Below are 63,949 nucleotides of genomic sequence, written 5' to 3'. Positions count from 1 at the left end.
ATATATATATAATCATATCAATTCAATTCATACTTCACATAATCATATTCATATGTATGCCATGCCAAAATATAACAAAGTAAACAATCCAGGTAAGAATGATTTCATAGAAACATGATATGTTAGCCGGAACCACTGAGGTAGTCTGTATGACTGAATTCATAGCTCAAAAATCAATCTGGCCGAAGTCACTACAATGACCTATACAACAATATACTGCACATAAGTCAGAACCACTAAAGAGAGTCTGTACGACAAGATTGGGTGAAATATAATTATGCACAATTCTATTCTCTCATAATAGCCAGGCGATGAATCGCTAGTCACCTACAAGTCGGAACCATAAATAAGGTCTGTACGACAAGACTGTGCACTTAAGTTGGATCAAATATGAGCATACAGTGCGAGAGGTGACGTAAATAAACAGGCATGTATTTCATATCTCTAACTAAATCACAATCACCCTAGGTGCAGTTTTATGAGCTCAACATCAATCAATCACATATCACATCATCGATGACTCATATAACCAAACATAACTTACCTACACTTACATGTGCCTCCACAGCACCACATTTATATATATATATATATATGCAACCATGAAATGCATATTCAGAATATAAAAGCAATTGGCATATTATTTCAAAGCATACTTTACTAAAAATGCATTTCTGGGAAATATATCGAGTATATAGATATATACTGAAAACAAAAGCTCACTCATTGGTATGTCGAAGGGTCGTAGCCCCCGAGTCGCCTGTGGATACGCTCGTCCTTGGGATAAGTCTCACCTATATGCGAATTAACTATAAAAACGTTATTTTAAAGCACATAGACAAAACTAGCTAATAACTTCTCATACATTGCTCAAAATGGGTATATGAATACACCATAGTGACCTACACAACCTCACGAACAACGTGATATTTTTAGAAAACATTTTCGAGCTTTCACACGCCGCCAAGGGCACGGCAAAACGCGCCCCATGCACGGCCAAACCTGATGGATTCCCTAACCACCGTTAGGGAATATTCCGTTAAAACCTAACAGATTCCATTTAAACTGACTAACGGCGTCAGCATATTCTGTCCAAACTGACGGAATATGCCGTCATCTTCTCTGGCGAGTCGCTGGTCGCCGGGAAACTGGGTAAAACTTCAAACCCACTATTCTCACTCGTTTCTCAACCATTTTTCATGAAATTGGTACCAAAATGAAGCTAATAACATGTAGAATCACGTTATACCATTTTTAAGCCTTGAAATCTACAAGATTTTACCTAAGGAAGCTCGATAATCCGGCCAACTTTGAAAACCTTCGATCTCGGCCCTTCGACGTCCAAACTCTTCCAACGAACTACCCCGAGCTTCCTTATAACCTCCTAAAGCTCCTTGTGAGCTTGAAATCTTCTAAAACACAAGGTTTTACATCCATATGAATAATGCATGAAAATGAGTTCCTGAGATTTCTAATGAATCCTTACCTGAAATGGGTACCAACCAACTCGAAATGGCATGAGGAATGCAATGGTGCCTTTAGAATCTTCGATCTGCGACTGGAAAGCTCACTTCGAGCTTGGTCCGTATGAGGAAGAAGAGAGAAAGTGTGAGTTTGAGAGAGATGAGGGCATAGGAAGGAAGAGAGAATGAGTGAGTGTGGTATGTGTGTGTGAAGGAAATATTTTGTCCTAACAAAGAACATGTGAGAATATTTGAACACATATGCAAACTATTAACACATTAAGGTAGGCATGCATTCAAAAACTAATTCATAAAACCCATGACTTTCAAAGTCTAGTGAATGGTGAACCAATAAGACTCTTTAACAACATTAAAGAGAACGTAAGATTTTAGAGATTCATTACCCTTGAAGCTCATCCTTGTTTACACAAGGGATTCACCCAAGTGGAGGGTCTTCAAGTCACCTTCTAGCTCCTTGGATCTTCCTTGTGATTTTCTTCCTTTTGATGCTCCTTTGCTCCTTGAGGATGTGAGGAAAGGATCTCCAAAACACCAAAAGTTTGATGTCTCTAAGTCTCCACACCAATGATGAAGTGTGAAGATGAAATGGATGACTTAGAGAAGAAAAGATTGCTAGCTAAATCCCCTCTATGTGGCCGGCCTCTTTAGAGAAAAAAAGATAGAATAGGTTTCACCTCTTTTCATCAAGAAAACCCTAATGAGAAATAAAGCTATAAAGTTGATTTTATACTTCATTTCAAATGAGTGGCAAACTTGTAATTAATCCAAGTTTGCAACCATCACCCTTATGGCCGGCCTTACTTAAATGATTGGGCTTATTGCCCATTTTGTTTTAGTTGTCATACAACTTGAACATAATGGGCCTTGTGGACCAAAACACTTTTGGGCCCCGAAACCCAAAACCAACTTAAAAGCCCAATATGAACATTTCGTTAAATTAATTAACTAATTAATTAATCTTGACCATTTTTCAATTAAACCATTTAATTGCATATCCATTTCATTTATATTTCTTCACTTTCATCCTTACTCGGTGTACGATCCATTAGGTTCCAATTAGCGAGGCAGTGGGCGATTGTTACTCTTAACGATCGATTATGAATTGAAACTACATTTCAATTCTCCCTTTGATTAAGATTAATGTTTGTTAATCTTCAGGGCTTCCACAAACCATGAGTGACACCTAGCAGCATGTCATGGTTACCCAAGCTAAGTAGAATTGGTTGGAGAACCTATCCAGTTACAACTACAACGCAATACGGTCCTTCTCTAATACAATACTCTTAATCACATTGTTTGAATGATAGTTTGTTTCATGTCTACTATCCAATGTGATACTTCTATATATGATTCAATTGAATATGATTTGGAACAAATTTTCTAAGTCATATTCATATGCTTTGGCCAAAGACTCTCGAATCATATCTTAGAGTATTCTCCTTCCACCATGAAAGGTTAGAGATCCCTTGTTGTGCATTCATATGCCTACATGACTAGATAGCTTGACCCCAACAATGCCATGGACACTCTCAATGGAATGCCTTTGACATGATCAAAGATCAAGGACCTAACCATTAGACATCTATGATGCCTCAGGTCAAATGACTACTTTGCATATTACAACTAACGAGTTCTTACATGACATGTATGTTCGAACTCTCTTTTGATCGTTGTTCAGTGTACTCGATTACTCTTTCGAGCACCTATGTGTTTGTCTTAGTGTCAAACACTAAATGACTTGAGACTAGTCATACTCACGCTTGAGTTGGCATAACACATACTAACCTTAGCGGATTGTCAATGCCCAATTGGCAATCCTATGGCTAGGAACGTTTTAGGAATGAACATAAGAGAAAGGTCTCGTTAATCTAACTTACTTAAATCACTTCTCTTTTAGATCAAATACATTCCTTGGATTCCCTTATTGCTTAAACACATGATACATTAAATAGTGATTAACAATAAGCTTTCCCCTTCATTAAACATATAATAGTTTAATACAATAAGTATTCCAAAAGCTATTACATCAAATGAGTGGCTTTGTGGGCATACTTCCAACAATCTCCCACTTGCACTCAAAGCCACCTTCCCATGTATCTAATACCCATCTTTTCCATATGGTGGTCAAGTTGGATTTGAGACATTGGCTTTGTCAGTGGATCTGCTACGTTATCTGCTGAGGCAACTTTGAGGATGTTGACTTTCCCTTCGGCAGCATATCTTCTAATGATATTAAAGCGCCTGTCAAAATGCTTGTTCTTTTGATGAGCCTTGGGTTCCTTGGCTTGAGCTATCAACCCACTATTATCACGGTACAAAGTTACTGGTGATGTAATGGTTGGAACCACTCCAAGTTCAGTAATGAACTTCTTCATCCAGATGGCTTCTTGCCGGCTTCAGCTACAGCGACATATTCTGCCTCCGTCGTGGAATCAGCAATTACACTTTGTTTCTTGCTTTTCCAGCTAACAGCCCCACCATTCAGAGTGAATACATATCCGGAGTTGGAACTTCTATCATCGACGTCAGATTGGAAATCTGCGCCTGTATAGGCTTCCACTCGCAACTCTGATGCTCCTCCATAAACGAGGAACATGTCCTTAGTTCTTTTTAAGTACTTAAGGACCATCTTGACAGCTGTCCAGTGTTCTGATCCTGGGTTAGATTGATATTGACTAGTGATGCTCACAGCATATGCGATATCAGGCCTTGTGCATATCATGGCATACATGAGACTTCCTATGGCGGAAGCATAAGGAATAGCACTCATATGACGTATCTCTTCAGGAGTTTTAGGTCCCATGGACTTAGAAAGGTGAATTCCATGTCTTACAGGAAGAAGACATTTCTTAGATTGTTCCATCTGGAACCTACTTAGCATCTTATCTATGTACATATATTGGGATAATCCAATTAATTTTTTGGATCTATCACGATAGAGCTTTATCCCAAGTACATAAGATGCATCTCCTAAATCTTTCATGTGGAAGGTTTTGGACAACCACACTTTTACAGAAGAAAGTACTGCAGTGTCATTCCTGAATAGTAATATGTCATCTACATATAACACTAGGAATACCACTGCATCCCCAACGACTTTTTGATAAACACAATTGTCGTCTTCGTTTTGAGTAAAACCAAACGTTTTGATTTCAGTATCGAAACGAATGTTCCAGCTCCTGGAGGCTTGCTTAAGTCCATAAATGGACCTTTGAAGCTTGCATACCTTAGCCTTTTCAGACTTGGACACGAAACCTTCGGGTTGAGTCATATAGAGCTCTTCCTCTAGGTAGCCGTTCAGAAAGGTTATCTTCACGTCCATTTGCTATATCTCATAATCATGGTACGCAGCTATAGCAAGCAAAATCCGAATGGACTTAATCATGGCTACAGGAGAGAAGGTTTCTTCATAGTCAATCCCTTCTCGTTGCCTGTAACCCTTGGTTACTAGTCTAGCCTTATAAGTCTCCACGTTCCCATCAACGCCTATCTTCCTCTTGAAGACCCATTTGTTTCCAATAGGTACTATACCTTCTGGAGGGTCTACAAGAGTCCAGACCTGATTTTGATACATGGAATCCATCTCAGATTTCATGGCCTCTTGCCATCTCTTTGAATCAATGTCAGACATTGCTTCAGTGTAGTCTCTAGGGTCTTCCTTTGTGTCATTGTCACCTAGAATGTGCAATTCCCCAAAGTCATTATCTAAGCCATACCTCTTAGGTGGCTTGCTAACCCTTTCAGATCTACGTGGAGCTAGGGGTTCAAGAACAGGGTTGTCAACTTGTCGAGTGCTTGTTTGTGGTTCTTCATTAATCTCATTAATTTCCATCGTTCTACTTATAGTTCCTTTGAGAACAAATTCGTCCTCTAGAAACTTAGCAGTTCTGGCGACAAAAACCTTTTGGTCGTTAGGATGGTAGAACTCATATCCCATAGTTTCTCTAGGATATCCCACAAAATAGCACCTAACTGATCTCGCTTCAAGCTTAGTAGCTTCAAGCTTCTTGACATATGCTTCACAACCCCAAATCTTAATGTGATTAAGACTTGGCTTTCTTCCATGCCATATCTCATAGGGCGTTTGTGAAACTGACTTGGAATGTACTCTATTAAGCAAGTAAGCTGATGTATATAGAGCGTATCCCCAGAATGTTACTGGTAGATCGACGGAACTCATCATAGAACGAACCGTGTTCATCAAGGTTCGATTTCTCCTTTCAGAAACTCCATTAAGTTGAGGAGTTTTTGGTGGAGTCCACTGTGATACTATTCCACACTCTTTGAGATAATCTAGGAACTCGTTACTCAGATATTCACCCCCTCGATCCGATCTTAGGGTCTTTATCTGTTTCCCAGTTTGCTTCTCAACTTCATTCTTGAATTCTTTGAACCTTTCAAAGGATTCTAACTTGTACTTCATAAGATACACATAGCCAAACCGAGAGTGATCGTCGATGAATGTGATATAGTAGGAGAAGCCTCATCTTGACGTAGTAGACATAGGTCCACATACGTCAGTATGGATTAACCCTAGAATTTCAATGGCACGCTCTCCTTTTCCAGTAAATGGAGATTTGGTCATCTTCCCTTTCAAGCAACATTCACAAGTACCCATCTGGTCATTACCTAATGGGCGGAAATATCCGTCTTTCGACATCTTGCGAATCTTATCAAGGTTCACATATCCAAGTTTAAGATGCCACATCCTTTCTTGGTTAACTTCTTCTCTAGCCCTTTTAGGTTTTGAAGTATTCCCGCTTTCAATACAGTGCATCCCACTATTCGTCTCTAGGTGAAAAAGTCCCTCTATCATATTACCATAAGAGATAATACGACCGTTCAAGTATAAAGTGCAACTCATTTTGTCAAACAATACTGAGTGCCCATCTCGTAAAAGCTTAGAGATAGAAATCAAATTCTTTATACATGAAGGAAAATATAAACAATTTTTAAGTTCCAAGACTTCCCCAGAGGGTAGTTTAAGCATGTAGGTGCCTATTGCTTTTGCAGAGATTTTAGTGTCGTTCCCAACTCGCACAACCATCTCCCCATTGCGCAGTGACCTGCTCCCTGCTAGTCCTTGCATCGTATTACAGATATGTTGACTAGCGCCTGAATCAAATATCCAGGAATTGGAGCTCACTGTAAAAGCACTCTCTATGACGGAAATAGTCTCTTCAAAAGTTCGTGTCATAAGGCTCGCAATGCGCACCCTGCATTTCTTCTTCCAACGTTCATCATTTCCACAATGAAAGCATGCTCATTTGGATTTTATTGCCTTCTTCTTATGCAACCTTTTCCTCGTTATTGCGTTCTCACTCCCACTGTCCCTTTTGAAACCTTTTTCAAACTTACAGCACATGTCAATCATCTCGGTAAAAGTATGATCGAATCTATTCACTTTATAGTTTACAATAAACTTAGTGAAATCATCCGAGAGAGATGCAAGGAAAAAGTCTTGGGCCATTTTCCCATCGATGGAAGTTCCTAAACTTTCAAGATCTTGAAAGATCTTTTCCATCTTTTGTCCATGTTTATGGACCGATGTCCCATTTGCCATTTTGGCATTCATTATACTACAAACTTTTGAGAATTGTACATTACTAGTCTCAATGTCATGCATCTTATGCAAACTTTCAACCATGGCCCAAAAAGTGTCCATGTGCTTATGTAGCTTCATAAGCTCCTCACTAAGTGAAGTGAGGATTAAGCATTTGGTTTGTAAGTCATCCTCATAGTGTCTAGCATAATCTTGACACTCATCCTTTGAAGCTAGTTTCGTAGAAGGTATATGAGGAGGGGATTGCTAAGCACATACAATATATCTTTCACCTTTGAGACATTCTCAATGTGGCGATACCAAGCAAGGAAATGTTGGCCCCTAAGGCCCCTTTTGTCAAGTATAATGGTGGGTATAATTTTAGGCATGTTGTTAACTATATAACATAACAGAAATCGTATTAGATTGTTGTTTTTAAAACTACTTGATTGGGTCTTAAATCAAATAGTACCACCCACTATTTTTGGCAAATTCCACATCCCTCAATGGAATTCGAGAGTTATTTTGAACTCTTAGCGGGGTATGGAAAACTCACCATTACCAAGCCCACATCACGATGAGACGATGTTGGTTAGCAAAAATAATGATGAGAGAATAACGCTTTAGTCATTTACAACTATTGAAATTACCCATGTTTTCGGCCTCTAGAGAATGTTGCCTCACGATGATACGATGTCGGCACCATTGCACTTAGTTAAGTTATTCTCACCATGCTTAGTTTGTGTAGGGGTTCAAGAATAGCCTCACGATGATACGATGTCAGCCATCCTCGTTGCCTACCTCACTACATCATGTATGTATATATGGATTCCTCCTGAATGCAAGCACATACTTTGAACTTCCCCATGATAGGGTGAAGCCGGTGTAGGAGTCACAAACGATTGGAGCCCACCACGGTGGAAGGCCTACGAAGAGATGTTCAAAACATCTCTCGCTTATCAACTTAATATTTGTTTTGTTGAGGGAGTAGTTTTGGGTTACATCAAAATCATTTTAATCTTATTAAAAGAACTTGGGCCTATCACAACTATTGGTCCAAGTTAATATGAATTAGTAGCATATAATACTCCCACTGTTTCGTTGAAACAAGCGAGACTATATGGAACTACTAACGAACGCATTGCATCCTCATATGGACTATATAGTCATATTAGGTTTTAGGATCATTATGAACCGTTTGATTTGATCCAACACGAGCCTTGTGTTGGACCTTGGGTTTAAGGTAGATAGTTGTTGATTTTAGTTACGCGTTTAATCTAATTAAACCGTTATTTCCTATTGGGCGTTGGACCCAACTATTCCAATTTGCATACATATAAACAAAAAGGAATACTTGAAATAAAGAGAAGGGCTTATGCCCTTTTACAACACATTTGATGGACTTATGTCCATTTACAACAAATTGAACTAATCAAATTACAATCAAATCTAAACTACTTAACCCAAACATTCATAATATAAAGCGGCCAATCACATAGCTCAATTATCGAGGCCTTTGGTTCATAATCACCATTTTCTTAATCAATCACATTAACTAAGAAAGCAACTTAAACAATTGGTTTTCGGATTCATAGAATTGATTTAAATTGAACTAATTGAAATGAAAATCCAATTCTCATTAAAGAGACAAAACCATTTTGTTCTCATCTTATTTGGGCCAAAAACAATGACCTCAACAATTGGGCCATTATTTAATAAACATAAACTTTTGGGGTCACTTTGTAAAAACACAAAAGTCCACAACTTCATGTAATTACAACTAGAATCCAAAATTTTTTAACAATAACAAAAACATCAATAAAGGAACAAAACAATTTGTCCTTTAGAGTTTTTGGGCCTTAACATAAAAACGTAAACTTTTGGGCCAAAATACAAAAACACAAAAGTATCAAAACTTTATGTAATTGCACAAAAGGCCCAAAAATACCATATTCTATAGGGTGGCCGGCTTTTAGTGAAGAAGTGAAAAATTTTCTAAAAAGTTTTTGCAAGTTGATTTGTTAGGTGAGATAAAGGTGATTTGGATGGGTTGTAAGATAAAGTTTTGTCAAACATTGAAAAAAATTTGTCTAACATTAAATGCATTAAACATCCTTCACCTATAACCATCACCCAACAAAATAAACCAAAACTTTATGAAAAACATTAAACTTTTGAATCAAAAAATCAAAACTTTTTGTTCTTGGCAAGAACTTCAAGAACATTGAAGAACACTCATGAAAACTCATAATAGCTCCATGAATGTTTTCACTCAATAAAACTCAAATTTTCACTACTCAAAAGAGGGTTAATATCCTAGGGTACTTAGGGGTTCCAAAAGTCACTTTAAAACCTTTTTAACAAGACAAACATGAACCCAAAAATCCACCCTTTGGATTTGGCCGAATTTCCCAACATACATGGCACCAAATTTTAGTTCCAATATTCATGCTTAAATGAACTACATCTACAACATTTGAGATGCTAAATTTTCAAGCAAAATTTATATTCAAAAGCAAGAACAAAGCTTGTAACATTTACAACATTTAAATCACAAATCATGAAAAATCACAAAACCCAAAAGGATTCACCATAAACTAGGCCTAGGCTCTGATACCACTTGAAGGAAAAATTTTGTCCTAACAAAGAACATGTGAGAATATTTGAACACATATGCAAACTATTAACACATTAAAGTAGGCATGCATTCAAAAACTAATTCATAAAACTCATGACTTTCAAAGCCTAGTGAATGGTGAACCAATAAGACTCTTTAACAACATTAAAGAGAAGGTAAGATTTTAGAGATTCATTACCCTTGAAGCTCATCCTTGTTTACACAAGGGATTCACCCAAGTGGAGGGCCTTCAAGTCACCTCCTAGCTCCTTGGATTTTCCTTGTGATTTCCTTCCTTTTGATGCTCCTTTGCTCCTTGAGGATGTGAGGAAAGGATCTCCAAAACACCAAAAGTTTGATGTCTCTAAGTCTCCACACCAATGATGAAGTGTGAAGATGAAATGGATGACTTAGAGAAGAAAAGATTGCTAGCTAAATCCCCTCTAAGTGGCCGGCCTCTTTAGAGAAAAAAAGAGAATAGGTTTCACCTCTTTTCATCAAGAAAACCCTAATGAGAAATAAAGCTATAAAGTTGATTTTATACTTCATTTCAAATGAGTTGCAAACTTGTAATTAATCCAAGTTTGCAACCATCACCCTTATGGCCGGCCTTACTTAAATGATTGGGCTTATTGCCCATTTTGTTTTAGTTGTCATACAACTTGAACATAATGGGCCTTGTAGACCAAAACACTTTTGGGCCCCAAAACCCAAAACCAACTTAAAAGCCCAATACGAACCTTTCATTAAATTAATTAATCTTGACCATTTTTCAATTAAACCATTTAATTGCATATCCATTTTATTTATATTTTTTCACTTTCATCCTTACTCGGTGTACGATCCATTAGGTTCCAATTAGCGAGGCAGTGGGTGATTGTTACTCTTAACGATCGATTATGAATTGAAACTACATTTCAATTCTCCCTTTGATTAAGATTAGTGTTTGTTAATCTTCAGGGCTTCCACAAACCATGAGTGACACCTAGCAGCATGTCATGGTTACCCAAGCTAAGTAGAATTGGTTGGAGAACCTATCCAGTTACAACTACAACGCAATACGGTCCTTCTCTAATACAATACTCTTAATCACATTGTTTGAATGATAGTTTGTTTCATGTCTACTATCTAATGTGATACTTCTCTATATGATTCAATTGAATATGATTTGGAGCAAATTTCCTAAGTCATATTCATATGCTTTGGCCAAAGACTCTCGAATCATATCTTAGAGTATTCTCCTTCCACCATGGAAGGTTAGAGATCCCTTGTTGTGCATTCATATGCCTACATGACTAGATAGCTTGACCCCAACAATGTCGTGGACACTCTCAATGGAATGCTTTTGACATGATCAAAGATCAAGGACCTAACCATTAGACATCTATGATGCCTCAGGTCAAAGGACTACTTTGCATATTGCAACTAACGAGTTCTTACATGACATGTATGTTCGAACTCTCTTTTGATCGTTGTTCAGTGTACTCGATTACTCTTTCGAGCACCTATGTGTTTGTCTTAGTGTCAAACACTAAATGACTTGAGACTAGTCATACTCGCGCTTGAGTTGACATAACACATACTAACCTTAGCGGATTGTCAATGCCCAATTGGCAATCCTATGGCTAGGAACGTTTTAGGAATGAACATAAGAGAAATGTCTCGTTAATCTAACTTACTTAAATCACTTCTCTCTTAGATTAAATACATTCCTTGGATTCCCTTATTGCTTAAACACGTGATATTAAATAGTGATTAATAATAAGCTTTGCCCTTCATTAAACATATAATAGTTTAATACAATAAGTATTCCAAAAGCTATTACATCAAATGAGTGGTTTTGTGGGCATACTTCCAACAGTGTGGTCCATGTGGTCACTATCCTTAAAACCACACAATAAACTCAAAATCTCAATATGTCACACATACACACTACAATTTCCCGTCCAAGGATAAAACTATCATTTTACATCGTCGAAAATTATATGTGTTGGGATGGGCTGTGACACATTAAATGGCAACATTTTTTTAGAACCCTTTCAAATTTGGATCCTGTGTTAAGAGTTTTGAGAGGAATATTTACCCAACTCCCTTTTTCCATAGCTATGCTATAGTTTATAAAAGGGTAAATAGAAGGACACACCATTAAATGATAAGATTATTGTTTGCACAAAGAATGACTTTCGAAAAATGATAAATACGCATTCTTGCTTAATATTATTCGACGTTTTTATTTGATTTAATAGAGATAACTTCAATATTTATGCGTGGGGCCGGTACGTTCTTAAGAAAAATATATGCCGAAGAATAAAAAAAACACTTTGTGTCGACCAAATAGTTCCACTATCGTAGCAATTAATATATTATTTTTGGTGAAAGATGAGTTTATTTGGCCTTGTTAATCTGCACGTAGCAAAAAAGGAAAAAAAAGGTAAAGGAAAAGGGGAAAAGGGGAGATAATTAAATGGGTATATGTCTAAATCAAGGCATGTCACGTAGGTTCGTCATCGTTTATATGTCACTGCTTACAATATGACTTGTATCTCATTGGCCATGCACAAGTCAGATGCTTGAAAATCCATAAGATTTTGACCTAAACTACCCAAATCTCAGCAAATATCCCAATGAAAATCTAAATTCGTGCCTTTTGTTAGTGCATTATTACACCTCACTTTCATATTTGCCATCATGATTGTGACATCTAAATCATGAGTTATCACCTTGGATTTATCTCACCCTTTTATTGATATCTTAGTTATACTATTATCTGGGGTCAAGATGGACATAAAAGCGTAAAGCTATACTAGAGTTTTTACTGTTTGAATTGTTGTATTGTATTTATTTTTATATGAGAGTTTTTACATTGAATCCTTCTTATGGGAATATTGATCTCTATTTTAGGTACATTTACTCAAGCTAAAATACGATGAATTTATATAGTACATTGACTCACGTCAACATACATTGAATATCTTATGATACATTAGCACTCGCGTCAACACTACCCCTCAAGTTGGTGCGTAAATCATAAGCCCAACTTGCCAAGTGAGTCATGAAACAATTTTGCAGACACCGTATGTGTTAAAACATCTGTCAGTTGTTGGTATGTCCTCACGAATGAAATGTCTACTAACTGAATATCTAGCTTCTCCTTGATAAAATATTGATCCACCTCAACTTATTTAGTCTGATCAAGTTGTGCCGGATTACTTGCTATCTCTCGTGCTACTTGATTGTTACAATATAAAAACATAGGCTCCTTGGGCTTGATATTTTATTTTTTTTTGAAATTCAAATCGGACGGTGACCTTAAGATTGAAAATTTTGATTGGTGAGTTGCTGAAAAAGTTGGCTAGTCCGAAACCTATTAGGATTGAGGGACAATAATGTAATTATGTATAGAATTGTTTTGGTTGATTTTTCATTGGTACCTAAACTTAAAAATATGATACTTTAGCTAAAAGATTTTTTTAAAAGAAAAATAAGTTGGTATTTAAACTAAAAGATCTCTAAATATAACAAGGAGAGTTTAAGCACATAAATTAAGCTACTGTTAGGGGATGTTTACTTGCAAGGAATTAAATTCGAATGTATTAGTATTATTTCTATTCATGTGTTTACTGACAACAAAAGGAATAAAAAAATAGGTCCCATATTTTGGGTATAGCATACCTCAAAAATGATGGTATCCCAATAACATAAGGAGAATGTTTATCTCATCCCTCATTCCTTTACATACCCATTCCTTCTCATATCCAAGATTAATTTGATGTCTCTTATGAGAGAGCTCATAGGTCTAGCAAACCAGTTTGACCGAAATATAAAATAAAGCTTATATAGTAAAACCTCTAAAGTAGTACTCTATAAAGGAATAATCTTTTAAGTTATAAAAATTTTTGACCCCAACTTGAGACGATTTATTTATAGGAATAAACTTCACATTGTAATAAGTTATGATTCTTTTTTATCTTATATTAAGGAAACACACATTCACATAGTAGTAACGGTCAAGTAGTACAAAAAATGTAACATTACAAGCAAAAGTTTAAGATGAGTTAAAATATTTCTCTAATGTTGTTTGGGACAATGTTGTAGTTTCTAGAGTTAATGTCACATCTTCGAGGTTGCTCGTATGTATGTGCAAGAAATAAAATGCTTGGCACCCCAAGGAATCGTATATAGAAAATACAATATTCATTAAGGATAAATAAGTAATATTTTTTAACTACACCTATATTAAGTAATTGGTCCCAACTTTATGACTTTATAAAGGTTTTATTGTATTAGTGATGACCTTATTATATACATTATCAACTTGTTTCATTTTCTTTTTGCCATGACTAACGTATAACTAAAATCTTCTCATTGTTTTTATAGTACATGACGTTACATGCATGTATGCTAAGAATTTTGAGATAAACTTTAACGAAGGAAAAAAAAAATGGGCAATGGAAGTGTTGAAACTATATGAGACATATGAATGGGTGTTTTCCCAATGCATGGGTTGCTTTACTTATAAATTTTGTTTACCATACCTGTTACAACTGCATCTGCAGAAATATGTTTTTCAAAATTAAAGTTGATCAAATCTTATATTCGATCAATCATGTCACAAGAAAGATTGAATGAGTGTTATTTCACCAATTGAAAAAGAATTGGTAGAAAAATTAGATTATGTAAACTTAATTAGTACATTTGCATTTAGAAACGCGGAAAATGCGAGACGTATAATATTTAAGTAATGTTTGCATATATTTTTTTAATATTAATAAATAATGATATTTGATGTAGAAATAGACTTTTTCATATATTGAGCGAATATTTTTTTTTTTGTACATATCAATGTGCAAAAGGTTGAGAGTCAGAGAACTCTAGGACCCAACTTCAAAAGCTTGACTAGGGCCCCAAATTCTTAGGGGCGGCCTTGCATGTATAACATTTTTCTTGATCTTTTTCTTATTCTTATGAGTTTATGTTAAAGATGGTTCCATTTATGTTTAAATGAATAACATGTAAGTGTGGTTTTCGACCGTTAGATGCAGCCAAAATGACTATGAGATCATGAAAAAAGTTGAGATTTAAATTGATTGGGGACAATGTCTCAACTTCTTATGAACTCTAGTTAGATTTCTTAACCTTCTAACTTGGGAATTCTTCGCATTTTCAATAATAATAATAAAAAATCCATCTCTCTAGCAAAAAAATTATATAAAAAAAATCCATCGATCACGTATCTTTTGTTTGCTACAATGTGATTTCTATAATTGACAACTGTAATATCCTACTAGAGAGAAAAAAAAAGAAAAAAAAAAGAAGAAGGTTTGTTTACCTAAATTTTGGAAGAATTGAAGGTGGTCCATTTCACATTGTGGCATATTGTCACATTGACATTTAGAGTGTCGTTATTATATGAGTCCTTTCTATTTTTTCAAAACGTGACACTAATACTTGTTCACATATTGTATTTAATTTGGTTGATCAAATTTTATTTATATGTTAATAAAAATAATAAATAAATAAATAAATAAATAAAAGGTTTTGGGCAGAGAAACAAAAATATATAGATATATAATACAATACAGCACAGGATTATGGGGAAAAGGGTGAGGAAGTACTTGTTGTATGTGGTAGCTTTACAGCGAGGCTAGCTGGGTCTTAGCGGGAGCCAGCTGGCGAGTGTACGGCGGCGCATACGCAGCTACCGTCGCCGTTTCCCTCTTTTCGGAACGCAGCTGTCATCGAATATGGCATTGCCAACCCCCACGGGCCACGCCCCACACAACAAAAAAAAACCCCAATTTTTTTTTTTTAAAATTTAAAATTATTTGATTGGGGAGAGAGAGGCCAAAGGCCCAAAACCCTTCCTTACACAGCTTTTTGTTCCGGTTTTGCCCTTTTTGGTTTTCTTTTTTGGTACATGGATGGATCCATCTCGCACCTCAATTGTGAAGTGTAGTCAGTGATGAAAATCATGAAACCCCAACTTTTTTCTTTTCTTTTTCAAATGATGGATTGTTAGATACTATTATTTTGATACGACTCAAAGTATTCTATGGCCGCCTCTAATGGCACACTAAGGTCTTTTTCTCATTTAGAAAAATCTTCACTGGTCATGTTGTCAAAACATACAATTAACGGTGTAAACATACAATTAAAGTATTCAATAGCAGCCTCTAATCTTCATTTTAAAGTTAAACAGTAAAAAATGTTTGCTAAAAATAAAATATCCCATTTATTTTAATTACAACGACATCTAGAGAGCATATTTTAAAAGTAGCTTGTATGTTGCTTTTTAAAGCTGATTTAACAAAAAGAGAAGTTAAGTCTTTAATGAATATTCTTAATTAATGTAATACGCTCATTAATTAAAAAATGACATTATTTATCATTCTAAACACATTTTTTCCCTGAGTACAAAGTGACAACCACCACCTACCCTTACAAACTCTAACCTCTTACACCACCACTACTGTTGCCACCACCAACATTACAACCATACCCGCCACCATTACCATCGCAATTGCCACTACCATCATTGCTGGCACTGCCACCATCACCATAAACACAACCGCCACCATTGCCATCACAACCACAACGGCCACCATCGCTGTTGTCACCACCTTTACCACCACTGTTACCTATGCAGCCTAACCACCACACCCCTTTATTGGCACCACCACCACCACCATCACAACATTGCCTTCACCATCACCTACACTATTATGTCCATTTTTTGCAATTATACAATGTTATCATTTTTACATTAAAATTTACCAAACGCTTTTACACTGCTTTTCAAACTAACACTTTTAAAATATAGTTTATTAAATGCTCAACCGCTTTATCTTGCACCTGATTATTCTTAAAATACAACAGAAGCAGTTTTTCAAAAAAGCACATCAATCCCAAATTGGCCCATAATAATACAAAAGGAATTTATGTGGAGCAAAAAAATAATTGCAAAAATCCAAAAGGCGACGCGTAGACATTTTCTCAAGAAAGACAAGATTGCTTTCATTAAATGGGTAGGCTTTTCAGATTCCTCACTAGGGGTGAGTTCGGTTTCATTTGCTTCTGTTCAATTTTCTTTTGATTTTTTTCAATTTGGATTTTTTTTCAATTTGGTTTTGTTCGGTTCGGTTTTAGTACGGTTTTGGTTTTTATTTTATTTTATAAAACTTGATACTTTTTTAATATGGAATTTAGAAAAGGCTTGCATTGGTAGACTAATAATAAGAACAAGTGGAAAGTGGGAAGGTAGTTGTATATATACAAGATCATATAAACCAATCCTATTATATTAACAACCTCAATTGCAAAGAAAAATGATCACCGTATCCATTTAAAAAGCAAACAAACAAAGAAGCTCTTCCAAGTTCCAAATCCTTCCAAAACTTTCGTCTATAACCAATGAAATATACTCCCTAATTGAACCAAGTATGCTTCTTGAAAAAGCCCTAGGTTAGTTTCAAACTTGGCAACAAAGTTTCACAAAAGAAACACTATGGGCATACATTCTTAAAGTGTAAAGGGATTCAATTTGGTTCGGTTCAATTCGGTTTCCAAACCTCCAAAACCAAAACCAAACCAATAAAGTTCGGTTCAGTTCGGCTTTTTCTTTTTCAGTTTGATTTTTTTTCGATTTTCGGTTTTTCGGTTTCGGTTCGATGTTCGGTCCAATTTTTTTCGGTTTTTTGAACCCACCCTTATTCCTGGCCCAGCTTAGCATCCTTAAAGGTTCAAGTAGCTGACAACAAATGCTCAAAGCTCCTCTGCTCGTGGCATGGAAAAGTCAAAGGTATTAACAATAGGGTTAATTACTAAATCCTATATGCTAATACATTCTAATTGAATATCACCTTTATTAAGTAAGGAATTTCTATCACAATCAATCAGAGATATTCCCATCACCATCCTAAGATATTATCTCCTAATTGATATCTTGGGAATATTATTGCCTCGCGCATCTTACATATGACATATCTTTGCCAATAGGATGCCGTCATGTGTAGTGCAAAACTCGAACCCCATGGTTGGCAACCTTCTCCTACAAATACCTCAATCTCCATTAATTTTCGGTAAGTTTTTTGCTACGCATACAAACCCTAAATAATCAGTATTTTCAAGCGAACTAACTTAAGCATCAGAAATCTATTGGTCAAATCCCCCACTTGGTGGGCGTGTGATGCTTTAGTCTTTAATGTGTTGATTATTTTGTAAGTATATATTTGTCAAGACAGAAAACAGTGGATTATTGCTACCACAATTTCTACTTATGAAAAAATGCATAGTTGCATACTTATTCCAAATACGAAGACTACGAAAGCATCTTTGAGTCTTTAGTTCACCCCCAATTGGAAGTCTCATAATCTTCCACACAAAATCAAACTAATTATTATCCCACAATCACAAATCATGACAAATTTTACCACACACGAGTATAAAATCTTGGATTTCCCTTTAACCTCCACAAAATCTTCCCCCACAAGGGTGAAAAAATCGCCGCAGATACTGGAACAAATCCACCATTTGGACGAATAAGGGCAATTTTGTCATTTTGACCACTATTTAAGTATCCACCATGCGCATTCGTCCTACACTGGCTTCACCTCTCTCTCTAGCGCCTTTTCTCGAGCGGGTCACCCGCACCACTTTCCGGCCACTATCGCCGGAAATACCACCGGAGATCAAACTCCGACCAGTGTCCGTCGATAAATTCAAACTGTTGGAACCATCTAAACGCCGCTTTTGACTGTTGGAGGGTGTGAGAGTGACAGAGAGAGAGCTCTCACAAAATCACAATCAAACGCCACAAACCACATAAGCCGGACCGCGTTCATGGTGACACGGTGTCGTTTCGCTAGTAGGCCGACGAGACGACGCCGTTTGGCGGTGAGATTTTGAATTGGGAACAGGGGGCGTGGATAAGTCAGGGGTATGGGGAAGGTGGCGGTGGGATTGGCGGTTGGGGTGGCGGTGGCGGCGTGTGCGGTGGCGACGATGGTGGTGGGTCGGAGGATAAGGAGCAGAAGGAAGTGGGGAAGAGTGTTTGGGGTCTTGAAGGACCTGGAGCTAAGCTGTGAAACCACAGTGGGGAGGTTGAGGCAGGTGGTGGACGCCATGGCGGTGGAGATGCACGCTGGCTTGGCCTCTGACGGTGGCTCCAAGCTCAAAATGCTGCTCACTTTTGTGGATAAACTACCCGATGGGTAATAGTTTTGAATGCTCCACTTGATTTTCTTCTTCCATGGGGATTTTCTTTTATCTGTTTAATCAATTAGGTTTTGGTTTTTTGGTGGTTTTAGATGGTAATGTTGTATTTGATGAAAATTTGGGTGGTTCTGTTAATCGGGATTTTTTTCTTTCTTTTTCTAATTGGATTTTAATGGGTTTATTGTTTATGTTTTGTTGCGTTTCTTTGATTATTTGGGGCAAGAAAGTAACTTTATTTTAATGTTTTCATATTTAGGGATGTATTTGATTGGAGATTACTTGGTTTGATGATTTATTATTTTGTTACAATTCTCTTACTGTCATAGTTCTTTTTCAATTTATCTTGTGTTACTGTAGTTTCGTTCCCCCCACTTTTGTATGCATTTCGTATTACTATCTGATGTGTGTCGTCGAATAGTTCTCTCGTTTATATTTCTTAGCAAAGGTGCTATTTTGGAATTGTTGGATATTGGTCTTCTTTCTGCCCTTCGTCTCAGTTGAACTGATATTCAAGTTCTTCGATTGGGATGATTGAACTGACATTCAAGTTCTTCAATTGGGATGTTGGTTTTCTTATTTTTTAAATTTTATAGTCGTCCTTGATGTTTTGACGTTCGACACTAATTGATCAATCCAATCAGTATTGTGCTTGGGCATAAGTTTGTTTCTTGAAAATTTACCAATATGACTTCGAGAATCGAAAGGGTTCTTTCTTCCATTTCCTTCTGTTCTCACGCTGATATAGTAAAAGTCTTTATGAGTGTGGTTTTAAGATTCAATGTATTGCTCATCTAGAAGTATTTGACTTTTCATTTTGTATTAACCTCAAAATCTATTCCACAGTACTTTCACATTCAGTTATGTCATGTTTGGATGAAAATTTCATCTAACTTTGGACTCGATTGTTAAATATGCACTACAAGAACACTACCAATGAACTACTCAAGCACTACAAAACACTACAAATGCACTCTAACTTTTGTACTGCATTCCTAACAATTTTAGCCTAAGTTACATGGAGCTCTAAAGTCCCTCATTTAAACACACTATCATAGTTTTCAACTAGGACATGATTGTGCCATTTATTGGTGACACTGTTGGCCATCAGCTTAGACATAAATATAGTTGATAAGTCATTATTTACTTAGAAATATATACTATCCTGTTTTACGTCCATATCAATTATCCGTCCAGCTTGCCAATGATTGATGCAATGTCTTGTTGTCAATAAAATGACCCATTGCCTCTGAATCTATAATTTGAAAATGTGTTCCAGTATATGATGTTTGTAATGGTGATGATATTGTGTACAATAATAGCGTGAAAGTCTTGTGTGGCTGTTGTGATGGCTGTATTTTGGTTGGTGTGGATAACCAAATAAAAGATTTTTTTATTTTTTTTAAATATGGTGGGGTGGGTATGGAGCTTTTGTTGGATACAGTTTGATTTTGGACTTCTTTATATAGGCTTTGGTTTCTGTTGAGTTTCAAGAGGTACTATTCTTCTTGATGATGCAAATTGGCAGGATGTTGTCATTTAATATTATGTTTAGCTTAGCTTTGGTGATAGGTTTCCTGTTAATCTTATTGACAGTGCTTAAAGTTTCTCTATTGCTGGACAGTTTGTTGATTCTGCATGTGCATAGTCTTTTAGTTCTTTATAAGTATTGTTTCTTGTTAAAAAAGAAAATGAGATTGATTAGTTTTATTTTTTATCTTATGGGTCAGGAGCGAAAAAGGAACTTATTATGCACTAGATCTTGGCGGTACTAACTTTAGGGTCTTGCGGGTTAAGCTTGGAGGTACAAGGTCCTCTACCTTGGAACATGATGTACATCAACAAGATATTCCTCAAAATTTGATGACTGGGACAAGCGAGGTAACTGAATTTGTACATTCAGATATCTATAACTGCGTAGCACATACTTGAAAACTCTCAACGTTCTACCGTTAGTGTCATGAAGCTGATATATCTCAATTGCCTGCAGGTTCTATTTGATTTTATTGCTTCATCAGTAAAGGAGTTTGTTGAAAGAGAAACAGACGATTCTAAGCTTTCGCTGGACAGAAGAAGGGAGCTTGGATTTATGTTCTCTTTTCCAGTGAAACAAACCTCTGTTTCATCAGGCACTTTATTAAAATGGACAAAAGGGTTTGCGATTGAAGACATGGTTAGTTGCATGGTGTCCAGTATATTGTACTTCAACAAAACTCAACTATTATAGGGAACTTTGTGAAGGCAAGAGTATAGTTGCTTGAAAAAATATCTTATTGCTGATGCATAACAAATCTTACATGGATCACTATTTTAATCAGTTTGAGGTTCATTTTTTAGGTTGAGTTTTGATTTGTGCATGATCCAGAAAGCTGATTCCATGTGGTCCAAACCAAATACCAAAAAAGAAAAAAAAACCAAATAATCATCTTGATTTTGTTTAATTGTATCAACTAAGACATGTCGTAAAAAGGATTTGATGATTTTGGAATTTTCTTAATAAGTTGTTTTTTAGTAAATTATGTGTGCAGGAGCTTCCCCCCTTCTCACCTGATATATGCGTGCTTTAAAATGTTTTGTTAGATTGGAAAAGAGGTTGCAGGATGCTTGGAGAAAGCAATGACCAAGAAGGGTCTAAATATGAGTGTGGCAGCACTTGTAAGATTGCTGTTTCTCATCTTTAAATAATATTACTTATTGTAAATTCCTATTAGATTAAATTTGTGCTAACATGGGATTTGTTTAAGTGGAAAAAATGTTCTAGAAATTTTATCTTTGAAATAGAAAATATTGTTTTAAGGGGAAAATTCTTAATATTGTCTCTGCTACATATACTGTAGTCCCTAAATCACATGGGAGGCTAGTTGATCACTGTAATAAATTCACTATATGTTTGGTGGTATTATTGTTATGCCTATACGTCTTTTATCGAATTGAAAATTATGCCTGGACTCTTGAATTTCTTTTGTATAGACTACTCTTCTTAGGAAAAGCAATTCATTGAACGAAAACTATTAAGTGGTTTTTATAAAAGGAAAGGGTAACGGCTTCTGATGTGGAACCCTAAACTCAGTATTTTTGCATTGTAACTTGTGAACATAAAAATATCCTTGTATTTTATCAATTATGTAACTTTTGCGGGCATGTGCCCCTGTACAATTATTTGTATGATTCTGATTACTGCTTTGGATGTAAAATCTGTAAACATAGTTCTTCTTTTCCTTTAACCAGGTCAATGACTCTGTGGGAACATTATCACTTGGACATTATCACGACACAGACACTGTTGCTGCAGTAATAATTGGAACTGGCACTAATGCCTGTTATTTGGAAAGGACAGATGCTATAATTAAGTCTCAAGGACTACTTACAGCATCTGGAGGCATGGTATCTATTATCTTGTATCCCTTCTTATATACATGCATATGTTTATATAATTTATTCCTTTACCTTGATGAGATGGTGCTTTTTTCAACCATCTGTTCACATGAGATTGTTGTTTTGAAATAATATTTAATTGTTCTTTATTAGGTTGTCAATATGGAATGGGGAAATTTTTGGTCTTCTCATTTACCAAGAACTGTGTATGATACTGAATTAGATGCTGATAGCCCTAATCCAAATGATCAGGTAAGATTCATTTTATTACTCGTGTTATTATTGATTTTGCAGTTGTTGAATCAAATATGATGTTTTAGAATCTCATTTAGTCAAAGAACTTTTGAACAGGGTTTTGAAAAATTGATATCGGGAATGTACCTGGGCGATGTTGTTAGGAGAGTGATTGTCAGAATGTCACAGGAGTCGGAAATTTTTGAGCCTATATCTTCCAAGTTATATATGCCTTTCATTTTGAGGTATTCTCTCTCTGCGCCATTTGCTGATACAGTTTCGTTTTATTGGCTGAATTGCAAAATGCCATTAGAATAATTAGTTAATATTGATATGATCATTGTTCTAAAATCCCCGCCTAGGCGCTTGGCGGTTGGTCACCGCCACAATTAACCCCTAGGCGTTTAAAGAAAAATAAGCAAGGGCACCTAGACCTGCCTAGGCGCTTGCCTAGCCTGCCTAAACCCACCTAGATCGCCTAGGTCGCATCTCTCACTTGTACACAAAATAGATAACTTCTTCTAGGCAGCCGTCTAGCCTGTCTAAACCCACCTAGACCGCCTAGGTCGTGACTCTCACTTAGACAGAAAATAGATAACTTTCATTTTACATTTTATTTTTTTTCAATAAATTCTAAGAGACTTGTTGGATACTTGGATGAACACATTATACATGCTTGTTCCCCATATTTTCAATTTGTTCTAGTACTTTATAATTTATGTATTCCAATACAATTATATTTTTCTCTAGTGTAGGCATATTTTTATATGTTCATGTTATATACAACTTTTTTCTGAAAACATTAGAAAATTTTGACTGGCAAGTTTCGGTAATGTTATCATGCGTTGAAGGCTTAATGTGAAAATACTATGCAATATCAATTTATGTGATTTCTCCATCTTCACAAAAGCATTTAAAATTGAACCTTATATTATGCTCAGGACGATCAAGCTTCTAATATTGTTTGTAAACGTTAGAAGTATGAAGTGAAATGATGGGAAATTAGAGATGTATTGCAAGATAGTTTATCCCCTGTTATATGTAACAAACTCCCTATTGGTAATTGTTGTGGATCTCTTCTGCATGTTTCCCAAGCCCCGTTACGTATTGTAAGCATCTGTGGCATTAGGGCATTTCCTACGATTTGCTTCTAAGTAAAATGTTGGAAAATTCTATTATACAACCGGAGTCAATTGTCTTCTTTTAAAAATACTATTCTTCGGTGTATATTTTCCAGGACGCCGTTGATTGCTGCAATGCATGAGGATGACTCTCCAGACTTGGAAGAAGTAGGACGCATTTTAAGAGAAAACCTGGAGGTAGACGAGACACAATCTATTCATATTGATTCTTTCCATCAAGGATTTCTAGTTTCTAACAGAATATTGTTTGGTGATCTGGCCATTTCAGATTCCGGATGTCCCTCTGAAGGTCCGAAAGCTCATAGTCAAGGTGTGTGACGTTGTGACGCGCAGGGCTGCTCGATTGGCAGCTGCTGGTATTGTGGGGATCTTAAAGAAGATTGGCCGGGATGGGAGTGGTGGAATCACAGGCGGAAGAAGTAGAAGCGATCACAGAATGAGAAGAACGGTTGTGGCAATGGAGGGGGGTTTGTATACAGAATATACAATGTTTAGAGAGTACTTGCATGAAGCGTTGACGGAAATATTAGGCGAAGATATTGCGAAACATGTCGTACTCATCAAGGTCACGGAGGACGGATCGGCCACGGGAGCAGCTCTGCTAGCTGCTTCACGTTCATCCTACCCAGTGGATAACGTACGGTTGCTATGATTATATATATATATATATATATACGTATACCCCCCTGCAATTGTAGATTTCATTTTCCATAGGTGACATCTGTTTGTGTAAAAGGAAAGTTTGTCCATATTTTCCTTATAAATTTTTTTTGTAAATGTGTATGCTTATGCTACCAATGGAAATGGAAATCAATGTAATTCTTTGAAATGGCAGGACTAATGGATGACCTACTTTCGGAAAATTCTAAGAATTCTCAACTGGGTTGTTAAAAAGCGCTACAAGAAAATTACCGAAAAATTACTCAAAACACTAGAAAGCTAATACTAAAATGCTACAAATCCAACAAAGTATAAATAAAAAATGTCTGGACTTGTTGCACCTTGTATATGAAACCCTATTCTATACAAACGTAATGATGACACCGGCTGCAGAGAAACCGTTGAAGAATAAGATTCCGGTGAAGGAAGCATGGCGACAAAACCCGTCAAGCCCAACACCACCACCAAACCTGGTGCTCGAACGACCCCACTCCACCACCACCATCACCAACCTTCCAAGGCTCAAGCCCATCTTTAACCTTCTAGACAGTCGAATCCTGCTGCAAAGACATGTATGGTGAAGCAGCCTTCTACACAGCAGCGTACTGACTCCTCCGGATCCACCCCAACCCCCCTCCCTTCCAAGCTCCTCCCACTGACAACTCCTGAGCAATTTAGACAATATTCTCAGAGACCCTCAGCGCCGTTCGCCTTCTCGAACTCAAGAGAGGAAGCTGGAGAACCACTTCAATAGCTTGAACAATGATGATCCCAACATACAAGAACACTTTCAGTTGGAGATAACTGATGCTACCGATTATTTCCATTCCATGGGCGGCTCAATGGACCGCGCAACTTTGGTGTGTGAAAGCATTGCAAGGAAGATTTTCCCCTGAAATTGTACCTAGGCCTCGAGATCCAACAGTGGCTGATGGAGGAGATTGTGGACCCCTTCAAATGTGCTCATAGAACTGACATTGAGGCCAATTGAGCGAGAGCCCTGCTCCTGCTTAGCTGAGAAGTATTTGAAGGACTTGAAAGCCTCGGGTGGCAACTCCTCAAACTCCAAGATGATATATCCGCAGGTGCCCTGCTCACACAATATCACGCACTATGTGACAGATTATGACTTGCGTGAAGTGGCTGAGCTTCAGTGGCAGGCAGTGGTTGAGCACATGTATTTGAAGCAGGGGAAATTAAAAAACTACCTGGCTGTGTATGACAGGGCAATCTTGACTGACCAAGCCAATGATGTGGCTTTGGCTTTGGCTTTGACAGTGTTGGTGTTCGATCTGGGTGGGGCACCATGGAAAAGAAAGGCCTTCACTTTTGGTCGAAACCCTCGGCTGTTTACCATACAAGACCGTGATCTTAGGTCCAAGAGCGCCTTTGTGAGGAGAATGGACGAAATGGTTGATGTGACGTGAAGACATTTGAAGCTTGAGCGATGATCAAAAGGGTGTTTGTGTCTCCTACGCCCCAAAGCCATCTCTGCCAAATAGTATCAAGATCTTGTTGTCTCCTACTGCCTTTACTGTTTTCCTTCCATTAAACCTCTTCAGCATTCAACTCGCTGCTGGGAAGCTGAATATCTGCTGGCGAGAAGACAATATATCCCAGCTTCTTTATGGGAAAACTGGCAGACATTGTCAAGCAAAGATTACCGATCAAAGGGGTCGGTGGAGATTTACAATCGAAACAACCTCTTCTCTTGGTGATGTATTGTTTTCCAGCAACTGGACAGTCTCCTAGAAAGATTGTTCAAGTTTAGTCCTGTGCTTCATGGACTACCAACGAAGCTGGTTAATTTGATGGAGAATGGTGATTTACAACAGCAAAACAAAAACTTGTTAAAATGATTAACTGGTTATTTTGAATGTTTTCAAAGAGGAGAAAGAACATGATTCGTAAAGGAAATAACAGATTGAGTTATGCAACATCAGGTTATATCATATGAAGCTACCACGGAGAGTTAAACTAAAACAATTAAGCAACGGAGAGTTATCCCAAGATAACCTAGTAATTTGTTTACCTTGACCAGTAATTTGTTTATCCAGTTTTAAATCTTAGTCAGGGATATGCTTAAGAAATGTTTTAATTTGATTTCAAATTTTCCCATCTAAAATAAAATGATATTAAGTGTTGGTAAATTATAAAACAACGGTAAAGATTTTGTCTCTTATACACCAATTAGGCAGTAAATTACTTGATAAAATAACAAAAGCAACCCACAATCAAAAGAGTGAGACACACAGACAAATTTAAAACCACAAACCCATTCAAGGTCATTTCTTTGCCTCCATTTCCTTAGCAACCAAAGACAAAATAACAGAACACCAAACAAAGACAACGGAGCTGAATTTAATGAAACAATAGACTTGGTTTTACCTTTAACATACTTATGGTGCACAAGATACTGATGAAGCCTCAAAGAATTTGGAAGATATTTAAACTTTTTGGATATTGTTTTAATACTTTCTCGTGAACCAAGTGGTAACCTTCAAGCTATACCCTGCAAAACAAATCTACGGATCAGAATGTTTAGCTCCAAGTGTATATATATTATACATACATATATGTGCATGTGCATGTGTGTGCCCACACGTGTGTACTAGCAGGCTCTAGTCCAAACTCAAGATTGTTCACAAGGAAATGTGCCAGATAAGATATGTATGAATGGGAAAAAGAAAAGTGTGTAGATGGGTATATCTACTTCAGAAACAGATAAAATTTACACCTCGAATGAATTAGCCATATGATGCATGGATTTGTGTTAGGGAACGCATCAATAAATGATAGGATATCTAACCAAATGAATCTGAGATTTTAGATACAAACTTGCCTTATGATCTTCACAAATGCTTGTAAACTTGGTGGAAGCACTGAAGCTACAATCAGCTTACGGAATATCCTTAATGAGAATCAGTGCTGAAGCTACAGAGCACAACATCATATCCTTAGTTTCTAAGGCTTGTTGTGTGACAAAAACATCCAATTATTATTCTGGTACAGGTGATATTGGTGGAGGGAGGGGATTCAATCAGAATATCTCAGGTGCAGGGGGTCAACGCTTTAACCCACTTGAGCTACAAGCCCCTTGCGACATCCAATTCTTTTTTAAAAACAACATAGAGTATCAGTATCATGTCCCATTAAGTCCCTCAGTCAACATTCTATTTGTCTCAGGATGAAGCTGGCAACCCATTTTCTCCATGACTGTTAGCAGCTCTGATCCTCTATTTAAATGGCCCCTCTTAATCAAACCATCAAGGAGAAGTTTCCAAGCTACTTCATCATAGTTATACCCACAGCGAAGCATGCTACAAAAAACTTCCTTAGCCTTCTCGTCATTCTCTTCATCAAAAAGGCCACTTACAAGCAACTTGCACGACTCTAATGCTGGTAAATAACCATGCTCAATCATAGTATGCACTAGAATTGCTGCTTCTCCATACACATGCATCTCACAGCAACAATTAACAAGAGAATTATAAATATCTTCGTTGGGAGAAATACCCATATCTCTCATATGATCATATAACCTCTGGGCCACTTCCAAGTTTCTCTCTTTGCAAAGTCTTACTATAAGCTCGCCATAGGTGTTCATATTGGGAGCACAACCATGTCCAACCATCTTCTCAAATAGCTCCAAAGCAATTTCAAAATCCATGGTCTTCCATATATCAGTGATATTTCCAGAGACATTCAACATTATATCGAGACCCACTGCTTTGCTGTTTGTCATGACGAACTTCTTATTTGAGAGATATTTGATTAGAAAGGAATAGGTACGATGACAAGGCTCACAACCAGAATCAAACATGCGCTTAAGAACATCAAACGCACAATCAATTAATCCCATACGGACATATCCATCAATTAAAAATGTGTAAGTCAACGAATCTGCAGAAATTCCTTCTCCATTCATCTTACTCATCAGCTTCTCCGCTTCATTTATATTCCCTAACGCACAATATGCCTGAATTAATGTGTTGTAAGTAATTAGAGTAGGCTTGTTACCGACAGAGACCATTTTATTGAGAAGCTGATGAGCACGATCAAAGTCACCTTCTTTCAGAACATGATTAATTAAAATATTATAATGAGGGACTGTAGGCTTCACACCTATACATAACATCTTTTCCATGACTGAGGATGCTTCTATCATTTTTTTCTCTTTGAAAAGCCCATGTATCAAGGCATTGATAGCATATGAATTTGGCAAACAATCCTCAGCAAGCATACTATCAAATAGAGAAAGGGCATCATCGATTTTCCCAATCTTGCAGTAACCATCAATTAAAGCAGTAAACATCTCTGTACTTGACTTGATGCCATTCTTCTTGAGAGTATCAAACATGGTTTGAGCTTCCTGTAATCTCTTCCACTTACAGAGACCATCGATGAAAATACAGTAAGTAATCTGGTCAGGAGCCAAACCACTATGAGTCATCAAATTAAGCAACCTATGAGCACTATCGAAATGACCTCCTTTACACTGGCCATGGAGTAATGAGTTATATGTAACCAAGTTTGGTGAGAGCTTCCGTTCAAGCATGTTGTTAAGCAGTGCCATTGCCTGGTGCACATTATTCCTTTTACACAACCCGTCAATCAATACACTGAATGTGTGAACATCTGGGCAACAAACATTTGATTCCATCAAAGCCAAAATCTCAAGTGCAGCCTCAACTGTTCCCTCCTTGCAATACCCATTTATTAATGCATTGTATGTGACAACATTAGGACTCAATCCTTTCTCCAGCATCTGATTTAGCACCTTTCTAGCATAATCAAGCTTATTTTCCTTACACATGCTATCAATGAGCACACAATAAGTATATACATTGGGTTCACAACCCTTCTCTATCATCTCTTTAAATAGATTAATTGCTTCTAGTTTCCTTCTTGATCCACACAATGCATGAATAAGAACCGTATATGTTCTCACATTAGGAAAACAATTATCGCCCCCCTGCCCCATGTGAGAGAACAACTTGAGTGCCTCATCAATGCGATGAGCCTCACAAAACCCCCAAATTAAATAATTATACGAAACCACGTCTCTTGGACAGCCCTTATCCGGCATTACCTCAAAAATCTTAAAAGCATTATCCACATCCTTGTTCCTACAATGCCCCATTATCAATGAACTGTATGTAAAACTAGTGGGGTTAAAACCTGCCTGCACTATCTTACTGACATACAAATTGGCCCCGGCCACATTTCCCAATTTACAATAAGCAACCACCATGGTATTCAACGTAACAATATCCGGCGGAATCTTGTCGGCCAACATTTCCAAAAACACAGTTTTCACATCATCAATTAGTAAAAACTTAGACACAGATATTAGGAGCCAGTTGTAGGACCTGAGAGTGAGCTTGAACTCGACGAAACCAGAACCGCCGTTGTTCATCCGGCGCAACAGGTCGAGCACAAAGTGGGCGTCCTCAGGCGAATCGCAGGCCTTGAGCATCGAAATCCGGATCTTCTCGGCGGCATCGAGCCAGCGATTGGGAAGCAGAATGTTGAGGAGCAATGAGGAATGAGAGTGGACGGTGTGCTTGTATCGGGGGATTTCGGCGATCCAGCGGAAGAAGGAGAGGGCAATTTGGGGGTGGAGGTTGCGGGCGAAGAGGGAAGAGACATGGGAAGGGGATATGGAGGGGATTAGGTTTCTGAGGGAAGGGTGTTTCTGCCAATTCCGGTGAGAGAGGACGGCGAAGAGCTCGGAAGAGATATCGGGCGGCGGTGTTGCGGTGGCGAGTGAAGACAAGGGTTTGAGGAGGAGGAGGAGGGTTTGGCGCGTGGTGATCACCGCCGTCAGTTCTCTTCTCATCATCATATTCGTGAGTTTTCCACTAGTAGCTTCCGCTGTATGAAGTTTCCGCTATTTTACGCTTTGTACCAGCATGCTCAGCGAATTGTGCCGTCTAAAATATCCATAATATCTCGATATTTTCATCTAAATTTTCATGTTTTTGGATTACCGTTATTTTTTTTGATAATCGATATTTCCGATATCATCGATATTTTAGACCTTACTAAGTCACTCATGTATCTTACCATGCATGTATAAAGTGTAAAATATTGTACTAATTCATTATATATAAATGATTACAGTGTGTTTAAACTTCTTTTATTAATTACTACATATTTTCTACACTCATAATGTTTGTCAGCTCGCTATATAATCAACTTAAATCAGTTATATCTATCATGCAATGCATTTCCTTCCAATTTTTTGTGATAAACTAATAGATAATTGACTAAATAAACATCCTGTAAAGTTTTAATAAAAATTTCCAAGTTTTTCTTACAATTTCCGTGGTTTTTATTCAATTTTTATCGATATCGATAATATCCCGATATTTCCATCGAAATTTTCGTGTTTTTGGACTATCGATATTTCCGATATCATCGATATTTTATATTTTGGTCCTTAGTATCTTTGATTTCTATTTTACTTTAATTCTTTAAAATTTATAAGAGTATTAGCCGTGATGTCGAAAGATAAATGTAAAATGTTGTTAGATTTTTCCTTCTTCTAACTCATATATATTTTTGTTATAAATGACATTAGTAGGACTCATTTTTAAAAAGAAATCAATTAAAATAATTTTTCATGATTTATAATTGATGCATTAATAGAACACATACAAATAATTAAAGAATTAATTAACATCACCTTTTTTATTTTGTCAAATTTGACAGAAAAGGACTCATATGTCAAACCATGTAAAATTGATATATCGGTTGGAGTTTCTTTCTACCTTCAAATTTAATTGCGTGATATTTCACTTAGGATTTGACATATCCACCGGAGATGGTCTAAGTTGTCATTTTGCTCCCTAAAATTTGATTTTAATTCTGTTTTGCATCCTAAAATTCAAAAGTCACCTCACGACTTTACTTCTTAGAACTCGATTTCGATCGCACTCTATCTCCTGAAGCTCAAATCAATTTACATCTTGAAACTAAGTATTCACTCCAAACAAGACATGACACACCCCGACTTAAATCAGGGTATGCTGGGCGTCACGTGACGGTGACGTAGTCATGTGCACAGTGCGGAAGCAATAAAGATATAAGGAATTACGAATAAACAAAAAAAAAACAAATCAACTAGAGTACTAGATAAGATAAGGTGTAAGTGCAAGATTAAGTGTGAAATACATAATCGGAGCATAAATAACCTAAGTGCAATCAAGTAGGACAAGTACTAATTATACAACACCCAAGGGTGATCCTACATTGTGATGTTCTGTCAGAACCCCCATCGAAATCCTTGTGATCCACCAAAGCACTTCTACCAAAAACCTGGAGGGGCGTAAAACAGAAAGTGTGAATGGGCAAAAACAAAGTTTTTCAAAATCATTTCATTTCTCAAAAGTTTTAACCCCTCACCGTAAAACCTGTATAATTTTCTCAGAAAAATATAATATATGCTATATCAGAATTCATGCTCAGGATGAAATCTGTTGACGCACAAAATCAGTGAGGACTTTGGTACAACAAAAAGTGTTAAGTTTGTGACCTTCGCTAGATTGCTCTGGTCACTAGTGTGGATAAGTATGTAAATGGATAGAGACAGGGAAGCAAACACAAGATGTACGTGGTTCACCCAGATTGGCTACGTCCACGGAGTAGAAGAGTTCTCATTAATTGTGAAGGGTTTACACAAGTACATAGGTTCAAGCTCTCATTTTGTGAGTACTAGTGAATGATTTAGTACAAATAACATTAGGAAATATTGTGAGAGAATGATCTCTATTTATAGAAGAGAGTTTCTAGTTTCATTCTGACATTGACACGTGTCGTGTTGTGATTGGCTTCTGATGTTGACACGTGTCGCGCTATGATTGGCTTCTGATGTCGACACGTGTCGCGATATGATTGGCCTCCTGGTTGGAGGGAAACTATTTTGGGTCCTTGACAGTATAACGTTGACCGGTGCTCAATAGTTTCGGGATTGGTCAAGTATAGTACAAACAGTGCTCCCCTAAGTTCTCGAGTGAGGGAAGCTCCTCGGTTGGGGACTTGCAAGATCCAAGCCGCTGAGTAATCACGAAACTTCTAAGTACCGAAGTGTGGTATCGTCTTCACTTGCCTTATCTGTCTCATAGGTAGATGTGGCATCTTCTCTTGAAGTACTTTTCCTCCATCCAGGGGTGGTATCTTTAACCGGTGGAGATGCACAAGGTAATGTATCAATTTGACTTGAAATTTACTTGTAGTTTCAGGCTTGGTTAAGCGCGATACAAACCATGTAGTAGGAGTCCCCCAAGTCGCCGAGCTAGGAGATTTACCGAAGGAGGTAACAGACAAGGTACGCAATTAGACTTCTAAGCAAGCAACCTAGATCGGAGGTTCGACTTCGGCTTCCGGTTGATTGTTCTCATTCTCCTTGTGTCGTAAATAGCAACAAGGATAAGGACAAGCAAATAGAGAAGAGATGATATGAGATACTTTTGCTTTTGAAGAAGTAACTTTCCACAGGCTTATTCTTGAACTGAGCTGGAGGGTTTTCTGGTTTCCTCTAGAGTATAAGGCCGACTCAAGAATTTGAGGGTCAAAACAAGTCCATTAAATCTAGAGTACGTTCGACCCTGATGATATGGGATACTTTTGCTGTTGACAAAGTAGTGGATGTATCGGCATGTGTTCTGTTACGTTTGTCTCCACATGCTTCCTTGTATCATTCTCACTTGCCCTATCTGTTCCTCAGGCAGATGTGGTATCTTCTCTAAAAGCATAAGATGTTGAAGATAAGTACTCGAGAGCAATGCTAGGTAAGTAATCAGGCAAGGGGTTCCAGGCAGTCAGTTCCTGACTGGAAGCTTGATTCCAAGTGCTGACTGATTGCTCTATTTCTTCTTGTCTTGCAAGTAAGAACAAGGCCAAAGGAAAAGACAGGGAAAAAACATGATATGGGATACTCTTGCTTTTAACCTTGATGATATGAGATACTTTTGCTCTGGTGCGGCTTGTTTGCAGAGGTATTATCGGGAGGAAAATAAGCTGAGTATTTCGAAAGACTCTGCTAAGAATGCCCTCTCGGATGTGAAGAAAAATTGAGCATTTTTTTTATTTGTAGGTCTACCTGGTTGTCGAGGATAGAGGTCGACATATATAGGAGTCTCCCTAACAACAAGTAATAGTGTTATTCCTTTACCCTTCTTGGTCATAGCAATGTAGGGGGAGCTGCAGGTTTCACATGTTTTAACTTTGTCAGAGTATTTTGAAAAAGTGGTCTGTGGTATCTGGAAAGCTGATGTTGCATGTTAAGATTGCAGACAAGCTTTATTCAAGGAAATCTGGCTCTCGAAGTTCGAAGAGCGGTGCCTCTTCGGTTTTCAAACAAGCAATCCTGTCGGAGATCTGACTCTCGAGATTCAGAGAACGGTGCCTCTTCAATTTTTGAGAAAGCAATCCTGTTGAGAGTCTGACTCTTGAGATTCGGAGAGCAGTGTCTCTTCGATTTTTAAGAAAGTAATCTTGTTGGGAGTCTGGCTCTCGAGATTCAGAGGGAGGTGCCTTTTCAATTTTTGAGCACGTAATCCTGTTGGGAGTCTGACTCTCGAGATTCGGAGAGCGGTGTCTCTTCGATTTTTGAGAAAGCAATCCTGTTGGAAGTCTGACTTTTGAGATTCGGAGAGCAGTGTCTCTTTGATTTTTGAGAAAGTAATCCTGTTGGGAGTCTGACTCTCGAGATTCGGAGGGCGGTGCCTCTTCGATTTTTGAGCAAGCAATCTTGTTGGGAGTGTTTTCTCGAATGTGAGTAAAGGTTGGGCATTTTTGCCAGTCTTCCTTGCCACGAAGCACGGAGGTTGACACACATTGGGACTTTCTAGTTATCAAGCAGTGGTACTGTTCCTTTACCCTTATGGGCAATAGTAGGGTAGCTGGACCTTCAAAATTTATGTGTCTAAACTTTGTCAGAGATCTTTGGCAAATTTATCTGTGGTACCCGAGGAGCTGATGTTGCGTGTGGAAAGTGGTGCCTCTTTGGAATCCGGAGAGTGGTGTCTCTTCGATTTTTGAACTAACGACCATATTGCCCTTTCTTTTAGAAGGGCACCAATTGTGTACAAGAAGTACATTCAGAGAGTTATTGCTTGTAGGAATTTTCCCCTTACTTCAGAGATTTATTGCACCTCATTTCTCCTTCATCATTTCTGAGAATGTCTGGTCCATCCGACCGTCATTTTGACTTGAACTTTGGTGAAGAGGCAGCCATGCCTTCTCAAGACAACATATGGCGCCCATCCTTCTTATCTCCTACTGGTCCTCTTACCGTTGGGGACTCTATGATGAAGAATGATATGACCGCTGCGGTGGTGGCCAGGAACCTTCTCACTCCTAAAGATAACAGATTACTTTCCAAATGGTCTGATGAGTTGGCTGTTAAGGATTCTCTATGTCACAGCCCGTCCCTGATTTTACGAAAATGCACTAGAGGTGAAAGGTTTTTGACTTTCGTTGACCAACGTATAGTGAGAAGTACGAAATTATTTCAGCGTATTCCTGAAATACTCGACAATACGAGCAGAAGAGGATTTGGAGTTACGGTTAAAGTTTTACGGAACTCTAACCTGAGAAGTACTTTTACTTTGGTTAATATATATATATATATATATATATATATTTATAAGTATTATTATTTTATTAGTTATTAGAATTAGAAATGGGAAAAGGAAAGAAAGAAGAAACAGAAAAAAAAAATAGACTGGGCAGAAATGCCCAATCAGGAAAAGAGAGGAGGAAGAGCTCCGGGAGTGAGAGAGAGAGTTGGCAAATTAGGAGAGGAGAGAGGAAGGGCTGACCAACCAGAGAAGAGAGCAGGAGGGAAATGAGGAAGAAGAAGAACTAGCTAACCGGACCTACGACCCGATTCCATATTACGACCCGGTTCTTGACCCAGTCGTATCTCCTTCGTTCGAGGTCCGTTGGAGGTGATTCCGGTGTCTATGGAACGTTCTCAACGAGCCCAACATCCCTGTGGTGGTAGATTATCAAATTTCTTGTCAAATTTATTCGAATTGAAGCCGTACACCCACGGTGGTTCCGGCGGGTTTTTCCTTTCTCCAGGGAATTTTGAAATTATTCCTTCCAATTACCACCACCATTATACTCCCTTAGAACCCAGGAACAAAGCCCAGGCAGTGGTGGAGGCGTCGGAGCAAGTTTGAAGGCCGAATCGAATCACACCCAAAACTAGGGTTCCGACGGGTTTTGATGAAATTGGAGCCTTTCCAGGACAAATTGGCCTTGGCCACAGGTATAAAGTTTACTCTACTCATTGAGATCTTCATTTTTGTATTTTGTGAGAATTTTTTGAAATAGTTGAATTTTCCGGCGAGCCGGGGCGGCCGCTGCGGCGGCCCTTGTGGCGGCACGTGGCCAGTGGCCCACCAATGTCATTTTTAGCATGTGTTTAATGGTCTAGCTTCATTTTTGATAATTGATTGACGTAAGTTGAGTAATTGAACCTAAGTTCGTTACAATTCGTGGTTAGGTGAAAATGTGAATTGACGATCCGACCGTTGGATCGTCACCAAACTTTGATATGTTGTAATACGTAATATTTGAGGAGTATAGGAACTTATGGATTGGGAATCTGATTCACGGATCTTCCAGAATTGGAGTTCTAAGTTCATAAAATAGAATATTAACCGTCACTTGGTTTTGACAATTGACGGAGATCCGACCGTTGGATGGTAAGGAAATTTTAGGATGTTGTTCTAGAGATATATTGTGGACCTTTGGAAGTTATGGATTGGAAATCTGAGTTGCAAATCTTCCGGATCGAACTACGTAGTGACATGTTTTATATAAGTTATATTTTCTATCGATATGATTTCTGAGGTTGATTTGATGATTTTTCTGGGCACCGATCGTCATGACACCTTGATGTGTTGTGCTAGGGAGTTATAGGGCGAACTCCAGGTGAGTGGGCAGTTATTTTCTGTTATTACCTATATACTACTGAATTTCCCAGAAATTGAATTTAAATGAAAGTATGTTTTTAAAATGCCATGCATGCATATTATGAATTATATGAATTGATAATTGATGCATATATATGTGAATTGGTGCTGTGGACGCACAAGTGAGTATCAGGTGAGTTTTATGTTATTCATGTGAATTGTGTTGAGAGCTCATAACCTACACCCCTGGTGTTAGTGCTTATAATATTCACCCGCACCGCACGCTCACCTTGGATCCAAGTAGGTGTATGTCGTATAGACCATGAGAAGGTTCCGACATGCTAGTCGTACAGACCACTAGAGGTGGTTCCGATTGGTAGGTGACCTTAGATTATGTGCACAGATGATTGATGAGAGAAGCACTAGAGCGTATTATTACACCATTCTTGTCGTACAGACTACTTCAGGTAGTTCCGACTTATGTGCAGAGTAGTGCCGTACAGGTCACCGTGGTGACTCCGGTTGGTTTGGATATTGAGCTATGGAATTAACCGTACAGGACCAACTGTAGGGTCTCCGGTTGATTCATTATGTCACCTGTTATATTGATGCATTCTTAATCCGTTATTGACATTTATTGCATGGCATACTTTCTGGTTTTGATAAAGATTTGTGAATTGAGCTATTTGAAGATTTATATGCATATTATATACTATTTTTCCGGGAAAGTATACAGGTTTTACAGCGAGGGGTTAGAAATGTTATTAAATGAAATATTTTCGAAAAACTTTGTTTTACTGACTCACTCAACTTTGTTTTGCGCCCCTCCAAGTTCAAGATAGCAGAGTTTTGGTGGCCACGAGGAATCCAACGGTGTTCTGACAGAATTCACAAAATTAGAACTCACCCTCGGGTGTTACATCTTAGTAATTGTATCTTTAAAGCTTCTGAACTGTGTAAATGGTTACGTTACTCTCACGTGACGGCCAACATGCCCTCCTTCGGCACGAGGTGTGTCACTCTAGCTCTCAGTGTTCAGTGTGCAGGTTCTGTGTCTAATATGGCCCAACGCCTATTTGCTCGAACCTGCCAAGTTGAATCATTGGCGGCTGAAAGTGATAAATCTCAAACAGGAGATCAAATGGCTCAAGCATGAGAATAAACAGTTGCACAGGCTCGCACATGACTATGCTACACACATGAAGATGAAGCTCGACCAGCTGCAGGAATCTGATGGTCAGATTTTACTTGATCATCAGAGGTTTGTGGGTTTGTTCCAAAGGCATTTATTGTCTTTGTCTTCTGGGGCTGTACTGCGTAATGAAGCTCCAAATGATCAACCTTTGGTGTCTCCTCCTTCTGGGGTTCTGCCTAGTACTGAGGCTCTGAATAATCACCCTTTGGTGCCTCCTCTTTCTGGGGCTCTGCCGACTGCTGAGACTTCTCCTGAGCAACCTTTGTGAAGGCTCCCTCTTGTTTGTTTATTTTGATTCATGTATATGTACATATTTGTAACTTATCGGAGATATCAATAAACAAGCTTTGTTTCATTTCAACGTATTGTGTTAAATACACCAAGGCCTTCTTCATTAAGTTCTTTAAATTTTTCCTTTTGTTGAATCTTGTATGTTGAAGCTTTGTGAGTGAAGCATGTAGGTTGAGGTAGTGCTCCCTTAATTTCTCGAGTGAGGAAAACTTCTCGTTTGGAGACTTGAAAAAATCCAAGTCACTGAGTGGTCGTGAGACTTCTGAGTATCAAGGTGCAGTAGCATAAGGTAGGAGTCCCCCAAGTCTCCGGTCGAGGGAGTTGACGAAAGAGGTGTCTTGCTAGTAGCCAAGTTTCTAAAGTAACAAAACTTCACCATTTTTCTTTCTAAGTGGTAGCTCAAAACTCCTCCTTCATATATATATTTGTTATGAAAGTTGTTAGGCCCAAAGAAGAGGAGGCCTAGGCAATTTTTTTTTTTTTGAATTTTCGAATTTTCGAATTTCTGAATTTTCAAATTTTTGAATTTTTGAAATTTTGAATTTCCGAATATATATATATATATATATATATATATATATATATATATATTAAGCTTTGTAGGTGAAGTTTTGAGGTTGAAGTTTTGTTGAGTACCATGAATTGATTTTGCTTCACACTATCTTGATCAAGATAGTGTGAAGCTTTTATTGGTGAAGTTTTTGTTGGTGAAGCTTTTATGGGTGAAGCTTTTGTAGGTGAAGCTTTTGTGGTGGGTGAAGCTTTTGTGGGTGAAGTTTTTGTGGCTTTTGTGGGTGAAGCTTTTGTGGGTGAAGCTTTTGTTGGTGAAGCTTTTATAGGTGAAGCTATTGTGGGTGAAGTTATTGTGGGTGAAGCTTTTGTAGGTGAAACTTTTGTGGTGGGTGAAGCTTTTATGGGTGAAGATTTTATGGGTGAGGCTATTGTGGGTGAATCTTTTGTAGGTGAAGCTTTGGAGTTGAAGCTTTGTAGGTGAAGCTTTGGAGTTGAAGCTTTTGTTGGGTACCATGAATTGATTTTGCTTCACACTATCTTGATCAAGATAGTGTGAAGCTTTTGAGAATTTGTAGTTGTCCTCCATTGATGAAGCTTTTGTTGATGAAACTTTTGTGGTGAAGCTTTGTTGGGTACCACGAATTGATTTTGCTTCACCCTATCTTGATCAAGATAGTGTGAAGCTTTTGAGAATTTGTAGTTGTCTTCCATTGATGAAGCTTTGTTGAATTTTCTTTTTATTTTTTTATTTTTTTTATTTTGGGAAACTAGAAATTTGAAAATGTGGGAGAGACAACATATACAAATTTTGCTTCCACACTGTTGTAACATCCCACGTCATCTAGGGGAGTGATCCTTAAATGTATATTCTCATCCCTACCTAGCATGAGGCCTTTTGGGAGCTCACTGGCTTCGGGTTCCGTCGGAACTCCGAAGTTAAGCGAGAAGGTGGCCAGAGCACTCCCAGGATGGGTGACCTACTAGGAAGTTGCTCGTGAGTTCCCAAAAACAAAACCGTGAGGGAATGGTAAGCCCAAAGCGGACAATATCATGCTACGGTGGTGGAGCGGGCCCGGGAAGTGATCCGTCCCGGACCGGGATGTGACAAATTGGTATCAGAGCCTATCCCTGGGCGGAAATGTCCCGACGAGGACGTCGGGCCCCTAAGGGGGGGTGGATTGTAACATCCTACATCGCCCAGGGGAGTGATCCTTAAATGTATATTCTCATCCCTACCTAGCACGAGGCCTTTTGGGAGCTCACTGGCTTCAGGTTCCGTCGAAACTCCGAAGTTAAGCGAGAAGGTGGCCAGAGCACTCCCATGATGGGTGACCCACTGGGAAGTTGCTCGTGAGTTCCCAAAAACAAAACCGTGAGGGAATGGTAAGCCCAAAGCGGACAATATCGTGCTACGGTGGTGGAACGGGCCCGAGAAGTGATCGGCCCCGGGCCGGGATGTGACACTGTTGAGCAAGAGATTGTGATGCAAGCCACAACTTGTAGTAGTCGAAGGTTTGGATGAACCATATAAATTGAATTTGCTTCGAACAATCTTGAATTTGCCTCGAAGGTTTGAGAATTGTAGTTGCCTTTCATTGATGAAGCTTTTGTTGGCACCATAAATTGGTTTTGCTTCACACTGTCTTGATCAATAGTGTGTGAAGCTTTTGAGAATTGTGGTTGAACTCCTTTGATGAAGCTTTTGTTGGCACCATAAATTGGTTTTGCTTCACACTGTCTTGATTAAGAGTGTGTGAAGCTTTTGAGAATTGTGGTTGCCCTCCATTGATGAAGCTCTTGTTGGCACCATAAATTGATGCAAGAGGGTTGGATAGCTTGATCTTCGTACGCCATGCACTAAAGTTGTTGTTGGCTTGCAATAAGACTTTGTTGGTGACTATAACTCTTGTTGGGCATAAGTGCTCCCCTAGTTGAGTTGTGAAGCTTGAGGATTTTTTATTATTTGTGAATGCTAGGAGTTCACATGTACAAGTTGTACCACTCATCTTCTGGTAGGTGGAATGAATGGTGAGTTGCTTTCATCACTTGGTTGGTGGTACGAAGGTGAGTTCCTTCATCACCTTTCATCACATTTCATCACCTGGTTGGTGACACGAGGATGAGTTCTTTCTTTACCTGGTTGGTGGTATGAGTGGCAAGTTGCCAAATGATATTAGAGTACGGGTTGTACATTTCATCACCTGGTTGGTGGTATGAAGGAGAGTACGGGTTGCACATTTCTTCACTTGGTTGGTGGCATGAAGATGAGTTCCTTCTTCACCTGGTTGGTGGCATGAATGGCAAGTTGCCAAATGATATTAGAGTAATGGTTGTACATTTCATCACCTGGTTGATGGCATGAATGAGAGTACAGGTTGTACATTTCATCACCCAGTTGGTGGCATAAGTGGCAAGTTGCCAAATGATATTAGAGTACGGGTTGTACATTTCATCACCAAGTTGGTGGCATGAAGGAGAATTCGGGTTATACATTTCATCACCTGGTTGGTGGCACGAAGATGAGTTCCTTCTTCGCCTAGTTGGTGGCATGAGTGGCAAGTTGCCAAATGATATTAGAGTACGGGTTATACATTTCATCACATGGTTGGTGGCATGAAGGAGAGTACGGGTTGTACATTTCATCACCTGGTTGGTGGCATGAAGATGAGTTCCTTCTTCACCTGGTTGGTGGCATGAGTGGCAAGTTGCCAAATGATATTAAAGTACGGCTTGTACATTTCATCACCTGGTTTGTGGCATGAAGGAGAGTACAAGTTGTATATTTCATCACCTGGTTGGTGGCATGAAGATGAGTTCCTTCTTCACATTTCATCACCTGGTTGGTAAGAATAAGGGCAAGGTGTCGAGGCACATTGTAGCAAGTGTCGAAGACACAAAGTATGTTGAACCCTTCCGAAGCACAGTTGGCTTATGTATGGATGTGTTGGAATGTATGATGTTTATGTATGAATGTGTTGGCATGTATGATGTTTATGTATGAATGTGTTGGAATGTATAATGTTTATGTTGATTGATATGAGTGATGCTTATGAATGTTTTGCTATGCATGAAAGGATCCATGCTTTTGATATGTGAACCATGTTGGTTGTAACACTTAGTATCACATACTTTGTGTCAAAGCACGCATGTTGAAGCTCTGAGTTGGAGTATAAGGGTAGGTCAGCGTAAACCAAGTGTTCCAATGCTAGGAACGCAAAAGACTCAGAAGAAGTTGTCTGAATTCCTTCTTCTTTAAATATTTGCCGAATGGCTTGTGTGACAAAAGATCTCAAGCGGTTGAGAGTAAAAACATTTGTAATGTGTATGCCTTTTTATAATAACATTTCCTTCAGTACCTAGTCCTCCACTTTGAAAGAGTGAGGCTTGGCCCCATAGTCATAATAGTCGATGGTACGTTAACCCCTGGTTGTCTTGATACGAACTTTTATCCTTCTTGTTGTAATGGGCTTGCTAAGAGTAAAAATTCTTCCTCTTACCAAAAGACAGATACGTTTGGTGACTTAGCGAGTAGCTAAATGAGGCAGGAGATGATGCAATGAGTGTTTGAATGACCAATATCTCGTCACTTGGTAGAACTTGACTTCCACTTCCCATTTGTTGATAGGGGTTAACCATATGGGGGTTCCCTTGGTATGTCCTTACTTCGGCGGAGGCGTGGTTGTAAGCATGTGCCATCACCTCAGAGTAAGTCTTCCAAGTGTTAGCATTGATCATGTACTTGAAGAAAAAATCACTTAGGCCTTGAGGGTGGTCTTGTTATTTGCCTTAGCGCAGCGAGAATACTCATGGCTGAAGCGACCAGCATACTCTCGTAGTGACTCGGCTGGCTTCTGGCGAATAATGTACAAGTTATCTGCAGAATGCAATTGATCGGTCTTGAAGATGTGTTGAGAGACAAACAGTTTTCTCAATTCCTCAAATGAGTCTACTGTCTCAGGTGGAAGACGGCAATACCAGTTTAGAGCTCCGCTAGAGAGGGTGGAGGGGAAGAGAAGACATCGATCTTCGTCGGTGTGCATCCGATATGCCATGGTGGACTCAAAGAGGTTAAGGTGTTCAATTGGGTCCTCCCTTCCAGTATATTGTTGTAAACCAAGCTTTTGTTTTGTCTTCGCTTAAAGGGGGTGTCGAGGATCCTTCTTGTGAGATGGTCATGTCTGGGTTGGCTCCAGTCAGGTATTTCAACCTGACGTTTGGCCTTCAACTTGTTTACTTCCTTAAGGGCTGTAAGACAAGGAGGTCATGAGTGGAGTTATGTACCACTTGAATTTTCTTTCGTAAGTCTCCATTGCCTCTTGGAAGTAGGAAAGTTTGAGCATGGGCATATGGTTTTTTCTTGGACTCGCTGTACTGACTTCTAGGGTGAGTCTATCGGAATACATCAGAGTCCCTCGTACCTTCATGTTCCTCTGAGACCTGTCGTTCCTTCCCTAGATTGGCAGCTGGCTTGGGTCGTGGGAGGGGACCGAGTCTTTCAGAAAATCTTAGGTCATTGATTTTCGAGCATATGTGGAAGGGATTCTCTCGGCGTTGCTTTAGGAAGTCTCAGCAGTCACGATAAATGGCTTTCGATCCTTTTAACCTTTCTGCAAGGAAGTGTCTTCCTCCACTTCTTCTACTTCGGGTTGAAGCATCTGGGTTGAGAGAAGTCTCATATTGATCAATGTTTTGATGATTAGCTCGCTCCTCATCAGGGATACCCATTTCGAAGGGAGGTGACCCTCCGTGTTGGGGGGCACTCAGATGATGGTTGATGTCTACAGAGGCAACGAGCTCGCGTGTTTGAGTACGCCTAGTTTCGTGGAGCGTCTCAAAGAGCTTCTCATATTGCTCCTAGAGGACCTCATTCTTCATTGCTATGTTGTTGTTCTGAGCTCCTAGCTCATCGACTTTAGCTTAAAGAGCAATCCTCTTTCCTTCCTTTTTTCGTTGCTTCGCACTAGGTGCAAGAGGGGTGTCATTCTGTGTGCTGTGACTTCATTCGCTCCCCATGTTGGAAAGGGATGCCTGGTTAAAAGAGAGTGTATGAATGGTGGAAACCAGTTTGGCAAAGCTAAAAAGAGTGGGAATAAGTGTCGTTCCCACAGACGGCGCCAAATGTTGATGCACAAAATCAGTGAGGACTTTGGTACAACAAAAAGTGTTAAGTTTTTGACTTTCGCTAAATTGCTCCGGTCACTAGTGTGGATAAGTATGTAAATGGATAGAGACAGGGAAGCAAACATAAGATGTACGTGGTTCACCCAGATTGGCTACGTCCACGGAGTAGAAAAGTTCTCATTAATTGTGAAGGGTTTAAACAAGTACATAGGTTCAAGCTCTCATTTTGTGAGTACTAGTGAATGATTTAGTACAAATGACATTAGGAAATATTGTGAGAAAATGATCTTTATTTATGGAAGAGAGTTTCTAGTTTCATTCTGACATTGACACGTGTCGTGTTGTGATTGGCTTTTGATGTTAACACGTGTCGCACTATGATTGGTTATGATGTCGACACGTGTCGCACTATAATTGGCCTCCTAGTTGGAGGGAAACTCTTCTGGGTCCTTGACGGTATAACGTTGACCGGTGCTCAGTAGTTTCGGGATTGGTCAAGTATGGTACAAACAAAATCCATAGAAATATATCATGCCAAAGTATCTCAATGAAATGCTATAAGTAACCCAGTTAAGATATATCAATGCCAGATATCATAATAGCTGGATCTACCTAACTTGACCTGTACGGTTGAGTATATAACTCATAACCAATCTCAATCATATCAAATCAAATCCTGCACAGGAGTCGGAACCACCTAAAGTGGTCTGTAAGACAAGACTAGGTGTAAAATAAATATGCTATAGTGCTATGATCACGTGAAGACTATGCGAATAATCGCGGGTCACCTACGAGTTGGAACCACCTAAAGTGGTCTGTACAACAAGCTTGTGCACCTAACTTGGATCCAAGGTGAGCATATGATGTGAAAATTACTTGACACACAAATTAAACCCTATTGTTGACAATTGTAGCAAAGATGTAAGTAGGGATCGTTCTAGATCGGGGATTAACTAGGGTTGCTAATCTACACAAATAAGATCAAAAACACTAAACTAGACTCTATAGACTCAAAACTGACTCAAAACACTCAAAACAATAAAAAAGACTCAATTCTAGACCTAATAAGTGATTTGGACGAACATAAAACTTAACTGACTCAAAAGACTAAAAGAAAACAAATTATGACTCAACTAACAAGACTTAATGAAAGGGGGATTGATTTGGACGAAATTGAACTAAACTAAATAGATTGCAAAACAAAGTAAATTAGGTGATTTGAATGGTGAAAACTTAGCCAAATGATCATTCTCCACACATGACATATGCAACATAAACAAATTTCCAGTATTATTCCCTAAGACTATGAATGACAACACCCCAAGTTAACCGTGACAGCACAAATTAACCATCAGATTTTCCTTAAATCATTGAATTGGACGGGATACACATCACAACCAAATTAACCTTATCAAGTTCCCTAACTATGAAAAGCATGAAAGAGAGAGACATATCAAAGGTCATTAAGTTCCTTGAAAACCATAAGCATTAACGAGGCATTCGTAACTATGAAAAGCATGATACTCCTGCCAATGATTTACTTAACAGAATCGTGACTAGTGACTTCCACTACTTGTGAATATAAGTTCATAACGATTAGGTGAAACTCCCTTATACTCTAGCATCAAGTTTATGCATGCAAACTAAGTATGCATCCTTAATCAACATACATAAACAAGTTTTAATAACTTAGATAAGCAAATCACATTCAAGACTCAAGAAACAATAATTGGATGTAATCAATTCATATAAAGCATATAATCATTGCTTCGAATTCACCTCTAACTAAAAAGAAATTAGTTCCTCATGTTTGCAATTAAACAAAGATAACTTAAATTAGACATTAAAATAAAAGATAGAAAACACCTAAGAGCGCTCCAACAATCCAACGTCTTGAATGGCAAGCACGGCTCCAGGTGGCTCATTCTTATTCTTCCTTGCACAGCTACAGCACAATGGGATTAATTTGTGGTGGATGGTGTGGTGATCTGATGGTAGAAGGTGGTGAATTATGAGTGCTGCAACTTTGTATTTATAAGGAGAGAAGGCACGGCAAAAAGGGTTGAATTAGGATTCCAAATCAACAAAGAACAAGGACAGTTCTCATCAGATTCCAAGGATGAAAATGAGTAGTCTTTGCATCAGGAAATATAGCTTCTAGAAAGGCTAGGTGCGGCTGATTTGTAGGAGAAGAGATAGGGCTTCTAGAAACAGGTTTTTATGTGTCCAAGTTTGAAAAGAACTCCCCCTTGCAGTTGGAATTAAGGTAGATTAGGATAAGGTTAGGATAAGATAAGATGAGGTTAGTTTGGATAAGATAATGTTGGATAAGGTTTTGGATAATGTTCCTTCATTTTAGCTGATTCCTTATCTTCTTTGTCTTGGATTTATTTCTTCAACTCTTTAGCACATTCCTAGACATCTTTGGTCTTCAAATTCGTCCATCCATCTTGCTCCACTGATAAGCTATCCATTTGATGCCCAAAACTGCTTCAAATGCTCCAAATTGCACTTTCTTGCCAACCTTGTCATTTGGACCTACAAACACACGAAAATAGCTTAAAACACTATAATAAACACAAACTAACTATGAAAATGCAAGAAAACAAGCTAACTAAGTCACATAAATATGCTCATATCAGCATATGGTGCGGGAGGTGAACATCACGTGAAGGACTGTGCCCTAACTTTGGGCGGGAGCATTAATGCCAGGGTGTAGGTTTATGAGCTCTCAATACATCACATCATATCTCACATAACTGAAGCAATCTCATATCTTTAATTTATGAACTTACCTGGTACTTACCTGTGCGTCCGCAGCACCAATCATAAATATATGCAACTTCTAATGCATAATAAAATAGACAGATACTTTGCATGGCATTTCAAAACGTAATTTCATTTAAACACATTTTCTGGGAAAAATACCATGTATATAAGTATATACTAAAAACCAAAAGCCTACTCATTGATATGTCGAAGGGTCGTAGCCCCCAAGCCTCGATTGATGGCGTTCGTCCTTAGGATAGGTCTAACCTATATGCGAAATAACTCAATAAACGTTATTTAAAGCACATACACAAAACTAGGAAATAACTTCTCATACATTGCTCAAATGGGGTATTTGAATATACCACCATGACCTACTCAACCTCAGGAACATCCCCATACTTTTAGAAAAAAATTTCATGACCCCACGCGCAGGGCACAGGGGAAGTTAATGCCGTTAGGGAATATTCTGTTAAAAATTAGAATATGCCGTTAATTATACCTAACGGCGTTAGAATATTCCATGAACTTTGACAGAATATTCTCCTCCTTCTTCCTTGGTTCGTCGGAGTCCGGCGCCGGTGCCGCTGCGATCACCGAAAATTGGAAAATCTTAGAACTTCAATATCTTCTTCATTTCTCAACCAAAATTCATGAAATTTGTACCAAAATGAAGCTTATAACGAGTAAAACAAAACCTTACCAATTTTAAGCCCTGAAATGCACGGGATTTCGTTGGAGAAACCTCGATATTCTGACTAAACTTGAAACTTGCCAAACTCAACTTCCCGATGTCCAAAACACTTCGTTTTTCTTCTCCGAGCTTCGTGAAGACGTCTTAAAACTTCCTGGAAGCTTAAAATCTCCTAAGAACTTCACATTTACGATTGCATGAACAGTACTCAAATCGGAGATTATGGTTTTTTGGGAAAATAAAGGCTTCACGTCCAAATAATAGTATCAATGGGTTCCTGGGCTCGCAAGGAACTTAAAAATGGTCTCCATAGGTTCAATATGAGTATGGAAGTGAAGGTTCAAGGTTTGTTCGTACAATTGTACGGGAATGGTAGAAAATGCGAGAGGGAGGAGAGAGAGTCAACGGGATAGGGTGAGGGTATGTGTGTGGGGTCCATATTGGTCCCCAACCAAAGACAAATAACTTAAAAAAATCTAATTGGGTCTAATCAGTTAGGAAATGAACTTAATTGGTCCAAAACCTTAGCTTAATTCACAAACACAACCCAACACTCAAGGGCATTTTAGACTTTTCACACCACTGATAAAAATAATTCGGGACGGGCTGTGACAAGACAAATGTATCATAATTAGGATCCACTTCTGATTGATGTGACTCAAATCTAACTCACATATCCAATCATATAGCACCATGTAGATTGAAACAAAAAAAAAAAAAAAAATTATTTTCCAGTCCTTATATAACATATTAAAAAGAATAGAAAAGTAAAAAAAATAATAAAAACAATTCATGGACTTCATCTAACCAACCCATGTGTCTCCCCTCTCTTTCTCTAATAGTTATCCATACATTCATTCCTTCTCCCTCCATCGCCAACCACCATATCATTAGTTCTATTGATTTCAATATTTCTTATGCACGTAATGGAGGTGGCTAGTGAAGGGAGAAGATAGTTCTTTTACTATTTATTTATTTCAGGGATAAATTTGGTATATTATCAATTATAAACTTTGAATGGATGCACCTATTCTAAGAAATAGAAACAAAAGCAATGTAAAATGAATTTTGAGTTTCAAGGAGTAAAGTGACGAGTTTTGAGTTTCATGGAGAAAAGTGGGATCAAAATCGAGTTATGGGGAATAAAGTGGCGACTTTTGAGCTTCAGGCGCAAAATGGGATCAAAGTCGAGTTCCAGTGAGTAAGTGGCGAGTTTTGAGTTTTAAGAAGCAAAGTGGGATCAAAATCGAGTTCTAATGAGTAAAGTGATGACTTTTGAGTTTCAGGTGGCAAAGTGGGATCGAAATCGAGTTCTATAGAACGTAGCTAAAGTAAGCCAAGTTCTAAAATATGGTTGCTAAAATAATCATGTTTGAATAAAAATTAGAGATTTGATAGCGAGACTCGCCCAAAAAGTGATTATGTCAAGACTAGCTGTTAGCCACGTAGCTTTTTAACCCCTCATTGAATTTCAACTAGGGTCCATGTCTTAAACAAAACAAAAAAGTACAAACTGTTCCTTAATTTTACAATGAGAATTCAAATGGCAATAGACATTTTTCCCTTAATGTCTCATCAAATTTAAATTCCTATTTCACCCAAACAACACATGGCGGAGGCCAGGAACGACAAAAGAAAAATAGAGCATACCATAGATAGGAAGGGCTAAAACATGACTTGAAGCGAAGCTTTAGTCACCCTCTTTGACCATGCCATTGCCAACCCCGAGCCGAGTGAGGACATGAGAGGCCGTCGATAGATAGAATATGGACTAGAGTAGATCGGGGTTTAGTTACCCAGACATTCGAAAACATCGCTCTTTTACAGTGCGATGCAACTCAATTGGCTGTAGAGTTCACTTAGCGAGGTATCCATGACCATTTTAGGAATTGAAACTTGTGACTTCAATTTTGAATTTGGTTGATGACAGGAAAAATAGCCTAACGAGAGAGTTTTTTGGAACCATTAATACTCTGAACAAGTTCCGCCGAATCAAATTAAAAAAAAAAAAAAACTCTGCAAAGGTGATTTTGAACAGCCAATCAGAAGGGCTTCCTTAGCCTTAAACTCTAAAAAGGAGGCTGCAATACCTATAATTCCAGAACCAGATATTAAAGCCCCCGTCTCATTTCTAGCCACCATTCCCAGACCCATGGAAGATGAAGCTTTAGACTACGAAGCATCACAATTGACTTTCACAAAGTTTGGCGGGGGAGATATCCACTGGGGTTGGCTTGGAGATGGAGCCTGCAGCATGGCAAAGATTGAGATGGCCTTGAGAAATTCCCTAATGGCATTAGTTGTGAGTTTCATGGTTTTGAAAGGTGAGGGGAGGACGTTGTTGAAGCTTGCATAGTTTTCCAAATTTCCCAGCAGAGAAATGAGACCGATGATAACACATTAGATAGGGACATCTCCTCACCTTCCACCACCTTGGATAAAGCCAATAACCATATATCAAAGGTAGTAATAGCTTGGTGGTCCATGTGGTAATTTAAGTTAGAGGTAAACCAAACCGCAAAGGTCCAGAGGTAGAGAAAAAGGACATGCTTAGTAGTCTCTAGCGAAAACTTACAAATGGTACAAAGAGGGTCAATCCTAGCTCGGCAACGGTAGAGGCCCTCCATAGTGGGAAGACAATTATAGGCTGTCATCTAGAAGAAAATTTTGATTTTTGGGATAATCTTCATACCCCATATTAGCTTCCAAAAGACCGGATCCACAAAAACATAATGGCTAGCACTCGGAGCAGCCAACAAATGGTTGTTCAAAGAGATAGCAAGGCAAAAAGAATAACCAGATTTAACTGAGTAGTTTCCATTAAGATACCAAGGCCAAATAAGACGATCTGGATGTGAAAGATCCCCAAGGAGGGTAGCTTCAATAACAGTAGATTCCAACTGCGATCAACAGTTGAAATGATATCCCTAGCCCTTTTAGCCACAAAATATGGTACATGAATAAACAGGTGAAGAAGACCATCAGAAGTGGAAGTAAGCCATTTATCTTGCCAAATACAAACAATTTTTCCATCACCAATTTGCCATCTGGCCCCATTCATAATGAGGGCCTGGCCCTACAAGAAACTACTCCAAGCCCAGGATGCACACCCACCCTTGGAAGCATTGAGAGCATCTCCCAAGGGAAGTAGCGACCACGGAGAACTCTAGCCCAGGAAGCAGTTGGTTTAGAAATAAGGCGCCATAATTGCTTTGCTAACAAGGCAGTATTAGAGTAAAAAAGACTCTTAAAGCCAAGCCCGCCCACACTTTTAGAATCACAAACTGCCAGCCAATTTCGCCAACGAATTTTACGCTTGTTCTCCTTTTGGCCCCAACAAAATCAAGCCAGAAGGCCATCAATGTCATGGCAGAAAGTAGCCAGAAATAAAACAATTCTTGGGGTGAGTAGGGATAGCCATGGCAACTACCTTTATTAAGATTTCACACCCCACCATACATAAAGAAGCAATTTCCAACTTTGAATTTTCTGAGAAATTCGATCTTTCATAAAAGATAGAGTTTCTCTTTTAGAACGACCCCATATCGTGGGAAAACCAAGGTATTTACTTAACCCGGAGGTCTGGGGTATATTGAAAATAGTGCAAGCTTCTGTGATGAGATTTTGGGGAGAGTTGGCTTAGAACAAAATAGAAGACTTATGTAGATTGATAGTTTGGCCAAATGCCACACATAAATATTCAATAACTTTAGGAGGGCCATATAATTGTCCTTATCGACCTTAATAAATAAAAGTGAGTCATCAGCAAAGAACAGATGGGAGATCACTGGGCATGATGGAGCCAAAAGAATACCAGATAGAATATCCACCTCACAATAGTCACTAATCAAAGAAGAGATGTCCTTCTTTATGAAAAGGAACAGGAATGGAGATAGCGTGTCTCCCTGGCGAAGGTCCCTGGAAGGGATAAATTTTTCCCCACTCTTATTGTTGAAAGTGATGGAGAATGAGACAATTTTGACACACGTCATAACCATCGAGACCCATATTGTGGGAAAAACCCAACTAGAGGAGAACGGCTTCGAGAAAATCCCACTCAACATGATCATAAGCCTTGTTTATATCAACATTAAGACCCAAATCGAAGTTGCGCTTTGATTTTTTATGCTTCAAGTAATGAAAAGCTTCATGTGCAATGAAAATATTATATTGGATCTAATGCCCTGGAACAAAAGCACTTTGATGGTGGGAAATGAGACCCGGGAGATGAGTCTTCAATCTACTAGCCATCAGTTTCAAAAAGATCTTGTATACAAAGTTGCATAAACTGATAGGACGGAAGTGGGAGATAGACTTAGGTGCCTTAATTTTGGGAATGAGAACGATGTTCATATGGTTCATATCAGGATAAAGGTACCTAAGGGAGGAGAACTCCGAGATGGACCTAGAAATAATTTTGTTGACAATCTCCGAACAAGAGTGGTAGAAATTCCCATGAAAACCATCAGGCTCCGCAGCTTTTAGACCCTCCATTTGGAGCACTGCACACTTGATGTCCTCCAGAGTAAAGGGTTTTAGGAGATCATCATTAATCTGTTCAGATTTCAGACCTGACAAAGCAACCCGAAAATCTCTTGGTTGAGAAGCCGAAAAAAAAAGACCTGAAATAGTCATCAATGTTGCTTCGAATTAGACCCTTATCTTCCAACCAGACGTCATTCTCAATTTTCAACTTTAGAATACGATTTCTTTGTCTCTTAAGAATTGTAGATTGATGGGAAAATGTCGTATTTTTGTTTCCCTTCGGAAGCCAATTAATACGAGATCTTTGAAGCTAATAAAGTTCCTCATCTCTCCAAACCTCAGCCAGCCTTTGAGAATTAGACAAGTGCACGTCACGCTTAGTAGTAGAATTACGTTGAGATTCATGTTCTTTAATGATTTTGAGCAGATTGTTGATTATCTTTCTATTGTTAGAGAATTTCTTATTGCAAGATGACAACATAATAGAATAGTGAATTAAATTTTTAGACAAAGCATACCCATATGATTTATTTATATCATTATTCCAAGCTTCTTGACAACTTTAAGAAACTTAGGATCCCTTAGCCAAAAAGCTTCAAATGAAAAAGGCTTAGGGCCAAGAATAACAGGAGGAGAAGAGTGAATAATTAAGGGGTGATGGTCAGAGTTGATCAACGGACCATGAGAGATCATCGTATGAGGCTAGCATTTCGTCTGACGTAAGTTAGCAATAGCTCTGTCCAGACATTCCTCAATTTTTTTCCAATTCTCCCAGTCACGTTCTCAGGTATGGATTGGGCCATAGTACCCAAGGTCAATGAGAGCTTTTTGGTGCATAAAGTCCTTTAAGAATCTGGTCCAGTTATGATCCCAATCTCTTCCTCCTTTCTTTTCATGTGGCCATAAGAGCTCATTAAAGTCACCAACACACAACCACAGGACGCCGAGGTTATAAAGGGAAGAGGCAACATTTCCCTAAAAGGAGCCTTTTTGGTGACAGTGGGGAAGGACTACAAACAGGGCCGGCCTAGGCCCAGTGCAGGCAGGGCAACCGTCCGAGGCCCAAAAAAATTAGGGGCACCAAAATTATTAGGGTGATATATTTATATATGTTTTTATAATAGTATAAATTTATAAAATTTGTTTCAAAGACACAGAAATTTAACTAAAAGTGGTGGTTTGTCATTTGAAAATAATGAGGAGGTCTTGGGTTCAAAACACCATGTGTGCTTATTTACTTTCCATTTTTTACAAATTTCTTTTTATAAGAGTATAAATTAATTAAAATTTGGTCATAAGTTCGAAATGCTATGTGCATGTTTATTCTTTTCAATTTTTACAAATTTTTGTTTGGTTGTTAATTTATTTTTAGTTACTATCTAGTAGCTATGTGGGTTGTTATTTTTAAATATTCGTTTTAATTCAAGTCTAATCTTCAACAAAGAATAATACGTAGACCAAATTTGCAAATTATATGATGTGTCATCAAAATGTTTAATTTAGTGTCCATTCATTAATAATACTTATCAATTAAAGACTTGAGAACATCATTATTTTTTAGTCCCATATTGACAAGGTTAGTAAATAAGAAAAAAAACACCTCACGATTTATTCAAAAACACATTCAAAGTTCAGATGGAAAACAAAACTCATCATCTATCTACTTGTAAGCCCGAAGTTTTTTTGTTTCTCTCTCTCAATACAAAATAAATTAGTTTTTTTGTGTTTCTAAATTATTGAATTTGAAGTGTTTTTCTAAGTATAATTTTATCGATGTCTTATGTGTGAAAATAAATAATTTTCTTACATGAAGTTAGGATACTTTTTTTTACGTCGCCCCGGGCCTCAAAAATCTCTGGACCGGCTCTGACTACAAAACCAAGAGATATGTATGGAAGAGGACCCGGACTGCTCCTGGACAATGGTGTCAATAACAAAATTATTTGCAGATAAAATTTGGACAGAAGTACCATATTTCCACCACAGACACAACCTACCAGACCTGCCAACTGCAGGAACAGAAAATGCATTGCAAAGACCCAGGGAACGGCCGACCTTATGAACTACATCAGTCTTACATTTAGTTCATATAAAAAAAAACAACCAAGGGCTTATTTAATCTTGCTCACGAAAAGCATCCATTGTTAAGTCTTGCCTAATCCCTTAACAGTTCCAAGCAAAGTAGATCACTTATCCCCCGTGGCTGCATCATGCTTGTCACCAGTGCCCTGGAGAATTATGGGGTTCTCCACACCCTTGATAGTACCACTATCGACCTTATCCGGTGAGTGGGGAGAGGTGGTGCTATCCATGTCGCTTGAATCTTCAATAGAGATGATCAGTTTGGTTATCGCCATGTGGGAGATACTTGCTTTGCCGTGATAGGAATAGGACAGGCCACAAGTGCGAGTATAGGTTACCACGGTTAAACCCTTGGAAAGTTTTGTTTCAGGGAGGGAGATAATTGATTCTCTAGAAGTAGAGATTTATAATTTTTCTTCCCCACATCAGTTTCATAATTGGGAACTTTCCGCTTTTGAGAATTCCAAATAGGTTGCAATTATTGGATCATGTTGATGATTTAAATGTTATGTCCAACTTTGAAGGTTTTTCATTTTTAACTAATATTCATGATATTGAGGAACCTAAACATTTTAAGGCAGCTTCTTTCCAACGGAAAATGGCAATGCAAGAGGAATTTGACTCTTTTAAAGCTCAGGGAACTTGGATTTTGGTTCCATCACCATCTGATAGGGCTATCATTGGCAGTAAGTGAGTTTACAAAGTGAAAAGGAACCCTGATGGCACTATATCCAGATATAAAGCAAGACTTGTAGCTCAAGGTTTTATTTAAGAACATGGATTGGATTTCTTAGAGACCTTTAGTCTAGTAATGAAACATACTACTGTGAGATACTTGCTTTGGCATCATAATATGGTTGGTGTTTTAAACAATTGGATGTGAAAAATGCATTTTCGCATGGTGATCTTGAAGAAGAGGTATATATGAACCAGCCATAAGGTTTCTTAGATTTTGAGCATCTAGATTATGTTTGCAGACTTGTGAAATCATTGTATGGACTGAAACAAGCACATAAAGCTTGGAATTCAAAGTTTGCAAGTTTTTTACCAGCTCTTGGGTTCACAACTTCATTGTCTGACACAAGCTTATATGTTAAGGTTGAAGATAGAGATGTTATCCTTCTTTTATTGTATGTTGATGACATCATACTTATTCCAATCCAACTAAAGTGCAATAAGTTATTTCAAGCCTGGTAAGTATTTGATCTCAAGGACATGGGAAAACTCACATGTTTTTTGGGGTTACAAATTCAGTACTCAGATGATGGTTCATTGTTCATTAATCAGTCTAAATATACTAATGAGTTACTAAAGAAAGCTGGAATGAAGATATGTAAGCCAACCTCTACACCATCAAAAGCACACACTCAATTGCATGTGACTGAAGAAACACCATTTTCAAACCTTACTCATTACAGAAGCATTGTGGGTGCTCTTCAATACCTTACCTTTACAAGACCTAATATTGCACATTATGTTAATATGGTTTGTCAGTTTATGATAAGTCCTACAAACTCTCATTTTCATTTGGTAAAAGCGAATTTTAAGGTATTTGCAAGGAACTGTTACCAGTGGACTGAGATATACAAGATCTTCTGATTTTCATATTTCTACATACTCATATTCTGAATCAATACTAGAAGGTCTATTACAGGCTATGTCGTGTACTTAGGGTCAAATCCAGTTTCTTGGCAATCAAAGAAGCAATCTATTGTTTCTAGAAGTTCAACTGATGCTAAATATAAAGCATTAGCACACCGTGCTGCGGATGTCTGCAATTAGATTCTAACTCTACTGAATGATATTCATCAAGTTATACCTACGCCACCTCTGCCAGATTCAATAAATTTGATGACAAATTTCCAAAGTGTTTCGAATTTGCAACATAATCTCGTATCTTTCTTCACCATATCAGATTCGATATGCTGCAATTGTCCAAATCTCGTTCAAAGTTGCTTAATTTTTGGATTTCCTAATCGCGAAGAGTGAAATGGCGTCCTATTTTCATATCTCCTTTGTCCTAGATCTTCATCCCTAACGACGTGGTGCGTGTTTCACTTCTCTCTCTCCCTTATGTGGAAAGTTAATGTTCAAAGCTTATGGAATTACTCGAATTATTAGTAATGTGATCTAAGGCTATGTCACGTCACTCCGGTTGGTTGTCCTACCATCATAAGTGCCAATTTACTTGTAGCCGTTGGATGAGATTTTAAAGCCTATCAGTTGTCTATTGCTCGTATCATCTAGTGATACGTAACGATTAAGAAATTTCACATATAATAGGGAGATATCATCTCATCTTCTAAGGCTCGCGATATCAAATACAAGGAGATATCATCTCCCAAGCTTAATTCTTTGGTTATATCATTTTATTTTGTTAATCGGAATTGTTGACTTAACAAAACACCGCTCGCAATTTTCTTTTGCGTGGTGATTTTTCACGCAACTCCGCCTATGTCTTACATGGCCGGTCCCAAGCCCGGATAAAGGAGGAGGGGGAGGGCGTCAGGTAGTCGACAGCCGGCACTCCATGATCACGTCGAATCCTTATGAAAATGAATCCAGAACAAAATCGCGCTAAAGCTAGGGCGTCACCCGTAAGTGGCGCGCTGTGTGGCCTGAGCACAGTGATAAGTGAGCAAGGGTCGCTGTATCTCCATCGGCACCCGGATGCAGTGTTAAATGAGCAAGGGGGCCATAGAAACTTCTTTTCGAACGACTCCACTCAAAGTTGTTTGGGAGCATATGCTCCTATCAACTTTACCCGGGACACACAAAAGAAGTACTTTGATCCTAGGGTAGAGTTCAAGAGAGCAAAATGCGTTTAGGAACGTGGAATATAGGAACCTTAACGGGAAAATCTATGGAAGTAGTGGAAGTTATGGTGAGGAGAAGGATAAATATTATGTGCCTACAAGAAACTAAGTGGGTTGGTAGTAAGGCAAAGGATCTAGAAAACTCAGGGTTTAAACTTTGGTATTCGGGCACAAATAGAACGAGAAACGGTGTTGGCATCATCGTGGACAAGACCTTGGTACAAGATGTTGTAGATGTCAAGAGGGTAAGAGATAGAATCATGGCAATCAAGATTGTAATAGGACAAGAACTTATCAATGTGATTAGTGCGTACGCACCTCAAGTAGGGTTGGATACGAGTTCGAAGGAGAAATTTTGGGAAGATCTTGGAGACTTGGTGCAAGGAATTGCTCAGACGGAGAAGTTATTTATAGGAGGAGATTTAAATGGACACGTGGGCAGGGAGACAGGCAACTATGGAGGTTTTCATGGTGGCCATGGTTTTGGGGAGAGAAACGAGGATGGGGAAGCTATCTTGGATTTTGCAATGGCATATGATCTCTTCTTAGCCAACACCTTCTTTAAGAAGAGAGAAGAACATGTGATCACCTACAAGAGTGGGTCGTCAAAAACACAAATAGATTTTCTTCTAATGAGGAAAGGGGATCGTATAACTTGTAAGGATTGCAAAGTTATACCAGGAGAGAGCGTGGCTAATCAACATCGCTTGTTGGTGATGGATGTACATATCAAAAGAGTAAGACAAAAGAACAAGACTTGGAAGTGCCCAAGGACTAGATGGTGGAATCTAAAAGAAGAAAAACAAGCCATTTTCAAAGAGAAGGTAATCACCCAATGTGTGTGGGATAGAGAGGGGGAAGCTAGCCAAATGTGGGATTCCATGGCTAGTTGTATCCGAAAAGTAGCAAAAGAGGTATTAGGAGAGTCCAAGGGCTTTGCCCCACACCAAAAGGAATCTTGGTGGTGGAATGAGGAGGTACAAACAAAGGTGAAGGCTAAGAAGGAATGTTGTAAAGCCTTATACAAGGAGAGGACTGATGAAAATGGTGAAAGGTATAGAAAAGCGAAGCAAGAGGCGAAGAAAGCTGTCAGAGAAGCTAAGTTAGCGGCTTACGACGATATGTATAAACGACTAGATACCAAAGAAGGAGAGTTGGATATCTATAAACTATCTAGAGCAAGGGAAAAGAAGACAAGGGACCTAAACCAAGTGAGGTGCATCAAGGATGAGGATGGAAATGTTCTTGCTACAGAGAACGCGGTTAAAGACAGATGGAGAGGTTATTTTCATAATCTTTTCAATGAAGGACATGAAATGAGTGCTTCTTTAGGGGAGTTGAGTAACTCAGAAGAGTGTAGAAACTACTCTTTTTATCGTCGAATCCGGAAGGAAGAAGTGGTTGTAGCTTTGAAGAAGATGAAGCATAAAAAAGCAATAGGCCCAGACGATATACCAATCGAAGTGTGGAAACTTTTGGGAGAGACAGGTATAACATGGCTCACTGACCTTTTCAATAGGATTTTGAAAACGAAGAAGATGCCAAATGAGTGGCGAATGAGCACTTTGGTGCCTATCTACAAGAATAAGGGCGACGTACAAAATTGCATGAACTATAGGGGTATTAAGCTAATGAGTCATACAATGAAGCTCTGGGAGAGAGTCATTGAGCATAGATTGAGGCAAGAGACACGGGTTTCGGACAACCAATTCGGGTTCATGCCAGGGCGCTCAACCATGGAGGCAACCTATCTCTTACGAAGATTGATGGAAAGATATAGAGATGGGAAAAAGGATTTACACATGGTCTTTATAGATTTGGAAAAAGCGTATGATAGGGTCCCAAGAGACATTCTTTGGAGGATTTTAGAGAAGAAAGGAGTACGAGTAGCATATATCCAAGCTATAAAGGATATGTATGAAGGAGCAAAGACTGCCGTAAGAACTCATGAAGGACAAACCGAAAGCTTTCCCATAACTGTAGGATTACATCAAGGCTCATCCTTAAGTCCTTACCTTTTTGCGTTGGTAATGGATGAGTTAACACGACATATTCAAGATGATATTCCTTGGTGTATGCTTTTCGCAGACGATATAGTGTTGATAGATGAAACTCAGGAAGGGGTAAATGCAAAGCTTAACCTTTGGAGAGAAGTGTTGGAATCTAAAGGTCTTCGCCTAAGCCGATCAAAGACAGAATATATGGAGTGCAAGTTCAGTGCAAATGGAGGCCAAAACGAGTTAGGGGTGAGGATCGGAGATCAAGAAATACCAAAGAGCGACCGTTTTCGTTACCTAGGATCTATCTTGCAAAAGAACGGAGAATTAGATGGAGATCTCAACCATAGAATACAAGCTGGATGGATGAAGTGGAAGAGTGCATCCGGCGTGTTGTGTGACCGCCGTATGCCACTGAAGCTCAAGGGAAAATTTTATAGGACGGCAATAAGGCCGGCGATGCTGTATGGCACAGAATGTTGGGCGGTGAAACATCAACACGTACACAAAATGGGTGTAGCGGAGATGAGGATGCTTCGTTGGATGTGTGGGCACACGAGAAAGGATAAGATTAGGAATGAGGATATCCGGGGTAAAGTAGGAGTAGCCGAAATTGAAGGAAAGATGAGAGAAAATCGGTTACGGTGGTTTGGACATGTGCAAAGAAGGCCTACTGACGTTCCGATTAGAAGATGCGACTATGGGACAGAGGTTCAGGGCCGAAGGGGTAGAGGAAGACCTAGGAAAACTTTGGAAGAGACTCTAAGAAAAGACTTAGAGTACTTAGATCTAACGAAGGACATGACACAGGATCGAGCACAATGGCGTTCTAAGATTTATATAGCCGATCCCACTCAGTGACTTGGATTTTCCAAGTCTCCAACCGAGAAGTTTTCCTCACTCGGGAAATTAAGGGAACACTACCCCAACCTACATGCTCCACTCAGAAAGCTTCAACATACAAGCTTTAACAAAAGAAAATTCAAAGAACTTAGCGAAGAAGGCTTTGGTGTATTTAACACAATACGTTGAAATGAAGGAAAGCTTATTTATTGATATCCCCGATAAGCTACAAATATGTACATATACATGAGTCAAAATAAGCACACAAGAGGGAGCCTTCACAAAGGTTGCTTAGGAGAAGTCTCAGCAGTCGGTAGAGCCCCAGAAAGAGAAGGCACCGGAGGGGGATCATTTGGAGCCTCAGTACTGGACAGAACCCTAGAAGGAGGAGGCATCAGAGGTTGATCATTTGGAGCTTCATTACGCGGTACAGCCCCAGAAGACGAAGGCAATAAATGCCTTTGGAACAAACCCACAAATCTCTGATGATCAAGTAAAACCTGACCATCAGTTTCTTTCATCTGGTCAAGCTTCCTCTTCATGTTTGTAGCATAGTCATGTGCGAGCCGGTGCAACTGTTTATTCTCATGCTTGAGCCCTCTAATCTCCTGTTTGAGACTCATCACTTCAGCCGCCAATGATTCAACTTGGCGGGTTCGAGCAAATAGGCGTTGGGCCATATTAGACACAGAACCTGCACACTGAACACTGAGAGCCAGCGAATCCTTAACAGCTAACTCATCAGACCGTTTGGAAAGTAGTCTGTTATCTTTGGGAGTGAGAAGGTTCCTGGCCACCACCGCAGCGGTCATATCATTCTTCATCACGGAATCCCCAACGGTAAGAGGACCAGTAGGGGAGACGAAGGATGGGCGCCATATGTTGTCTGGAGAAGGCGGGGCTGCCTCTTCAACAAGGTTCAAGTCAAAACGACGGTCGGAGGGGCCAGACATTTTCAAAGGTGTTGAAGAGAGAAGAGGTCGGACAAATCAAGATCTTAGAAGTGCAAGAATGAAGCTTCTACTGGTGGAGATTCAAGTGTGCTTTGGAACTTAATGCCAGCCCCTATAAAAATCTGCACTCGACGAAGCTTCAGAAATCGAAGAGGCGCCTGCTCAGAAATCGAAGAGGCGTTTGCTTTCTCAAAAGCTGGGCTGCTTAGAGATCACGAGGGTTGATCTCAGAAATCGAAGAGGCGTTTGCTTTCTCAAAAGTTGGGCTGCTCAAAGACCACGAAGGCCGATCTCAAAAATCGAAGAGGCGCTCGCTTTCTCAAAAGCTGGGCTCCCCAGAGACCACGAGGGCCGATCTCAGAAATCGAAGAGGCACCTACTTTTCCAGCCTTTTCCAGCCTTGTCAGCACCTGTCACACGCACACTCAGTTTTGCGGAAATTATGGGCATTCTGTCAAAGACTTCTGGGGAAGTAGAAAACACATGAATCTTACTGTTCAATCACCCACTTCTCACACGCAACAATAGCTCATGGGTACCACAGATAACTTTGCCAAAGTTCTCTGCCAAAGTTGAGCACGTGAAGCTTGCAGCTCCCACTACATCGCTCTGACCAAGAAGGGTAAAAGAATAGCAAAGAAACAGCACTAACAAAGTTTAGACCCATAAATTTTGAAGGTCTAGCTACCATATTATTACCCACAAGGGTAAAGGAACAGTACCACTGCTGGATAATTGGAAAGTCCCTGTGTGTCAACCTCTGTGCTTCGTGGCAAGGTAGACTAGCAAACATGCCCAACCTTTACTCACATTCGAGAAAACACTCCCAATAAGATTGCTTGCTCCAAAATCGAAGAGGCACCGTCCTCCGAATCTCGAGAGCCAGACTCCCAACATGACTACTTTCTTAAAAATCGAAGAGAGGGTAAAGGAACAGTACCATTGCTGGATAATTGGAAAGTCCCTGTGTGTCAACCTCTGTGCTTCGTGGCAAGGTAGACTAGCAAACATGCCAAACCTTTACTCACATTCGAGAAAACACTCCCAACAAGATTGCTTGCTCCAAAATCGAAGAGGCACCGCCCTCCGAATCTCGAGAGCCAGACTCCCAACATGATTACTTTCTCAAAAATCGAAGAGACACTGCTCCCCGAATCTCGAGAGCCAGACCCCCAGCATGATTGCTTTCTCAAAAATCGATGAGGCATCGTTCTCCGAATCAATCGAAGAGGCGCTCGCTTTCTCAAAAGCTGGGCTGCTCAGAGACCACGAGGGCCGATCTCAGAAATCGAAGAGGCACCTACTTTTCTAGCCTTGTCAGCACCTGTCACACGCACACTCAGCTTTGCAGAAATTATGGGCATTCTGTCGAAGACTTCTGGTGAAGTAGAAAGCACATGAATCTTACTGTTCAATCACCCACTTCCCACACGCAACAATAGCTCATGGGTACCACAAATAACTTTGCCAAAGTTCTCTGCCAAAGTTGAGCACGTGAAGCTTGCAGCTCCCACTACATCGCTCTGACCAAGAAAGGTAAAAGAATAGCAAAGAAACAGCACTAACAAAAGTTTAGACACATAAATTTTGAAGGTCTAGCTACCATATTATTACCCACAACTGTAAAGGAACAGTACCACTGCTGGATAATTGGAAAGTCCCTGTGTGTCAACCTCTGTGCTTCGTGGCAAGGTAGACTAGCAAACATGCCCAACCTTTACTCACATTCGAGAAAACACTCCCAATAAGATTGCTTGCTCCAAAATCGAAGAGGCACCGTCCTCCGAATCTCGAGAGCCAGACTCCCAACATGACTACTTTCTCAAAATCGAAGAGAGGGTAAAGGAACAGTACCATTGCTGGATAATTGGAAAGTCCTTGTGTGTCAACCTTTGTGCTTCGTGGCAAGGTAGACTAGCAAACATGCCCAACCTTTACTCACATTCGAGACAACACTTCCAACAAGATTGCTTGCTCCAAAATCGAAGAGGCACCGCCCTCCGAATCTCGAGAGCCAGACTCCCAACATGATTACTTCCTCAAAAATCGAAGAGACACTGCTCTCCGAATCTCGAGAGTCATACCCCCAGCATGATTGCTTTCTCAAAAATCGAAGAGGCATCGTTCTCCGAATCTCGAGAGCCAGATACCACAGACCACTTTTTCAAAGTGCTCTGACAGAGTTAAAACATGTGAAAATGGCAGCTCCCACTACCGTGCTATGACCAAGCAGGGTAAAGGAATAGCATTACTACTTGTTGTTAGGGAGACTCCTATATATGTCGACCTCCATCCCCAACGGACAGGCAGACCTGCAAAAATGCTCAACCCTTCATCATATCTGAGAGGGCACTCCCAACGAAGCCTTTCGAAATATTCAGCTTTCTTTCCCCCCGATAATACCTCTGCAAACAAGCTATACTAGAGCAAGAATATCTCATATCATCAGGGTTAAAAGCAAGAGTATCCCATATCATGCTTTTTCCCTGTCTTTTCTTTTGGCCTTGTTTTTACCTGAAGACAAGGAGAAAGAGAGCAATCAGTCAGCACTTGGAATCAAGCTTCCAGCCAGGAACTGACTGCCTGGAACCCCTTACCTGATTACTTACCTGGCATTGCTCTCGAGTACTCATCTTCAACATCTTATGTTTCCAGGGAAGATTCCGCATCTGCTTGAGGAACAGATAGGGCAAGTGCGAAGGATACAAGGAAGCATGTGGAGACAAGCGTAACAGCACACGTGCCGATACATTCATTACTCTGTCAAAAGCAAAAGTATCCCATATCAGCAGGGTGGAACGTACTCTAGATTTGATAGACTTGTTTTGACCCTCAAATTCTTCAGTCGGCCTTATACTCTGGAGGAAACCAGAAAACCCTCCAGCTCAGTTCAAGAATAAGCCTGTGGAAAGTTACTTCTTCAAAAGCAAAAGTATCTCATATCATCTCTTCTCATTTTTCTTCTCTTTATCCTTCATGCTGCTGCAAGATGGGGAGAAGGTGAACAATCAGTCGGAGCTCTGATTGCTTACCTTGTCTGTCACCTCTTTCAGCAGACCCCCGAGCTCGGCGACTTGGGGGACTCCTACTACATGGTTTGTATCGCGCTTGACCAAGCCTGAAACTACAAGTAAGCTTCAAGTGAAATTGATACATTACCTTGTGCATCTCCACCAGTTAAAGATACCACCCCTGGATGGAGGAAGAGTACTTCCAGAGAAGATGCCACATCTACCTATGAGACAGATAAGGCAAGTCAAGACGACACCACACTCTGATACTTAGAAGTTTCGTGATTACGAGATCATTCTCCCACAATATTTCCTAATGTCATTTGTACTAAATCATTCACTTGTACTCACTAAATGAGAGCTTGAACCTATGTACTTGTGTAAACCCTTCACAATTAATGAGAACTCTTCTATTCCGTGGACGTAGCCAATCTGGGTGAACCACGTACATCTTGTGTTTGCTTTCCTATCTCTATCCATTTATATACTTATCCACACTAATGACCGGAGCAATCTAGCGAAGCTCACAAAAAGCGATCGTTTTCGCTACCTAGGATCTATCTTGCAAGAGAACGGAGAATTAGATGGAGATCTCAACCATAGAATACGAGCTGGATGGAAAGAGTGCATCCGGCGTGTTGTGTGACCGTCGTAGGCCACTGAAGCTCAAGGGAAAATTTTATAGGACGGCAATAAGGCTAGCGATGTTGTATGGCACAGAATGTTGGGTGGTAAAGCATCAACACGTACACAAAATGGGTGTAGCGGAGATGAGGATGCTTCGTGGGATGTGTGGGCACACGAGAAAGGATAAGATTGGGAATGAGGATATCCGAAGTAAAGTAGGAGTAGCCGAAATTGTAGGAAATATGAGAGAAAATCGGCTCCGGTGATTTTGAACATGTGCAAAGAAGGCCGACTGACGCTCCGGTTCGAAGATGTGACTACGGGACAGAGGTTCAGGGCCGAAGGGGTAGAGGAA

At 39.1% G+C, this 63,949-nt stretch overlaps 2 protein-coding genes and 1 long non-coding RNA gene across 3 annotated transcripts; 1 reads left to right on the top strand and 2 right to left on the bottom strand.

Annotated features, from left to right (window-relative positions):
* Positions 1–18,224: 18,224 nt before the first annotated feature.
* Positions 18,225–24,467, top strand: LOC126615050 (hexokinase-3-like). Its single transcript, XM_050282767.1, has 9 exons — positions 18,225–18,852; positions 20,584–20,734; positions 20,844–21,026; positions 21,434–21,508; positions 22,082–22,237; positions 22,382–22,480; positions 22,580–22,707; positions 23,700–23,781; positions 23,873–24,467. The coding sequence occupies exons 1-9, from the start codon at positions 18,581–18,583 to the stop codon at positions 24,254–24,256; spliced, it is 1,530 nt and encodes a 509-aa protein (XP_050138724.1). The 5' UTR covers positions 18,225–18,580; the 3' UTR covers positions 24,257–24,467.
* On the bottom strand, positions 24,409–26,776 carry LOC126615064 (uncharacterized). The gene is made up of 2 exons (XR_007620629.1): positions 26,653–26,776; positions 24,409–26,063 (listed from the first exon to the last, which is right to left on the bottom strand). It is a non-coding gene; the product is annotated as an uncharacterized LOC126615064 (long non-coding RNA).
* Positions 26,777–27,134: 358 nt separating this feature from the next.
* Positions 27,135–30,156, bottom strand: LOC126615048 (pentatricopeptide repeat-containing protein At5g65560-like). The gene has a single exon (XM_050282765.1). It carries the CDS (start codon positions 30,110–30,112, stop codon positions 27,407–27,409), a length of 2,706 nt encoding a protein of 901 aa, XP_050138722.1. The 5' UTR covers positions 30,113–30,156; the 3' UTR covers positions 27,135–27,406.
* Positions 30,157–63,949: the final 33,793 nt, after the last annotated feature.

Source organism: Malus sylvestris, chromosome 3 (assembly GCF_916048215.2).
Source record: "Malus sylvestris chromosome 3, drMalSylv7.2, whole genome shotgun sequence".
NCBI classification, from domain to species: domain Eukaryota; kingdom Viridiplantae; phylum Streptophyta; class Magnoliopsida; order Rosales; family Rosaceae; genus Malus; species Malus sylvestris.
Note: the sequence above shows the minus strand (reverse complement) of the source record. Positions and strands in the feature narration are given on the sequence as shown.

Excerpts from the sequence above, each read along its gene's own strand:
- LOC126615050 (XM_050282767.1), top strand. The coding sequence starts at position 18,581 with ATGGGGAAGGTGGCGGTGGGATTGGCGGTTGGGGTGGCGGTGGCGGCG. Across the intron at positions 18,853-20,583 it reads GTGGATAAACTACCCGATGG|GAGCGAAAAAGGAACTTATT; the intron begins GTAATAGTTTTG and ends CTTATGGGTCAG. Across the intron at positions 22,238-22,381 it reads TTACAGCATCTGGAGGCATG|GTTGTCAATATGGAATGGGG; the intron begins GTATCTATTATC and ends GTTCTTTATTAG.
- LOC126615048 (XM_050282765.1), bottom strand. The coding sequence starts at position 30,112 with ATGATGATGAGAAGAGAACTGACGGCGGTGATCACCACGCGCCAAACC.